Raw genomic sequence first — 72,089 nt, 5'->3', positions numbered from 1 at the left:
GTATTCATATGGGATCAACGTATCAAAAGTTGCGTCTCTATGGTATATACGCTTCCTGAGGCCTTCAACATTGCATTATGCGAAGGTAGCAAAGAAGTTGTAGAATGATGTCGAAACATTATCTTTAACTTACTAACAACTCATTCCAATTAACATATACCATTGTTTATAATGTTATTATTAAGTTATTTTTACATAAACTATATAGTTTCATTTCTAGGTGTATCCTACACAAGCTAAATGTGACAAACGTATGTATCATAATTGTCTTACAAATATCATTTTCATTGTATCATCTTATATTTATATTACGCGAGCCAAAATGTTGTTATATATGGTTTCACATATTAGCTTTTCCAATGTGGTTCTATTATTGGATGTAAAGACGGGTTAAAGTGGATACGAGACCATGATGCTCATAACTCGTGATCAAATACGTAACTATAAAGTACAAATCACATCCAAAAATAACTAATTTCTTCTTCTAATTTCTTCACTAAAATGTATACACTTTGCTTTAGTAATTTGTCCATAAGTAAAATTTTCTAAATAACTAAATAAATAATAATCATCTTTACTAAACTTTTTAAGACTAGTTGTATATGATATATAAAGTAGTGGAATCTAACATTTTTTAACTTCATAATAGAAATGATGCGTTTTAATTAGTTTATTTACTTATTAGACGAAATTTAAATGTCTAAACTAGAAAAAAGTCAACACATTGGATATATGTCTTATTGTTGTAGCCACTATTTTAATTATATTCAACCCTTTTTAATCTTTGAATCTCTGGTAATTTCAAACGCAAGAAATAGTGCTTGCTTCTAGAAAATCCTCAAAGCTTTCGAAAATTTTTATTCAATTTAGGCTATATTTTAATTGTGTAAAATACAAGTAGAAGACTTGAATCACCAAGGAACAAAGTGGAATTGGAGGATAAGAACATGTGGTTTAAGAAGTTGTTTATAAGAAGATATGAGATATATTATAAAGTGGGTGTATATACAAAATTGGTGGGAATAATTCTTCATAAAGAGAATTGTTCTAATATGTTATCATATCATGTAACTTAATAAGTCATTTATAAATTGGACGTGGCTTAATAGTAGAGCACTCACTAGATTAGTGAGAGGTATGAGGTTCAAACCTCACTATCACCAATTTATATGGGAGATATGAGGGATGACCCTGCCAGGGTTCGAGTCCTGATCTCACCCGGTTTCACGGCTCCTTGCTATCGTGCCATTTGGCGGGCGTGGGGTCGGGTTTTATCCGTTGAATCCCTCAATAGATGGACCGCTAGGGGCTCCGTCCGTCCGGACTAGTGGCCGGCTCGGGCTACCTTTAGCCAATGGGGGCCGCGTACGGAGTACCCGGCGTTACTTAGTTGGTCGCTCAAAGAAAAAAAAACTTAATAAGTCATTTTATTGCATGATTTTGCATATTTAATTTTGGACAAACTTGCTAGTTTAAAAGTCATACTTAATATTTAGAAGTATTTGATGTTTACCTTCTTATGCTATTTCATTTGTCTAGTGGTTCGGAAAAGTGATTAAAAACTGACAAAGTAACAAGGTAAACGTTTATAGATTGAAAAACAAAAACGAAAAAAATAATAATAAAAAACACCTTGTTGAGGTCTCTACACTCGGACTTTGAATCAACCATAGTTCTCTAGGGCCTTTCCAATGAAAAAACATAAATCCACATTGTCGGCTTTGGATTGAGTTCGGTTACTTTGGTTCGATTATATCTGTTATCTTACTTACGGGTCAATTATTTTGGTTTCATATTCCCATGTTTTTAATAGATGAATGAAAGAGTAAGCTCAAATATGGTGGCCTTTATAAATGCCACAAAGTTTGTTATGCAATGATTCATGTATTCATGTACATTTAGTACTTGTAATGCTGATGAAAAGATAATATTATTTAAAAATGAATTTTAATATTTTAAATAATAATATTCCTTTCATCAATATAATTCATACTCATGTGAGCACTTTATATATAATCAGATTCTTTTATCAATGTAATCAAATGGGTAAAAAATTGACATGGAATAGTTTCTTGATTAGTTACAAATGATGTGTATAGGTAGAGGTGGGAGAAAACCCCGGTTTCGGTTCCAAACCCGGTCTTACTTGACCCAAGGAAATATTAAATATGTTACATACAAAATGATAATCCAGAGATCAAAGAGCTAAAGATAAAAAAAAAAAGAAATAATTACAAAGGAGATAACTATCAAAATCATTAGCTACTCTTCTCAATCATCTACGAGTTATTTAAGTACAATTGGAAGATTGTACTATCAAAATCATTAGCTACTCTTCTCAATTTATTTGTTCCCAACTCTTCTCAATCAGTTACTCTTTTACCGGTTTTGTCCAATGGTTGTATTGTTTGGTGGCGTTATTTACGCTTTATTGTTTGTATCGGTGATTCTAGCGACTTGCTAGTGTTTTGAATGAAATTTTGTTGGTCGTTCAAAAAAAATACAATTAGACATGTTCACCATAACCCCCTATACTATGCTATAGTTACACTTTAGGTCCCTCTATTATTTTTCACCTAACATTTTTGTTATCACGAATTATCATGTTGTTGTTACCGACACTTAACACACTCATATATGAACGATATGGTAGTCAAGATCACGTGAATAACGATAGTTTGCCTTAACTATGCGACTACACATGCATTTACGTGTGCATTGGTGACAAGAAAGTCCTATACATAGATCTTAAAAATCAGGTATGCATCCTGCATCCATAGACACATATCATAAGGTCTACCCATGTGATTTTTATTTGACAAATGTATAATAAGTTAATAACCTACCAAAGAAATGGTTACTATTTACTAACAATGTTATGTATAGATTATGACATTCTCCAAAGCTTGTACTAACTCTTTTGACATCCAATCCATGAACTAGATATTGCTGGAGATCAAACGACATGTACAAAAAATATGCAACATGTTGACAACTTGACATGTGAAGAAACGTGGATCTACTCACTGAAAGCAGATCTACTTTCCTCGTGTGTGATTATATTATTTCACCGATGGTTCTTCTGGATCAGTGTTCTTCCACCTACAAAATGAACAGCGCCGTTACTTACCCCTCAGAAAGGGACAGAGGGGTCCTCTTTGGGGTAACCCTCCGGCGTGAGAATAAGTATGTGTAGGAGAAGATAATAATGTGTGAGTGAGGGAATTGGGAGAGTATTGCTTAATAGCTGAATACTGTATGTTACTCTGAATGATTTTGTGATTGAATATGCTTCAATGTGAATCAATGTGTCTGTAACTGTCAATGATTGAGTATGAATGTCCCCATCAAAGTGGAGTTGATGCTGTATTTATAGTGCTAGGGTTTCCACTGATTAGGCTCAACCTCGTTGGCCTCCTCCAATCGCACTGCGCCACGTGTCCTCTGGGACACCTGGCGCTTTCTCGTTGGTTGTAATCACGTGGTAGCACATGTGTCATGCTGAGTTGTCGACCTTTCATTTGGCAGCTGTCAACATCAGCATATTCTTATTCCTTAAAAAGATGCCTTCTGGAAGGTTGTCTGACGTGCACAATCAAGGTTGCCCTAATCCTGATTTGGATAAGGACGAGGTCGATTATGTGCATGTGTGATATGCGCCCATCCTGAGGATGCGCGAGGTCTTCTCTTTATTCTCACGCGCAGATATTTCATGCGCAGATGTGATATGCACGAGCATGTGATATGCGCCGCGCGCTGGTGCGCCGCGCGCATATGTGATGCGCGAGCATATGTGTGCCTGGGCAGATGTGATATGCACGAGCATGTGATATGCGCCGCGAGCATATGTGTGCCTGGGCATATGATGCCTGAGCATGTTTTGTATGCGCCATGCGCATAGGTTTTGGCTTTGTGCCTTCATAATGTGTTTATCTTGTGGGTTGACCCGCCTTGCTCGGTGTTGAGGCGGGTACATACCTCTTCAAGCCCCCCCAGTCTAATGTGTGTCTTATCTCGCGCGGGCGCGGTAAGATATATATTAGACTTACTGATTTGGTCTTTTAAAGGGGTTTTGTCGTTTTCTTGGTTGTTTTCATGGTTGCGCGAAGTTCTATCCATTTGGTTGAAACGAAGGGTCCAAACACGTGGTTGGTTGGTGGTGTCGTGCGCCGTAAACGTGTCAGACGTTTCGTGTGCTCGAGGTGCTACAGTTGCCTTTCATGTCCCTTCGCACAGCTGTCTGGAACACGTGTCGCGCTCTCATTGGTTTGCACCTGCGAGTGGGGGCGCGTCTCTGCTCCGTGGCAGGTCCGTTACGTTTTATGTCCCCTCAACAGTGTTTGGGACACGTGCCGCGCCCTCGTTGGCTTACACCTGCGAGTGGGGGCGCGTGAAATCCCATCAGTTACCACTTTTCTCTCTCCTGGGCCTATAAAAGCAGGTCCTTAGGAAATTTTTTATCTTCATCTTCATTGTTACTAATTTTCGAATTTCTGTCTTTCATATTCTGAATTGAGTGTTTTCATCGTTTCGAAACTTCGATTATCTGCTGCTGCAGTTGTATGTCTGATAGTTTAGACTCGTCTAGCCCCTCAATCACCTCTATTGCCTCTCGAAGACGCCGTGTGAAATCTGTGGTAATGTCGACATTGAAGCAAAAGGGGAAGGGGAAGAGGGTTGTTGAGACCACATCGGAGGAAGTAGGGAGGACCAAGGCCACCAAAAGGTGGAATGAAATCCCCTGCAAATTGAGGCAGGTCGATCTCGACAGCCTCATCGCCTCTCAGGGTTTTCCCACCCTGTTTGGCTGCATGTTGCCTGGGGCCGGGCAAACGGCGGCGGACCCGCCTCCCGGCTATATTTCACTGTACACCCATTTTTTCACCCACTGCAACCTTCGTCTTCCGATGACAAGGTTTGTAGGCGCGGTGTTACGTTTTTTCGGGATTCATATATCCCAAGTCCATCCGTTTGGACTCGTGCGCATGACTCATTTCGAGTTCATGTGCAAATCACAGCGCGAGGAGCCCACCCCTCGGCGCTTTCAATTTTTTTACAAGCCCAAGATCCAAGATTCTTGGATCTCCTTTATTCCTCGCAGTCAGAAGGTTAAGTGCTCCACTGTTTCATTCAAGAGCCTTCATGACTGGTCTGAGAGGTTCTTTTACATTAGGGCTGGCGTAATCCCCATCCGCATGACGATGCGCGCGATCGATTCTGCGCCCGCGGATGCGGATGTTATTAAGAACCCAACCGGCGCTTGGGTTAAGAAACTGACCACCGAACCATCCCCCGCCAAGAAAATTCGCGAGGAGGCGCTGGTTGGGGTCGGCATGAGTAAGCTGTGGACCGACAGCGCACTTGTGCCCGTTATCCAAGTCGACGGGTTGTGTAAGTTTATTTCATTGCGTTATTTCTTTTTCTGCGCGAACATAATTCTTTTTCTGATATCAGTTGACTTGTTTTTGCGCAGTCACCAAGGATTATATCCACGCCGCTTATGATGATCAAGTGGAGGGTGGCTCCGTCGCGCTTGGCGCTGGGGAGGTTGGTTTCCCAGATCGCTTCGATGACATGTTCATCCCAGTGGATCTGGAATTTGACTTTGATGGCGACGCGCCTGGTAAGCCTTCACACTTATGTTTATTCCTTGAGAATACCAAATTTTGCTAACACTTGTGTTACATGTATTGTAGATGCGCTGGAGAACTACGAGCTGGAGCTCACGGAGGAGGAGGAAGAGGAGGCGCCCCTACTAAAGCGCAAAGCTAAGGGGAAATCAGGCGCAGGGGGCAGTAAGAGACAAAAGAAAGATGACACCCCTGTCGCTCATCCCCATGCTCAAACGAAGAGACCTAAGGAAACCCAGGTGTTTACCACCATGGGTTCTTTAGCTTCCCTGCCTGTGAAAGTGGGCAGACCTCCTGTCCACTTGAGGTATGGTGGCGTCACCTCCTCCGTTCGCGCGGCTGAAGAGAGAAGCAGTGCCGCGCCTGCGACAGGTATATGTTGCTTATCTTCATCTGATTGAATTATTATTAAACCTTTGCTCCTTTGAATGTTTGCAGGACCGGCGACGGTTGCAGATCAGCCGCAGGCGCCACAAGGTGCTGAGGCTGCGCCGGGGTCTGCTTCGAAGTCCCCCGTTCTACCCTCTGAGAAGGGTAGAATGAACTTTATGGCGATGTTCGCCGCGCGAACAGAATTGCGCCAAGGTATGTTTTGCACATTTGTCTTCTGAATTTTTTCATTTGGATTTAGTCGTAAACCAATTTTCCTTGTTGGTTTGTTCATAGGAGTTGTAGCTGGCGTACAAGTTGCCGGTGACACTCCTGGCGCCGTTGGCGGCGCCGCTGGTTCTGGTCCTGCTCCTGCTAGTGCTGATTCTCCCCTTATTGGGGTTACAAAGGAGCAGGAAGCCGTATTGCGCGCCGAACTGGCGGCGTCGAGACCTCCCTCGCCTCCTCCTACGCGCAGCCCTCTCCGCGAGGCTGGTTTGGAGCCCCCCAGGTCGCAGGAGAAAAGGCCTATTCAAGAAGATGAGGAGGATGAGGGGGCTCAAGCTGAGGACTCCTTGGGAGACCGCGCCAGCCCTGCGATGCCACAAGTCTTCGCAGCGCATACTTCTGGTGGGGCTGGCGCTGACTTTTCTGCTTCATCCCCGCAGGTATGTTTTAATTTGTTGCTCTGCTGCGCGTACCTCCATATAAGTATGTTTATGACTTAGAACATTTCTTGTGTTTTGCAGGAAGGTGACCACGTTTATCGCCCGAGATGGAATATTAATGAAGACAGTTCCTTCCAATCCATGGGCGTATGCGAGGACTTCTGGGCTCATGCCGTGCCTCCTACTGAAAGGAGGTATCAGGAGGAGCGCACCCGCGCTGACTTGCTCAACGATCACATTTTCGCTGGGTCAGCTTTCTTTGCTGCCTCCCAAGAGCTTCACCGCGATTATATTAAAGTACGCGATGCTCTTGTAGCAGCCCAGCAAGAGGCTAAGGTGGCTGCCTGGAACCTTTCTGATGCTCGCGCACGAGCTGAGAAACTCCAGGCGGAGCTCAGCGAAAATAGAGCAAGTGCCAACACCGCCTTTATTAAGCGCGGGCATGAGCTCAAGGCTGCGCGGGAGAAGCAGCAGGTGGCGGAGGCCGAAGTTGCCAAGTACGCGCGGAGAGTGCGTGTCTTGGAACAGCAGGCTGAGGCGCGTGACCAAGCTATCGTCCAGAGTATCACTGAGAAATCATCACTGGAGAGTGAGGTCGCGCGCCTGAAGAAGGAGTTGGCGGCCGCGCAGGCCGATAGAGATGAGGCCTTGGCGACGGCAGCGTCCAGCCAGGAAGCACTTGATGCTGCGCAGGCGGAGAAAGAAGAAATTTTGGCGGCAGCAGCGTCTGATAAAGAGGAGCTAAAGAAGACCAAGGAAACTGTTGAGTTATTAAACTCACAGGTTCCTGCCCTCGAGACGTCTGTTGCTGGCCTCGCGCAGGATCGCCAATGGCTGGTGTCACAGGGCATGACTCGTTGCGCTTTGGCGATGAAATATTCCGCCGAGTTTCAGGCCCTTGTGATGGACTGCAATGCTGCCGCGCGCTTGGTGGGTCGATCTGAAGGGTTTACGGATGGGTATGAATATGGCATGTTGAAGAAGAACCCATCCGAGTACCCTTACAAGAGCGACGCGGCCTGCGCGGACATGGCCGCTGTGGGGGAGAAGTATATGAATACTCCCATCCCCATCCTTATGCAGGTACCTCGACCTTAATGAGTTTGTCTTTATTAATTTTCCAAGTGTTTTGTACTCAATACTTTTCTAATGATTTGCAGATAGCTGCGCTTGCTGACCAGCCCGACCTCGGCGCGCTAAAGAAGTTGCTCGATGAATGCGAGAGGGCTGGTGGCGATGATGGTGGCGCGGGGGATGTTGCCCCTGCCAGCGGCTCTGGCGCGGCGAAAGAATCTGCTCCTGACACCGTCGTGATAGAAGACTCCATTGAGGAGGAAGAACTTGACTATGGTCAGTTCGGAGATGAGGAGCGGGCCGCGCCGGATGCTGAGGGAGATGATGAGGGTGATGAAGTGGCTGACGTCGACGTGGAGACTTGAGAAGCCCTTCATCTTTCTAATTTTTTTTTTTATACTTGTAATTTGTAACCCATCATACTTGTAAATTTCAATGCTATGGAATGAAACTTGTTTTCCATTTTTCACATCTTGCGCATTTCCATTCATCTCTTCATGTTTGCTTGTATAGATATAAGATATGCTTGCACGTTAAAATAAGAACAAGGTTGTAAGGAAATTATTCACTTAACCATAGTCCTATTTTGTAAGTGGTTTCGCAGTATCTTGTTTATGCTGACATGCGCGATATCTTTTCTCAATTCCTTTTTTGCGCGTCGAGGTCGCGCGGTTTTAATATGGAAGTATGAGTTTTAGCCATTACATGTCAGCATGTGTTACTCAGATATCCACTATGATTTCGCGCGCGACCTCGACCTGAGACCTTAACAACTATGATATGGCATGTACTTTGCCTTAGTTGTGTTTAAGGATTTTTATGATCAGGCTGCGCGGGATGTAAGATGGATGTTTGTGAGTGTTTTGAGCTAAGGCTCTTTGTTTTGGGCTAAGGCCCTGACGTTTTTAGAGTTAAGACTCATTAACGTGTTTGAGCTAAGGCTCGTAGGTTTGGGCTAAGGCCCTGACGTTTTAGAGTTAAGACTCGTTAACGCGTTTGAGCTAAGGCTCGCGCATGTATGTTTTACTTCGTTTTATTTCGTTTTGAAGTCAATATAGTGTTGTCATATTGCTCCAAATTAATAAAGGAAGTGTGAAACATGTATGCAAAGGTAATAGAACAAATATTGAAAGATAGTGCGAATCATCATTCATGATGGCTTAAAAGCCTTGATTACATATTTGAACTTTTACATGAAGCATTTTCTAAGTTGTGCCGCGTTCCACGCGCGCGGTATCTTTTTTCCATTCAAATCTTTTAAAGTGTACGCGCCTTTCCCCAAATCTTCTGAAATTTGATAAGGTCCCTCCCAATTGGGGGACATTTTTCCTGGGGGTATTGCACGGCTAGCTTCATTGTTTCGAAGGACAAAATCATTTTTCTTGAAGTGGCACTCTTTAACGCGCTGATTATAATATTTTTTCAGCTTTTTCTTGTATCTGGCTTCATTGATGATAGCCGCTTCTCTGCGCCCTTCAAGCAAGTTAAGGTCCAATCTTCTTTCGCGCTCGTTATCAGTCTTGCTCATCATGAGTACCCTATGGGATGGGCATCCAATTTCTGCTGGGATTATAGCCTCTGTCCCATAGGTTAGGCTGAACGGGGATTCGCCATTGCTAGTTTTGCTTAATGTCCTGTGCGCCCACAGGACATTAGGTAACTCTTCGACCCAAGAATGGGATTCTCCCTCCAACCTTTTCTTCAGCCCATTTAACAAACTTTGATTCGCGCGCTCCACTTGGCCATTCCCCTGAGGGTGGTAGACCGAAGTGAAGATTTGGTTGATGTGCAATTCTTTGAGCCAGCTGGATATCTTCCTGTCAGTGAATTGTTTGCCATTGTCGCTCACAATTTCCATAGGAAGGCCAAAACGGCAAATGATGTGGCTCCAGATAAATTGCTTCATCGCCTCAGCTGTGATTTTTGCTAGTGGCTTGGCCTCAACCCATTTTGTGAAATAGTCTATCGCCACGACCAAAAATTTCACTCGCCCTTGCGCTTGCGGCAGGGGCCCCACGATATCAATGGCCCATTTGTGGAAAGGCCATGCAGAGGTCACCGGAATCAAGTTGTTCTTTGGCCGCATGGTGTTTGGCGCGTAGCTCTGACATACCTTGCATTTTTGTATTTCTTTTAGCGCATCCAAGTACATGCCTGGCCAATAGTAGCCCGAGCTCATTGCCTTGGCAACCACCATGCGCGGGCCAGCGTGTATGCCGCAGATTCCTTCGTGAATCTCCCTAATCACATAGCTTGCTTCTTCAGCATCCAGGCATTTCATGAGCGGTCCAAGATAAGAGCGTCGATATAATGTACCATCAAGTAGTTCATAGTTCTGCGCCTTGTGTCTTATCTTTCTCGCCTGTGCGCGATCGTCCGGTAACGTCCCCTCCTTCAGGAATTCCATTATTGGAGTTATACAGGATGAAGGGGTTGTATGAATTACAAGGACCGATTGCGTTTGCACTGACGGGTTGCTCATCACTTGCACCCTGACATCTTTGCCAAAGTGATCAAAATTAGTTGATGCCATCTTACTCAACGCGTCAGCGGACTTGTTTTCGCTGCGCGAGATGTGTATGATTTTGACGAAGTCAAACTGCTCAACGAGCTTTTTTGCCTGCTCTAGATATAGAGGCATGGTGTTCTCCTTGGCATCATAAAGGCCATTGACCTGTGCAGCTACCAAGTAAGAATCAACATGTGCCTCTAGCCTTTTAACTCCAAACTTGCGCGCAATGCGCAGACCAGCCAGCAGGGCTTCATACTCAGCCTCATTGTTGGTACTCTTGAAGTCCAACCTAATAGCATAAGTATATTCATGATTATCAGGGTCCACCAGTTTGAGGCCTGCGCCGGACCCTTCGCTGTTGGAGGCTCCATCAGTGAATAGCCTCCAAACATCTTCTTCATCATTTGCTCGCGGAGGGTCTACCTCGCGCTGAGCTTCTTCAATCTTTCCCTCTGGGATTTCCGTGATGAAATCCGCCAAAACTTGACCCTTTATTGCTGGACGGGGCTTATAAGTGATCGTGTGTTCACCCAATTCCAGCGCCCACTTTGTCAGCCTTCCGGAGAGCGCGGGGCGTCGCAAGACTTGCTGGATGTTGTAACCTGTCAGAACTTCAATCGGATGACCATTGAAGTATCTGTGAAGCTTGCGCGACGCGTGTGTTAGTGACAAAACTAACTTTTCCATGATGGAATAGCGCGTCTCAGGGTCTGTCAGCACCCGACTCACATAGTATATTGGCGTTTGGATCCCCTTGCGATCCACCAATAATACTGCGCCGATGGCGCGGTCTCCAGCTGACAAGTACAATGTAAGGGTTTCGCCAGGAAGTGGAGCTGTGAGCGCGGGCAGCTTTATGAGACATTCTTTTATCTCACTGAAAGCTTGCTCAGCCTCAGGCGTCCACTTGAATTGGCTCTTCTTCAAGTAGTTCCTCAAAGTGTTAACGAATGGAGTAGATTTGCTGGCGTGGTTCGCTAGGAACCTGTTGATTGACACCAATCTACCATTCAGCTTCTGAACCTCTTTCATGGTGGATGGTGAAGGCATGTCAAGGATGGCTTCCACCTTTTCAGGGTTCACCTTGAAACCATCCTTAGTCACCATTACACCAAGAAATTTCCCCTCTTCCGCGCCGAAAGTACATTTGCTCGGGTTGAGCTTCATGTTAACTTCCGTTAGGCGCTGAAGAGTTTCCTCGATGTCTTTGAGCATTTGTCTCTCCTCCCTGCTCTTGATCACCAAATCATCAACGTAGACTTCTAGATTTCTTCCGATTTGTTCACTGAAAACCGAATCCATAAGCCTCTGATAGGTTGCGCCCGCATTCTTTAAATCAAAGGGCATTTTTATGTAACAAAAAACACCCTTGTCGGTTCTGAAGGCAGTCTTGTCTTCGTCCTGTGGTGCCATTTGAATCTGGTGATAGCCTTTGTAGGCATCCGGGAAACATTTGAGCTTGAATGGCGCCACGGAGTCCACCTTTGCGTCGATGTTTGGGAGGGGGTAACAGTCTTTCGGACATGCTTTGTTGAGGTCCTTGAAGTCAATACACATCCTCCATGACCCGTTGCTTTTCTTTACCATCACAGGATTGGCTACCCACGTCTGGTATCGGATCGGGCGGATGATGTTTGCGCGCAACAGGTCCTCCACTTGCTCATTCATGGCCTTCGCCTTTTCATCCCCCATGATTCTCTTTTTCTGAGCAATTGGCTCCACCGACTTGAACGTGTTAAGAGAATGTTGCGCCAAGTCTCGCGGGACCCCCGTCATATCGGAGTGTTGCCACGCGAAAACCGACGTGTATTTTGTGAGCAACTTTTTCATTCTCAATCTCGTTTCGTCTGGAATGGTAGCGCCAATTGTGACCGTTTGCTCTGGGAATTTTGGGTTTAAAATCCACTTCTCTGGCGCATTGTCCGCCATTGGAAGTTTCATTCTCCCTTCCCGCGGCGTACTTGTCACTGCGCACAAATGATCGCGGTAAACAAATGTTACGCCTGTTGGTGTAGGGAACCCCAATGCGCCGTGCACTGGCGACGGTACAGCATTAAATTGGGCAATCGTTCCCCTACCCAGGATCATATTGTGGCATGACGTGGTGGGCAAGACCAAGAAGTTGACAACTTCGGCTCGCTTGTGCTCATCATCCCCCATAGTTAGTTCAAACTGAATCTGGCCTAGGGGATGGATGATTTCATTTGAGACACCACAGATTGGTGCGTTCACAATTTCGAGCCGCGCTTGGTCTGCCGGGTCTAACTTTCTGAAACATTGCTCATACATAATGTCAGATTCGCTTCCAGTGTCCACCAGGACCTTTGACACTTCGTAATGAGCAATGTGTGTGGTGATGACGAGAGGACTGCTTATTGAAGGGCCTCCCCTGATTCTTGGGAAGATGACTTGCTGCTCGCGCCAATCTCCGTGGATTTGCTCGCTTCTCTTTTTTGACGTCTGCCCTTGTCTTCCCTCCTCAGCCACACAGATTCTTTTGTATTTCTTGCTGGCAGAGGCTCCTTCCGGTTGCTCATCTTCTATTCTTTGGTTTTTCACCAAGTGAGCCAGCCTGCCTGATTTTACATCCTTCTCAATCGCATCCTTTAAATGATGGCATGCGTCGGTGTTGTGGCCCGGGGACCTGTGAAATTCACAATATTTGCCACTGTTTTGCGGTCCCTTGTAGTGTAGTTGCTTGGGGGGCTTGAATTGAACATTCTCAGTACTTAACACCTGTGAAGGTGTTTTAGTGAGTGGAGTCCATATTCTTGGCAGAGGTCTGCTAGGATCTCTGCCGCCCTCCCTCTTGTCACCATCCCCGCGATTACGAACATCTTTTTGGGGCTGGGGTGAGCTTGGTTGCGCTTGCTTTTCTGCTGAAGAAAAACTTGTTGGCTGCAACCTGGACCATACAGAGTTCTGTTTGGCCCTCTTCTCTTTGCTGCGCGGTGATTCAGCCTGATGCGCTCTTTCTCTTGCCCTATCTTGGGCAATCTGTTTTTCATTTCTCGCGAAGACTCGCGAGGCTTCCATTAGTTTTGCCCAAGTGGTGGGCATACCATCTTTGCTTACGAGAGCTCGGCGGAGTTGATCACTGCGTGCGCCTTGTATAAAGGCCACGCGCAGGAGCTGCTCAGTTATACCCCCGATTGCCAGGGACTCCTGATTGAAACGAGTGACGTAATCTTCAATCGTTTCATCATTCCTGCGTACGCAGTGCATGATGTCATCAGGATCGCCCGTGTGCCTGCGCTGCTGTACGAAGTGGGATTGGAACTTTTCTAATAGTTCCTCGAACCCATCAATTTGCCCAGTCGGCAAGCTCTCGAACCATACCCGCGCTGCGCCTGTGAGGCAGCGAGCAAACATATGACACCATGTTGGCATCGTCCAGCTCTCTAGGTTTCCCGTGTTATAGAAACCTTGCAAAAAGTCATCTGGATCTGTTGTGCCATCATATTTACCCAGACCACTTGGCATCTTGGTCTTGTGCTGGATGGGAGCCTGCGCGATGCGCGCAGTAAACTTTGAGTGTTTTACCAGGATGGCTGGTCTGTAGGGTGTGGTTACGTCCACTTGCCCTCTGACCGGTGGGCTGTACGGCATGTGCAGATCCAGATCTGCTCTGGCTCCAGGCGCCATGTTCACAGGCGCGCGGAGCTGTGAGCCTCCTGCATAAGTATCCCGTGTCTTCCTCATGCTATGCACTTCTTCATCACTGAACTCAGTGTGTGCAGTGTGAACAGAATGTCCTTCTTCCGGCGCGCGCGACCTTTTTGTAGTCTGCTTATCAAACGCTTGCCTTTGTGTTTGGTCGGCTAGCTTTTTCTGTTTGACCATTTCATTGTACTTTTCCAGTAGACGCCGCTGCTCGTTTATGAGCCATTCATTCGGATCATTTGTTTCTTCTTCTGGACCCATTGGTCCTTTCAGTTTCGCGCCGGCCATATTTTGTAACGTGAGATCGTCTGGACGAGTTTCAGTCTGGCCGTGAGGGGTTGTGACGAAGGGACGGTTGCTGGTGGTACGCGTAGAATCACGCGGAACCCTCAGAACCTGTTGTCCGTCGTTAACACCCTCACGTTCAATATCCTCCAGAGCTTGATCAACGTTACGAACGCCAGAAACCATGGTGATTGATTTTTTTGTAGATCTGATTAGATCTGATTGCCGTTTGTAACAGTGGATGGCGCCAATGAAGAAACGTGGATCTACTCACTGAAAGCAGATCTACTTTCCTCGGGTGTGATTATATTATTTCACCGATGGTTCTTCTGGATCAGTGTTCTTCCACCTACAAAATGAACAGCGCCGTTACTTACCCCTCAGAAAGGGACAGAGGGGTCCTCTTTGGGGTAACCCTCCGGCGTGAGAATAAGTATGTGTAGGAGAAGATAATAATGTGTGAGTGAGGGAATTGGGAGAGTATTGCTTAATAGCTGAATACTGTATGTTACTCTGAATGATTTTGTGATTGAATATGCTTCAATGTGAATCAATGTGTCTGTAACTGTCAATGATTGAGTATGAATGTCCCCATCAAAGTGGAGTTGATGCTGTATTTATAGTGCTAGGGTTTCCACTGATTAGGCTCAACCTCGTTGGCCTCCTCCAATCGCACTGCGCCACGTGTCCTCTGGGACACCTGGCGCTTTCTCGTTGGTTGTAATCACGTGGTAGCACATGTGTCATGCTGAGTTGTCGACCTTTCATTTGGCAGCTGTCAACATCAGCATATTCTTATTCCTTAAAAAGATGCCTTCTGGAAGGTTGTCTGACGTGCACAATCAAGGTTGCCCTAATCCTGATTTGGATAAGGACGAGGTCGATTATGTGCATGTGTGATATGCGCCCATCCTGAGGATGCGCGAGGTCTTCTCTTTATTCTCACGCGCAGATATTTCATGCGCAGATGTGATATGCACGAGCATGTGATATGCGCCGCGCGCTGGTGCGCCGCGCGCATATGTGATGCGCGAGCATATGTGTGCCTGGGCAGATGTGATATGCACGAGCATGTGATATGCGCCGCGCGCATATGTGATGCGCGAGCATATGTGTGCCTGGGCATATGATGCCTGAGCATGTTTTGTATGCGTCATGCGCATAGGTTTTGGCTTTGTGCCTTCATAATGTGTTTATCTTGTGGGTTGACCCGCCTTGCTCGGTGTTGAGGCGGGTACATACCTCTTCAACATGTAAAAAAGTCAAGGTGTATCGGCAGAGAGACTTTGAGGGTGGACAATGTGGGCACCTGGGCGGGGCACGTGCTTTTCAGGGCACATAAATTTTAAAAAATTATGATACAATATATACTTTTATAATACATGAACACTTTATAGTCTATTTGATATGTCATAAACTCATTCTAATATCATTATTTTGTTATTTATTTATCGTTATTGCTATAACTAAAATCGTCGTTCAATAAAAATAGTTTACATTATTTAGTTTGTAAGGATTAAAGGGCATAACTTTCAGGCTCGAGCTGGGTACGTAAATTTTCAGGGCCAACCCTGTGTATTGGTTTTTATTAATTTCAACTATCATCTTTTGGTCACTGCCGGTCCCAAGTCTCAACTAACGAGTTGACTGCTGACGGTCCCAAATTTTAATGTATTTATTCACAACAGTTCACGACTATCCAAATCGTAACGGGGTTACTTGCAGGCCGTCGGAAAAAACGTTTTTGACCTGAAAAGACACATTTTTGCCGGAAAACTCAACCAGAACATGACCAACACCACCAACTGACTCACCACCAACCAACCGCCACCACTTGAGCACCACCAACCGATTGTGACGATGACTCTAGAGTTCCGGTAACCTCAATTATTAGAGGCTTTTACTAGAAAAAAAGTTCCTAAAAATCCAATCTAAAGTTACAAAGATATTTTGAATTAAAATGTTCAGTTTTACAGAAAAAAATGTGAGTTTTCCGGAAAAAAAATGTTTTTCTGACGACCTGCAACTAACCACTTAGACTTCTATTGGTCGCATACCGTTGGGAACAAATAAGATAAAATATGAGATCGTTATCAGCCAATTCGTTAGTTGAAACCGACAACGACCAAAAGATGATAGTTATTATTAATAAAAACCAATACGCCAAAAATCAAACATTTATTATCAACAACTTGCATATTATACAACTTTTAACAAGAACAAAATATGTTATCCTCATCATCTAATCTTACAAACATTCTTGATCTACACTTGATTTATTTCCAAGCACAAGAAGCAACCAAATTGCGATTCATCCAACCGAGAAACAAAGCCCCGTCTCATTCTTCAAGTCTATACTTATGAGAATAATTCTCGAGCAACGATTTAATAGTGTTGTTCACAAGTGAACTCAAAGGGTACGGTGTGAAACCCGCCATGGTGAATCTTGATCTCCATTTCCCTAAAAGTTCATGTCTTTCAACTCGCTCGGCTCCTTCACACGCTATAATGTTGACTATATCGCGTGCAAGACAATGTTGTTCGACGTTGACTCGTTGTTGATCATTCCTAGGTAATGTCACGTCGATTGATTCAAATATAGCCGTGTAGTAGTTTAGTGTTTCTTGAAATCTATGAAAGAAAGGTGCGGTATTGCCATTCGACTCTTGTTCAACGAGTGTAACGACTTTTAGAGATAAACTTTTCACGAGTCTTAAAAGTCTGTCTCTATGATTTTGAGGGTGTACACTCTCGTCGGGCATATGATGAAGCATGAACGCGAAATATCCTTAACTATTTTTAAATCATATCTATTTTGTCTATAAACTTTTGTTCATTAAACAACGCTTGTTTTCTTATAATTTATAACGGGTTTGGAAAATTATACTTTTTATAACGGTGTTTTACATTTAATTTATTCAACGGTTAGCTTTCACACTGTTGTAAGTTTTCTTTTTAACCGGTGTTAGTATACATTCTGTAGTAGTGTATGAAACACAAAACTTGAAAAAGAGTTAGCGTTTGCCCAAGGTGGTAACCGTCCAAAACCGGGTTTGCCTGAGCATCGGTTCGGGTCAATAGTGACTTTGACTTGGACTTAGAAGATTTAAGATGCTACATAGTGGCGATAAAGCAAATGAAAGCAACTCTTGAGGTTGTGTGCACGGTTGAAAAAGAAAGACAAGAGGTGTGACACCCGGTAATTTTCCATATACTTTAATCTTTATAATTGATCAAAATTACGTGTTATTTATATAATTTATATGAGGTATAAACCATAGTATACTTGAAATGTGGACGAGAACAGTCGTTATGCCTATAGGATTGTATAAAGTGCCGATGAGAACGGCTATATGATGAAGATAGCCCAGTAATAGTTTAGAGGTGACAAATATATCAAGCTAAATATATATCTATGATCCAATATAAGGGGTAATGGTAAGACCATGCCCAGTAATGTCCTAATTCCCTAATTAGGACCAAAACGCCATAAACATTTACATAATGGAATATAGTCGCCGAACCGGCCAAATCAATGATACATTATACAGTGAGACGATCAAGATATGAAACTATGAAGGAATTAAAGGTATACTAGTCAAAATAATATGAAGTTAATAATTTAAACAATCCATGAAGGATTACAATATGGAGCACTATTTAACCGAATATAACTCCGGGCTAAATTTAAATATACATCATACCGGGAACCGAAATAAATACCGGGTTCCATACCATCTATAATACCTTATAGGTGACCAAATAAATTAAGAGAAGCTCATAATACCCAAGTTCAATATAAATTCCATAACTTGTTTACTCGATGATCAACTCGTCCTAACAACTATCCACTTAAGACCCGAACCAAGATTGAACTTAGCACTACATTTGGACAATCAATATATTTATTAAATGACCATAATACCCTCCCTTTGCAGCCCAAAGCCGAACCCCAACTTTTCCCCATTCGGTTTTGTGATCAAGTATTAACACTAGAAATTGCCATGTATCATTCCACATATAATCATCCATCCATAAATCATACATACATCATGTTAGGGAACACAATGATGCTACAAAGTCAAGATCAAATCTCCTAAACATCCCCTATGGCCGCCCCCTATATTTTACAATATAAACCATGCTTTGACTACTCCATTCCACTTGATCTTGAAAGATGACATCCCCTAGATTTAAGGGATTATGTTTCACCTCTCCCACTTGATATATTCCAGACTTTTTGGATCAAGAAGCACCGTTTACAAACACAAGAACACAATCCCTTCCTCCCTGTTCCTCTCTCGGCCGAAGAACAGCAGCAGGCCACCAAACGGCCGCCTCTTTGCAACCCGTTTTCTCTATAATTCTGCTCTTAACATCTTGAACCCTATATATCGTTGGAAAGCTAGAAGAAATCCTTAAACCGTGGTAGAAAGCCTTGAACGGATCTCTGCCCGGAAAACTCGGTAAGAAGCCTTGAACCTTCAAAGGTCACTACTGGAAACTGCATTTTCCAGCAGTACCCCCCTCTCTTCTTTTGTTCATATCTCACAAACCACTTGGTATTTTTGGGTGATTCTTGTTTAGGAATTCAAGGAAACTCGCAAGGATCACGAACCACCTTTTGAACGTCCATTTCCGGCTTCGTTTCAGCACTAGGTGAGCCAAAACGTGAATTGTAACAGTTTATAGTGGCTGGAAAATCATAAATTCTGTCCAGCCACGGTCTCATCATTTTACTTGACCCTAATCCACCTATTTCATGTTATTTGAACATAATGTAGACTCTTAACATCGTGGTTAACGTCAAGGAACTTGGATCTCGTCTTAAATCGCTCAAAAACCGACATTCCCAAGGTACTAATGCCATAAAATGTTTAGTAGAAAAACATGGACTAAGCCTAAGATACGTATACATAATGAGGTGATTAGACATAAACATAAACTTGAAGTGTGTTGAAATGACATATAATTAAGGATAAATCATGTTAAGTAAAAGATATAAAGGATTTAAAGGGTGTTTAAGGAAGGTTAAGGTTAATAGAACACCTAGTTAAGGTAAAAATAATCTTGAGTAGTAAAACCCACTTTTAAATAAACAAAATGATATAAATGTAAAGATGGAATTTTGGTTATGTTAAACTTTAAAAAAGGGTATAACTAACGTATTAAAAACCGTATCGAGTTTGTCATAAAAGTAAAAATAATAATAGTAATAATAATAATAATAATAATAATAAAAAAAATAGGAACACTAGTAATAAAAAAATGAAAGTATAAATGAAAGTGAACCTTAAACATAAAGTGCAACCCTTGCACCAAAACATGGAAATAAATATAACGACAATGGTACGGGTAAAAATCCAAGGTACACGTATATTCCTATATACGCAAATGAAAATACCCATGTATAATGTTATAAAAACAAAGGATGTGTATAAGAGTTATAAAAGTAAAAGATAACTATATGTTACGAAGACGAAAATACTAATAATACTTATCATATACATGAAGAAATGATATATACAATTAATACACATATATTCCTATATATGTGCCACAAGTATAAATATAAAATACGGGTTTTTGTGATGGACATTGCGAGTAACTGGAAGGGTGGAGGTGCCGGTAGTCGGGACGTCCTGTCTAGGCTGGTAACTGAATATATCATAGATGGGCCCGTTACCTACCTGGGGACTAACGATGAGAGCTCCAAAACCTATTAGGCTAAAGCATGTCACGAACGTCATGATTACCGACGAATAATTTGTATCGAGCATTCCCTAATGCTCGGAGGATATATATATAAAGAGGATATAACGGATATACATAACAAGTATAAGACGTTGTCTAACGTCCGTATCGCTAATGTATAAAAAGTATACATATATACCGTCACCTCATAAGTATGTATCGGGCTAAGTATTAATAGTTATATATTATGTACTGAAGTGCATACGTATACGATATAATACAGGAAACTCGCCGAGTATAACGGAACATTATTCCTCATTTAAGGTGAGTCTCACAGCCCCTATTTTCACTATTTTCACTATGTTTTAAACTGTTTTCGGGGCGAGGGACACGTGTTTAAATATGTTTTATCATGGTGTATATCTTGATTTACAATGTGCGTGTACATGAGATATTTGGCGCGCTCATGGTACATAAAGTCCCCGGTATATATTGTAACCATAAACTATAGGCAACTATAGCCGAGGAACTCTACGGGTAGTACTACTGGTCTGACCAACCCACTTGTAAGTGGTCGCGCCACTTTATAAGACGGGTGCTTAGTTTTCCGATTTATTTATTCCCTCGTGGACTCGTGGGATGTTATGTGGGGCTTTATGGTGTATATATATAGTCAATGAATGGTTACGAACTCATGTATTCACGTTACACTGCAAGTCATGGATACTGCATTCATGACGTTATGAGAATTATATTATAAAGCATTTTATCGAGTCACAAAACTTGTGAACTCACTCAGTTTATACTGATTAAATTATTTTACGTGTCTTTCAGGTATTTAGCTACGTGGAGAGGTCACGGTGTCTCACTACGGTTTTATGTTTAACTATGGAAATTTCATGTATGAGGATTTTATATTTTGGAGTTTTCACGGTTATATCTCCCTTCGGCAGGACATAACTGTGAAATCTCAATATGTTATATGTAAACCTTTTTATGGATATTTTTGTAAAACTTATATTATGAATGAAATCCTCATGTATTTTATCATATAGTTGTTGCTTAACCGCGCTCTCGAAAACCTTTCATGAGTCGCACACCGGTTGTTTCCGCCTATGGACCGGGTGTGACAGACTGGTATCAGAGCCAAGGTTATAGCGAACTAGGATTCAACCCTGAGTCTAGGCTATAACCCCTTAGATTCCCTCATGAAAACGTATTTCACGCATGACATGTTTTCAAAACTTGCATTACACGAGTGTGCACGTGTCTTCACGACACCTTTATCGCAACTAATGGTCTAGTATAGGAATGACCAAAATAAGGGAAAAAAAAGCGATATTATCACTAATTAAACCTTAATCCTTTCAGCGATGGCCTTCCCGAACAATGATCCATATCATGGCCTAGCCATCACTGACTCCGACTCCGGCTCTGACTCTAACACTGATAGCAGCAGTGTCCATATGAGCGACGTTGTTCCAATTCCTGATGATCCTATAGAGATCTCCGATGACGAGCCTACCGAGTTAATCAGGCTCGATGAGGACGACAAGGTAACTTATGACGACGACGACCTTGAGGAGATGGAGGAGCTGGCTGCAGTGCCCTCCGAGGAGATACGAGCCGCCGGGCTGAAAAGGTATGCCACGGACTCCGACGATGAGGTGCCCCGGACTATACATGAGGTAGGCGAGTCCTCACGCCCCCAAGGGCGCTACCTCCGATGATACAGAGGTCCCCATACCACCGACCGCAGCAGCCGCCGAGGCTGAGAGAAAGGCCCTTGAGGAATGGCTCATGGATTGGGAGAAGAGGGTCGAGGTGTTTATGGAGAGCGTGAAAGGCAAGGCCTGTGAGACCAGTCTCCGCCTTGATAACCACTATGACTTGATCTCGGACGCAAGGATGAGAGTGCTAAAGTTGGAGCATATGGTAAGAGATGCATTGCACTTAGCTGATGTGGGAGCGAGGCGGGCCACTGCCGCCGAACGAAGGGTGATGAAATTGGAAAATGAGGTTAAGACAATTCAAGCCTTTTTGGGAGACGTGTTTCCACCACCGCCACCACCGATGCCATGAAGCGACTATAGACTAGTATTAGCGGGTAGTAATCATATGTATGGGAAGTAATATATTACGGACTACGATCCGATCTTTTGGCAAAACGCTTGTATGTTGTAGGAGTTTGTAGTAGACTTAAACATAAACTTATGTAATCAAATCTTTTGATGTAATGAAGTTATGTTTATGATATATGAGTATGAGTATACGATGTGGTATAATGAGATGTAATAATAAAATCTATGTATGCGAGTATATGATTAATAAGTATGACTATAAGCAAATATATGGGTGTGAATGTAATAAGTATCGAACCCTACAACTACTTACATACAAGCGTGATGCCAATACTAACCGATCCTTCTTAATCTCAACTTGAAGGAAAATGCCAAGGAGAAGGAACGACAGTTTACCTAATACACCTGCGCAATTACAAGAAGTCATAGCGCAAGCGATAGCCGCCTACGAAGCCAGTAGGGGCGACTCAAGTCAAGAACGAAGGAATTCCGCAAACACTGAAAATGTAGCTCCAGAGACTGGCGGTGAGGAACGAGGATGTTCCTACAAAACTTTCATGACATGCAAACCGTGGTCCTTTAAGGGAACGGAAGGAGCCATAGGAGTTATCCGTTGGATCGAGAAGACAGAATCTGTGATAGCAATCAGTGGATGCACAGAAAAACAGAAAGTGTTGTACGTGACATGTATGTTTCAAGATGAAGCCCTATCATGGTGGAATTTACAAGTACAAACCCTAGGCCGAGACGTGGCCTATGGTAAGACCTGGAAAGAGTTAAAGGAGATGATGGAAAAGAAATATTGCCCAAGGACTGAGATGCAGAAGTTGGAAAATGAGTTCTGGACGCTCACCATGAAGGGAGCCGACATCACAGCATATAACACGCGATTTCACGAGCTATGCCGAATAGTTCCTCATATGGCCACCACTGAAGAAAAGAGAGTTGAAAGGTACATCTGGGGATTAGCAACAGTTATCAGGGGACCAATCACGGCCACTAGGCCTGCGACCATGGCCGAGGCTGTTGAACTAGGTCTGAGTCTGACAGAAGATGCAGTACGAGCTGGCACCCTAGGAAAGCCAACTCAGAAGGAAGCAAGCCAACCATTCTCCCAACGCGGCAACAGCCGCCATAACAATCACAAGAGGAGCTGGGCCTCTCGTAATCAAGGGGTCAAGTTCCAAAGAACCCCCTGTCAAGAAACAAGAAACTGTGAAAGTGTATGCCGCCCAGACCACGGATCAACCACGGAAGACGTATAGCGGGTCAAACCCGTGGTGTGACAAATGCAAGTATTATCATGTTGGTGACTGCTCAAGTATTGTGTGTAAGCATTGTCACAAGAGAGGGCATGTGGAAGCTAAGTGTAGAATTAAGAATGGTGCAGTAGTTGTGAAGCAAGAACCGGGGAAAACGACACCACGAGCTTGTTATGGGTGCGGAAATACGGGTCATTTTATCAAGAACTGTCCGCAGATGAAGAATATAGCTCAAGCTAGGGCTTTTGTTATCGGGGCGGGTGAAGCTAAGGAAGACCCAAATGTCGTCACTGGTATGTTCCTACTTAACAACCACTATGCGTCTGTGCTATTTGATACTGGTGCGGATTTAAGTTTTATATCCACTGAATTTAAAGACCTACTTGGTTTAGCACCTAGTAAATTAGCAACGCCCTATACTATAGAATTAGCTAATGGCAAACAGTTACGATCAGACGATATAGTGGAAAGTTGCGTACTAGTGATGGGAGAACATGAATTTAACGTAGATCTGTTGCCGATAGATTTAGGAAGTTTTGATGTCGTTTTAGGCATGGATTGGTTAGCAAAGAACCATGCTGAAGTTAATTGTTATGACAAGCAAATCCGCATACCCTTGGCAAGTGGTGAAACGCTGACTATTCAAGGAGAAAGACCTGGCACTGTGATGAAGTTAATTTCGTGTATGAAAGCACGAAAGTGCTTGCGAAAGAAGTGTCAAGCTTTCTTAGCCCACGTGGTGGAGAAGAAGGATGAAGAAAGGAAGATAGAAAGTATACCTATAGTAAGAGATTTCCCCGATGTCTTTCCAGAAGATCTACCAGGGTTACCACCTCAAAGACAAGTGGAGTTTCGAATCGATCTAGTACCAGGAGCTGCACCAGTAGCGCGAGCACCTTATCGATTAGCTCCCTCGGAAATGCGAGAACTATCGAATCAATTACAGGAGCTACTAGACAAGGGTTTCATACGCCCGAGCTACTCACCTTGGGGAGCCCCGGTACTATTTGTCAAGAAGAAAGACGGTTCGTTCCGTATGTGTATTGATTACAGGGAACTTAACAAACTGACCATCAAAAATCGGTAACCTTTACCGAGGATCGATGATTTGTTTGACCAATTATAGGGATCTAGTTTCTATTCCAAGATAGATCTACGATCCGGGTACCATCAGCTGAAGATACACGAGGACGATGTACCAAAGACTGCGTTCCGAACGAGGTATGGTCATTATGAATTTCTAGTCATGCCTTTTGGGCTAACGAACGCACCTGCCGTGTTCATGGACTTAATGAATCGAGTGTGCAAACCTTACCTTGACAAGTTCGTGATAGTGTTTATAGATGACATATTAATCTATTCCCGAACCGAAGAAGAGCATGAGCAACACCTTCGATTGATTTTAGAATTGTTGAGAAAGGAGAAGTTGTATGCAAAGTTTTCAAAGTGTGATTTTTGGCTAAGAGAAGTACACTTTTTAGGCCATGTCGTCAACGAGAAGGGAATTCATGTTGACCCTTCAAAAGTAGAGGCCATTAAAAACTGGGAAGTGCCGAAGACGCCGACGGAAATACGACAATTTTTAGGTCTGGCAGGCTACTATCGACGGTTTATTGAAAATTTCTCGAAGATAGCACAACCCCTTACTGCGCTCACACAGAAAGATAAGTCGTTTAATTGGGGAGATAAACAAGAAAAGGCGTTCCAGTTGCTAAAACAGAAACTTTGCAGTGCACCTATTCTAGCCTTACCAGAAGGGATGGATGACTTCGTAGTTTATTGCGATGCTTCGCATCAAGGACTTGGTTGTGTCCTTATGCAAAGAAATCAAGTCATCGCGTATGCGTCACGACAACTCAAAGTGCACGAGAAAAATTACACCACTCACGATTTGGAATTGGGCGCAGTGGTGTTTGCACTTAAGATATGGCGTCATTACTTATACGGCACCCATTGCACAATCTACACCGATCATAAAAGCCTACAACATATATTTGATCAAAAAGAATTAAACATGAGGCAACGACGGTGGGTTGAATTATTGAATGATTATGATTGTGTAATCAAGTACCACCCTGGAAAGGCGAACGTTGTAGCAGACGCTTTAAGCAGGAAAGAAAGGGTGAAGACATCACGTGTTAAAGTCTTAGGGCTAACTATAAGTACGAACCTCACCACCCTTATCCACGAAGCCCAACGAGAAGCTTTGAAGCCTGATAATATCAAAGACGAGGGTCTCCGTGGTATGGTTGACAACTTAGAATCCAAAGAAGACGGTACCCTGTACTTTGTCAACCGAATATGGGTTCCTCTCAAGGGAGGATTACGTGAAAGAATACTTGATGAAGCCCACAAGACGAAGTATTCCGTGCACCCTGGTGCAGATAAAATGTATAAAGATGTAAAGGGATACTATTGGTGGCCTAATCTTAAGGGTGATATAGCAAATTATGTGGGAAAATGTTTAACTTGCGCAAAAGTCAAAGCGGAATATCAGAAACCATCCGGATTATTACAACAGCCCGAGATTCCCATGTGGAAATGGGAACAAATCTCGATGGATTTCATTACGAAGTTACCTAGGACTCCAGGTGGTTATGACACCATATGGGTGATAGTCGACCGGCTAACCAAATCCGCGCATTTCTTAGCTATCAAAGAAACGGATAAGATGGAGCGGTTAGCTAGGTTATATATAAAAGAGATCGTGTCAAGACATGGAGTCCCAGTCTCGATTATTTCCGACCGCGACAGTCGATTTACGTCTCATTTTTGGAAGTCGTTACAAAAAGCTTTGGGCACGCGATTAGATATGAGTACCGCTTACCATCCCCAGACTGACGGCCAAAGCGAGCGAACTATACAAACATTGGAAGATATGCTAAGAGCGTGTGCAATTGATTTTGGTGGTAGCTGGGATGTTCACCTTCCTTTGGTGGAATTTTCATATAATAATAGCTACCACACGAGCATAAAGGCTGCACCGTTCGAAGCTTTGTATGGTCGTAAGTGTAGGTCGCCCTTGTGCTGGGCGGAAATAGGCGATAGACAAATGACGGGTCCCGAACTAATTCAAGAAACTACTGACAAGATATTTCAAATAAAAGAACGACTGAAAACGGCCCGCGATCGACAGAAAAGTTATGCGGATGTGAGACGCAAGCCTTTGGAATTCCAAGTGGGAGATAAAGTTCTTTTAAAGGTCTCGCCATGGAAAGGAGTTCCGAGGTTTGGAAAGCGGGGCAAGCTCAGCCCAAGATATACCGGACCATTTGAGATCCTGGAAAGAATAGGTCCCGTGGCCTATAAGTTGAAGCTACCTGAAGAACTTAGCGGGGTACATGACACATTCCATGTGTCGAACCTTAAAAAGTGTCTATCCGATGAATCTTTAGTCGTACCCCTAGACGAAGTACATATTGACGAACAATTACATTTTGTTGAAGAACCGATAGCCGTTACCGACTGGAAAGAACAAAAACTACGAAGAAGTCGGATTAAGTTAGTGAAGGTACAGTGGAAATCTGAAAGAGGACCCGAGTTTACCTGGGAAAGAGAAGATCAAATTCGAAAGAAGTACCCACACCTCTTCCCGGACCCAACTATAACAGTTAACTAACAACAAATTTCGGGACGAAATTCTTCCAACAGGGGGAGAATGTGACACCTGGTAATTTTCCATATACTTTAATCTTTATAATTGATCAAAATTACGTGTTATTTATATAATTTATATGAGGTATAAACCATAGTATACTTGAAATGTGGACGAGAACAGTCGTTATGCCTATAGGATTGTATAAAGTGCCGATGAGAACGGCTATATGATGAAGATAGCCCAGTAATAGTTTAGAGGTGACAAATATATCAAGCTAAATATATATCTATGATCCAATATAAGGGGTAATGGTAAGACCATGCCCAGTAATGTCCTAATTCCCTAATTAAGACCAAAACGCCATAAACATTTACATAATGGAATATAGTCGCCGAACCGGCCAAATCAATGATACATTATACAGTGAGACGATCAAGATATGAAACTATGAAGGAATTAAAGGTATACTAGTCAAAATAATATGAAGTTAATAATTTAAACAATCCATGAAGGATTACAATATGGAGCACTATTTAACCGAATATAACTCCGGGCTAAATTTAAATATACATCATACCGGGAACCGAAATAAATACCGGGTTCCATACCATCTATAATACCTTATAGGTGACCAAATAAATTAAGAGAAGCTCATAATACCCAAGTTCAATATAAATTCCATAACTTGTTTACTCGATGATCAACTCGTCCTAACAACTATCCACTTAAGACCCGAACCAAGATTGAGCTTAGCACTACATTTGGACAATCAATATATTTATTAAATGACCATAATACCCTCCCTTTGCAGCCCAAAGCCGAACCCCAACTTTTCCCCATTCGGTTTTGTGATCAAGTATTAACACTAGAAATTGCCATGTATCATTCCACATATAATCATCCATCCATAAATCATACATACATCATGTTAGGGAACACAATGATGCTACAAAGTCAAGATCAAATCTCCTAAACATCCCCTATGGCCGCCCCCTATATTTTACAATATAAACCATGCTTTGACTACTCCATTCCACTTGATCTTGAAAGATGACATCCCCTAGATTTAAGGGATTATGTTTCACCTCTCCCACTTGATATATTCCAGACTTTTTGGATCAAGAAGCACCGTTTACAAACACAAGAACACAATCCCTTCCTCCCTGTTCCTCTCTCGGCCGAAGAACAGCAGCAGGCCACCAAACGGCCGCCTCTTTGCAACCCGTTTTCTCTATAATTCTGCTCTTAACATCTTGAACCCTATATATCGTTGGAAAGCTAGAAGAAATCCTTAAACCGTGGTAGAAAGCCTTGAACGGATCTCTGCCCGGAAAACTCGGTAAGAAGCCTTGAACCTTCAAAGGTCACTACTGGAAACTGCATTTTCCAGCAGTACCCCCCTCTCTTCTTTTGTTCATATCTCACAAACCACTTGGTATTTTTGGGTGATTCTTGTTTAGGAATTCAAGGAAACTCGCAAGGATCACGAACCACCTTTTGAACGTCCATTTCCGGCTTCGTTTCAGCACTAGGTGAGCCAAAACGTGAATTGTAACAGTTTATAGTGGCTGGAAAATCATAAATTCTGTCCAGCCACGGTCTCATCATTTTACTTGACCCTAATCCACCTATTTCATGTTATTTGAACATAATGTAGACTCTTAACATCGTGGTTAACGTCAAGGAACTTGGATCTCGTCTTAAATCGCTCAAAAACCGACATTCCCAAGGTACTAATGCCATAAAATGTTTAGTAGAAAAACATGGACTAAGCCTAAGATACGTATACATAATGAGGTGATTAGACATAAACATAAACTTGAAGTGTGTTGAAATGACATATAATTAAGGATAAATCATGTTAAGTAAAAGATATAAAGGATTTAAAGGGTGTTTAAGGAAGGTTAAGGTTAATAGAACACCTAGTTAAGGTAAAAATGATCTTGAGTAGTAAAACTCACTTTTAAATAAACAAGATGATATAAATGTAAAGATGGAATTTTGGTTATGTTAAACTTTAAAAAAGGGTATAACTAACGTATTAAAAACCGTATCGAGTTTGTCATAAAAGTAAAAATAATAATAGTAATAATAATAATAATAATAATAAAAATAGGAACACTAGTAATAAAAAAATGAAAGTATAAATGAAAGTGAACCTTAAACATAAAGTGCAACCCTTGCACCAAAACATGGAAATAAATATAACGACAATGGTACGGGTAAAAATCCAAGGTACACGTATATTCCTATATACGCAAATGAAAATACCCATGTATAATGTTATAAAAACAAAGGATGTGTATAAGAGTTATAAAAGTAAAAGATAACTATATGTTACGAAGACGAAAATACTAATAATACTTATCATATACATGAAGAAATGATATATACAATTAATACACATATATTCCTATATATGTGCCACAAGTATAAATATAAAATACGGGTTTTTGTGATGGACATTGCGAGTAACTGGAAGGGTGGAGGTGCCGGTAGTCGGGACGTCCTGTCTAGGCTGGTAACTGAATATATCATAGATGGGCCCGTTACCTACCTGGGGACTAACGATGAGAGCTCCAAAACCTATTAGGCTAAAGCATGTCACGAACGTCATGATTACCGACGAATAATTTGTATCGAGCATTCCCTAATGCTCGGAGGATATATATATATAAAGAGGATATAACGGATATACATAACAAGTATAAGACGTTGTCTAACGTCCGTATCGCTAATGTATAAAAAGTATACATATATACCGTCACCTCATAAGTATGTATCGGGCTAAGTATTAATAGTTATATATTATGTACTGAAGTGCATACGTATACGATATAATACAGGAAACTCGCCGAGTATAACGGAACATTATTCCTCATTTAAGGTGAGTCTCACAGCCCCTATTTTCACTATTTTCACTATGTTTTAAACTGTTTTCGGGGCGAGGGACACGTGTTTAAATATGTTTTATCATGGTGTATATCTTGATTTACAATGTGCGTGTACATGAGATATTTGGCGCGCTCATGGTACATAAAGTCCCCGGTATATATTGTAACCATAAACTATAGGCAACTATAGCCGAGGAACTCTACGGGTAGTACTACTGGTCTGACCAACCCACTCGTAAGTGGTCGCGCCACTTTATAAGACGGGTGCTTAGTTTTCCGATTTATTTATTCCCTCGTGGACTCGTGGGATGTTATGTGGGGCTTTATGGTGTATATATATAGTCAAGGAATGGTTACGAACTCATGTATTCACGTTACACTGCAAGTCATGGATACTGCATTCATGACGTTATGAGAATTATATTATAAAGCATTTTATCGAGTCACAAAACTTGTGAACTCACTCAGTTTATACTGATTAAATTATTTTACGTGTCTTTCAGGTATTTAGCTACGTGGAGAGGTCACGGTGTCTCACTACGGTTTTATGTTTAACTATGGAAATTTCATGTATGAGGATTTTATATTTTGGAGTTTTCACGGTTATATCTCCCTTCGGCAGGACATAACTGTGAAATCTCAATATGTTATATGTAAACCTTTTTATGGATATTTTTGTAAAACTTATATTATGAATGAAATCCTCATGTATTTTATCATATAGTTGTTGCTTAACCGCGCTCTCGAAAACCTTTCATGAGTCGCACACCGGTTGTTTCCGCCTATGGACCGGGTGTGACAAGAGGAGTTAAAATGAAACCAACTCTTGAGGTTGGTTTTTCACGAGTTTATGTATGTGTGGCAACGCAAGGTGTCAAAAAAAAACTTGTAAATTTTTTAAATTAACGTTGTTAGTTGTTATTATTACTATCGTTATTATTTATCGATGAGATAGATATGTTATTACTATCTTTTTACTAGATCGATGATTTAAAATCATATTTTAAGTAACAAAGTGTTAGGTCCATACTTTTGTGTTATATTTTAAGTTATATGTTATTAGGTTTACACTTTTCTAGTATTTCTTGCTACTTTTACTCTTGGATGAACATGATTCAACATAAACATTAGTATAAAGTAAGTAAGTTATATATATAGGTATGATTAAGCTTACTATAGAGGATTATGTATATGATGAAGCTAAAGAAAGAAGATCCTGAGCCATAACACCAACTTGAAGCCCTCGTTCACCTTAGTTACTAAGAACTGAACATAATATAAACGTGCAGCTCTTGTTTCTGCGCTGTTTTGCCATGGAGGGCCAAAATCTTGTCCAAATCGAGTGAAATAAGTTGGAGATTTTAAGGGTGAAGCAGGAGCTTCATCTCCAAAAGAAAAATCATTATTTGGGGATGTAGGGAGAGAATGGTTGTGTTTGTGCAAGAGTGAATGCATAAGGGGCTTGGTATTTATAACAAAGGCTGAATCCGTGTGAAGGCTTTTAAGATGGATGGTTTGGATCAATTTTGGATGATCTAAGGGCTGTTAATGATGGTTGGACAAGTGATATCACACACTCAGACCCATTGTGTGTGATTTGTGTTTCTTTCACTCTCATAGATGGAGATAGCGATGGTTCAAGAGTAAAAGAAGAATGGTGCGGGTTTAATTTTAAGTGTAAGGAAAAGAATCTTCCCTTGTTATGATAATAACTTTCATCCTCCAATCATTCACTTGGAAGTTTACTTGTAAAGAAGATATCACCTTCAAACGATTAGGTTTAAAATAACGCTTGAAAATCGACTCATTAGAATTTGGGGTTTATAACAACACAACAATACTAGAACATCTACTAAAACACAATTAACCGATATACAACCCATCGTTGTATTTTAACAAGATCGATCATGAACTATAACACAGGGACAAAAGCTGAACAAGCACAAGTGTAATTTGCAACATATATTGACTCTATTGCGATTGATTCTTAATGATAAAATCAAATAAGATAAAGTATAAGGTTTAGTGAGGAGATTATTATTTTACAATTTTACTAAACAATAAACAATATATGAAATACACAGCTTTAGGATGTTCATATCATAAATCAAGAATGTAAAAAAAATGAGATTAAAATTTGCGGTGAACGTGGATCGAACACGTGACCTTCAGATCTTCAGTCTGACGCTCTCCCAACTGAGCTATCCCCGCAACAGTTACTATACTGTTAAGATATATTTATTTCCCCAATATACGAAAAGGTTATATTTTTTGTTCGTCAAATGACTCAAATCCATTTTGTTAATCACCAATTACATTATTTGATTTGATTATTTTATCTTATAGTTTATTTTCTTTCTAACTAATGTTAAAATACAGTCTCATTTTTCTTTTATATAATTTTGAGTATGCATTGTATTTTTACAATATTTTGATTATTAAAGTACTGAATGAATACAAGTATACAACGTATTTTATGAAAATTAATATCAGATTATATACAAAAGTAGGGACAGGTTAACATAACAATTGAACTTTTCATGTGAAACATACCAAGTAAGTTTAAAATCCACAGCAATGGCATTTTGGTAAATAAGAGTTTAGCGTAATTACACTATAACTCAAGAAACAAGTAGTGTAACTTTAATTATACTATATAATTTACAAGTAGAGTAATTTAATTACACTACTTGTTTCGTGAGTTATAGTGTAATTACGCTATAGTCTTATTAACCAAAATGTCAATGCGTGAAACTTTCATTTAATTTATACAATTCAAATGGGAAATCAACTTTGTATTAGATCCAAATCCTATAAAAGTAAACACATAATAACAATATCATTAAATTTATAATGAAAACATTTGATCTCAAAGTATATATCAAATAGTTTGGAAGGTAGTGAAAATAGTACAACCCTATTTTTTTTTCCAACAAATCCAATTTATATGGTATGCAGAAAAACGAGTATAAACCTTATCTACTTGATGTGGACCCTAAGAACAAATGGAATTGATTCATGCTACTTTCTATATTATGGGTCCTATTGTCATATACTCTTGGTATCAATAAATGGGACCAATAGTTACTTTTAATTTCATTTTACCACAATAAAAATGTTAGATGAATAAAGAAACCAAAAACATTTAGTAGACTTATTAAATCAAATATCTAATCATTCACACTTGGTAAACCAAAATGAAATTGAAAGTACACGCGTAGAAACAAAGACGTTACAACAACCAGACAAGGAGAAAATAACAAATTAAACCCGAATAAAAATTATTCGATCTAATCTAACTACCCTCATTCTAAAGATACACATTAATCGTTATATATAGATCAAAATTTTCCACCCAATATCCTTTTTAAAATATGAAATACTCGAGTTGTGTTATACTAAAGGCGTTATCTACGGTTCGTCCTAAAGTTACCTTCTTGTACGTAAATTCTTGGAAAGTTCTATGCAGCAATTCCTGTAATATTATTCAATAAATTAGTTAACTTTGCAAATCTTGAAACTATTCCTGAAAATAATCTTGAAAAACATTCTTGAAATTAAGAAATTAATTATAATAATAGACAAGCATACTGTCTATTTGCAATGCTATAGTTTCCAACATCTTCTGAATTGTTTAGCCCATAACTAAATGAGCTTGGGCCTGGACCGTCTAGATCAGTAGGTGAAGACTGCCAAGTCGGGTCACCGTACATCGAACTTCCATGGTACAAGTCACTATAAGAACCTTCTATATTGGGCCCATTCTGGGCAAGTGCGAGCCCAAATTTGTTTTTCGGACCTCCTATTGGCCCAATACTTGCACCATTATTATAGTCCGAAGAGCCCATTTCACCTTGAGTGAGTGCAAGAGATGGGCCCAAATACTCCAAGCCCACTACTTCCTGAACCCAAATACCCACCCGGGTTCGTGAACCCATTATTGGCCCACACGTTTTGGATGGATGACCCAATAAACGACTTGTTTCTAACACTTAGATTAGACCCAATGGGCGTAATGTACTTATTTGAGCTCCCACCAAATTGCGGGCCAAAACCCGCCCATACCCAATATTATTAGATGTGGTTCCAAGCGAACTTGGCCCGGAATAGGGCTCAAAGTTCAAACCCAACCCGTAACCTGACGACCCAAACGAAGAAAACCCAGATCACCCCGCACCAATTGGACTAACCCGACTATCAGCCCGAAATCCATAACCTCCATTCGTGCTCATGCTAGCGAATAACGGGTTTGGTCAGGTTAGCCCGTATTTAACCCCAACCAACAAGCCCCGGTTAGGTGAAGGTGATACCTCTTTTGGCACGGCCCGCCTAACCTCAACCATTTTACCATTAAGTTCATGAAAAGTCTCAAGTAAAACCCGACCTACTTCTTCTTCTGAGTCAAATGTTATAAACCCGAAACCACTCGGCCTTTGAGTGTTGTGATCATACATTATTAGAATAGATAGATAGATGGGTTGAGATGCTTGTTAACTTTGTCTAATAAATTATTAATTGTGTTTTACAAAACAAGTAATTTAGCAACGAATGGTAACTATAAGTTTGACAAAAAAAGTCAACTCTAACATATTTGCTTTGCCCAACCACTTTTTGATAACAAGGCAGAAAGCCCCTACTTAACATTCATTAGTTTCGAATGAAGAGTGCTTTGACGCACCTACTCCTATCAAAAAGAGAGACTTTACTAAACAAGAAAAGCCCCTTCTATCTTCTTAGTAAAGTGCTAGCGCGCGCCCTGCAATTAAACTCAAGTTTCGCGTTATTGATACGACAACCTTACATTAAAAAGGGTCAAAATGCGCTCAAATACTTAATTTTGACTACAAAATTCAGGCACTTTAAACTTCTCCGCAACAATAAATACAGCCCATCTCGATCACATTAAAAGCAACAACTATAAATTTTGTTGATTAATTAAATGAATATAATAAATAACATATAGTTGGTCCTATTTACTTAATGCATGCATACTTACAAACGTAGGGAGCGTTGTAGAAGGTTGCTTGGCCTGAAATGGCAGATGCGAGAGATGCGATCAAGATAAGAACCCGCGGTGTCATAACCCATTTGGAGTGTATATTTTGGAGACCTTGAATTTGGAATAATAACCGACCCGTTCAGTAAGACACCGCCACATCAGGTTTGTTCTGTTTTTCGTTTGCTCGAGTTCATAAATCACATACACCCTAAATGAATTCGATTTCATGAATTAGTTGAACCGGTGGCATTGTATATGATGGACGAAAGAACATAAAGAAAGATAAAAAATATCGTTATAGTCTAGACCTATTGATTCAATGATTCATTGGCTGTCCTGTAATTGCATGTTAGTGGTCAATTGCTACTGAAAATAGAGTTTTATTCAAATTGATGTTTGAACCTTTAACCTTGATTATAAGCACCGCTCATTTTTTGAAACACAATTAAAGCAACTTTATGTTATATTTAATGATTTATGAAAAACAAATTGATGGCTAAAGATTATGTTAACCAATTTCTAAAAAATCTGAGTATGTTGACCAAACTGGTCAAACCACATTGGTATAAATTTTCTAGGATATTGGTTCTTGATTTTAAGTTTTTTTTTTAAGTTTTTGGAACAAATTTAAAGCAACTTTATGTTAGATTTAAGGATTTATGGGAAACAAATTGATGGTTAAAGATTATTTTAACTAATTTCTAAAATTTCCGAGCGTGTTGACCAAACTGTTCAAACCACATTGGTATAAATTTTATAGGATATTAATAGTTTTAAACAAAACTACTCGCTCAAACGAGTCAAAAGATGATCAAAGTGTTTGGTTAGACTGATCATACCTTTTTTTGTGTGAAAACACGAGCATATAAAAAAGGTTGTGTGTTCTTTTAAGACATGAACGACCTGTTCAAAAACGTAAACGAACATAAACAAAATGTAACCAGTCAACATAACATGACATCTTCCTTCCTTGATGGACTACTACCCGGTGCCAGTGTCCCCACCGCTACCTCTGATATCTAAAGACATCGAGCTTCGCAGAGCCTTGTCTGCTTCTTCCAAATCCAGCCTCTTTTCTCTGCGTAGATGCGATGTCATTCACGAAGACGATTGGCTTATTGCCTTCAACAAACCCCCCGGGGTTTACTGCGAGGCTTTTTTGGCTTCTGTACCCACTCTACTCAATCACTCACGTCAACTTTTCTATTATTCTCATTTATATCGGTTCGGTTAGCTTCGGTTAATAACCAGTATCAAAATTTTGCTTAAGAATACATGAAATGAAGGTATAAATATATGAAATTGAGATATTATTACATGAAATGGAGATATAAATACATAAAAATGATAGTATTAAACTATTAATACGTATAATACATGAAATAGAGGGAAAAATGCTTCAAAATACTAAAAAATGAAGAGTTCGGTTCGGTTAATTTCGGTTTTCGGTTATACCGGTTCGGTTTTCGGTTCGGGTTCGGTTTCGGTTAACGATTCGGTTATTGCTCACCACTAATATAGTTTTTGCATTTGGGTTTTCATCTCAATTTAGGGCAAACAGGGCTCGCTTAGTCAGTGGCGAAGCTAGGACTAAGACACTAGGGGGCGGACTCAAAATGTATACAAAATTTCACAAACAAAGGGGGTGGACTTAAATTTTCGGCCAAAAACGGCTAAATTTACACTACGTATAGAAAATTTTGGGTGAAAACGGCTAAATTTTACACTACGTGTAAAACATTTCGGCCGAAAAAGGCTAAATTTTACACTACGTATATAAATTTTCGGTCTAAAACGGCTAAATTTTACACTACGTATATAAAATTTCGGTCGAAAACGGTTTCAATTTTACACCACGTATAAAAAGTTTCAGCGGAAAACGGCTAAATTTATAATACGTATAGAAAATTTTGGCCGAAAACGGCTAAATTTTACACTACGTATAAAGCATCTTAGCTGAAAACGGCTAAATTTTACACTAATTATATAAAACTTCGGTCGAAAACGGCTAAATTTTCACTACGTATAAAACATTTCGGACGAAAACTGGTAAATTTACACAATTTACCACTGCCGCGTAAAAAAACGGGGGGGGGGGGGGGGGGGGGGGGGCACTTAGTAATATTGTTTTTATATTTTATTTCTGACCACCCGTAGTTGTTTACTTTGAGTCTGATTGAAATAAATAGACTGATGCTTTGTGTTTATTGTCTGTATGTATCTACAGAGTCAAAGAAGACAGAGTTCCATCTTGCAAATAGACTCGACCGGGATACAAGTGGTGTGATATTAGTCACGAAATCACATAAAGTGGCTGCAAAGCTCGTTAAAGCGTTCACAGATCACAAAGTGAGAAAAATGTACATTGCTAGTTGTGTCGGGCAGGCTCCAAAGTGGAAAAAGATCAACATAAAGTCGGGTCATGGTCGGTCAAAGTTTGGAGCTTGGCGCGTGTATGCCTCAAAAGACGTCGGTAGGACGTTACCGGGTGGATCTTCAGTTAAACACATGGAAACTTCATTTGAAGTAATAACAGTCAACAGTGAGAGAGGTAACCAAGAGGCCGGTGAATTGGATTTTGTGGTTGAGGACAAATCGTCGGTTGAGTTTGTGGGAAATAAGGTTGCGGTTTTGGTTAGGGCGTATCCTAGAAGTGGAAGGACGCATCAGATTCGGTTACATTGTCAGTATCTAGGGATTTCGGTAACGGGAGATGTGAAATATGAGGGTGTTTGTGAATGGAATGGGACGGTTTATGATGGGCATCTACTTCATGCTGAGAGTTTGTATTTTGAGCATCCTGTGACGGGTTCTTGTGTCGTCATTAATGCGCCGTTGCCTTTATGGGCTACCCAAGGTTAATGCTGTCATCGGCTTCTGTCAGGTCGGTTTTTGAGAAATTAAATTGTGGATTCAAAGGCATTTATTTTTCGTGTTGTCAAATGTTTAATTGTTTTTCACCTTCTTGAGTAGCAATAAGCGATGCTAGGTCTTTCGTATAGAGAGTTTTTCCTTCTCCTCGGAGCCATGGAGGCTCCCATAGGCATTCTTCGATTCAATTGATGCTACGATGAATTAATGGAATTAAAATACATTTTATAGCGAATTGTCTTAGGGTACTATATACGTGCACTTTTTTTATACTAGTTTGATTTCTGTTTATTTGTCAAATGTAACATACTTAATCTAAGATTTATAATTAACTTTATTATAATCCATCCATCCCATTAAAGGTGTCTATATTTCTTTTTTTTTTATTTTTCTCATTACTAATGCCCACTTTCATAAGCGACCCGTTCGAGGGAAAAAGGCTTATTATTATAATCATAAAACAAAGACACCAAATGTAAATTCCGGTAGTGATTTGGGCACATGATTAATAGTTTACCATAAGCCCACATCATTTTGAGCAGAAACTCGCGACCTGAGCTTGTTACATTTTCAACTAAAGATATGTAAACCAACAATTATGACTAACAAAAATTAAAGTACACAAGATGTTGCAGTAATAGTTTCCTTTTCCTCCCTCTTTATAATATGAAATTATTATTGAGTATTGATTGCTTTTTATTTAATAATCACTTTCAATCGTGGGCTAGCCAACCTTTACGACATGCAGGTGGTGTAAATTGGTTTGTGGTGACATAGCTACAACCGTGGCCGGATATGCAGCTTCTTTCAGAAGGAACATATATGCTTAAAACCAAGCATCCAACCCGCAAACAAAACTACCTAAATGACGAGATTGATTGCCCGCTGTAAGTAAATAGTGTTTTTTCTGTACCCGCAGTTTTGTGGAAATGCTGGAAGCCATGATCTTTCTCTTTCTGTTGAAACACTAGCAGCTCTTAGAAAGTTGACTAAAGAAGGTTTGACCGACAACATATTTGTAGAGGTGGTCAAATGGGCCGCCAGTCGGGTGGGTTGAGTAACAGGTTTGGGTCAGGTTGACTTGACTTGTATGCAATGTTTTCATAACTGGACCGGCCGAACAACTTTGGTCAAAAATTAACGGGTCGGACTGGAAAAATGATTTTTCAAAAAAAAATTTATTTTTTTTCATAAAAAACCGGTTCAAGCGTCTGGTCCGGTCTCAACAACACTGCCTGTAAACACTATTTTGTCAAAATTCTAAGAGTTCTTTTTTAACTAATCTTTTACACGAAAAACACAAATTGGCCCATTCATAAGAAAAATGCCCTGAAATTGCCACCTTAAACATGTGTATCCTATCTTTTGCTTAATTGAAAGAATATAAAAGCGATATGAGTGCATTAACAAACGGAAGTCACTGGACATGTAGTTTTCTTGTTTTTTTTTAATAGTTCATTTTGTACAACAACACTATGGATTCATTTGAAGAAAAGGAAAATGATTACATTATTTTGTCATATAGTTTATTTTCTTTCTAAAGAATACAGCTTCATTTTTCTTTTATAGTTTATATAATATAATCTTTTTTATAGTTTTGAGTATACAATGTATAATTACAATATTTTGATATCAGTCTTATCATAGATTTAGTTATCCAGTATAGATTAAAATACTGAATGAATACAACGTGGTTTATAATATCAAATTATATACAAAAGTAGGGGCCGATTAACACAAAAATTGAATTTTTCATGTGAAATGTACCAAGTTTAAAATTCATGCAGTAGCATTTTAGTAAAAAAGGCCATAGCATAATTGAGTTATACTATTATAGTGTAATTACGCTATTGTCTTATTTATCAAAATACCAACGCGGCAATAACAAGTTAAAGCCGAATAAAAATTATTCGATCTAATCTAACTACCCTCATTCAAAAGATGCACATCAATCGTTAGATAAATCAAAATTTGGCACAAAATATCCTTTATAAAATATGAAATATTCGAGTTGCATTATACTAAAGAGGGTTTTCTATGGTTCTTCCTAAAGTTACCTTCTTGTATGTAATCCTTGAAAAGTTCTATGTAGCAATTCCTATAATATTATTCAAGAATTAGTTAAGTTTGCAAATCTTGAAACCATTCTTGGAAATAATCTTGAAATTGAAATTAAGAAATTAATTATAACAATAGACAGCATACCCCTATTTCCCTATTTGTTTGTCTATTTGCAATGCAATAGCTTCCAACATCTCCCGAAATTGTCTAGTCCATAACTAAATGACTAAATAAGCCCGGGTATGGAACGTCTAGATCACTAGATGAAGACTATCAAGTCGGCTCACCATACATCGAACTTCCATGGCACAAGTCTATATAAGAAGAACCTTCTATATTGGGGTCATTTCGGGCAAGTGCAGGCCGAAGTTGTTTTTTGGACCTCCTATCGGCCCAATACTTGCACCATTATTAAAGTTTGAAGAGCACATTCCATGTTGAGTAGGTACTAGATTTGGACCCTGTAACATCACGGAAAATATCGAGCCAAAAATGTCAATTTTCAAAGTTAAGGGACCAATTCTATCAATTTCTAAACTGTAAGTGCTAAAATGAAAATTCTGATTTTCCTAACCCATCGCGCTACGCGATGGATCAGAAGAGAGCCCCATCGCGTACCGCGATGGGGTATCTGACACGCCGTGACACGTGTGCCACGTGGCACACGGTGGCAACATCTGTCACCATATGGCAACACGTCTCGCCACGTGGCGCGGCGCCTGCCACGTGGAAGGCCTACACATTGACTCAGCAAGCCTACATCGCGGTACGCGATGGGCTTGCCAAGGGACCCATCGCGTACCGCGATGGGGTCCAAAATCTGCTTATAAATAGAGGGCTACGGGTTTGATCCATTCACACCTCAAAAACACACACATTACTCTCTCTCTCTCTCTCTAACTTCTATCTAAACCTCGAAAAGCGTGTCCTCGATCTACCTCGTTTTGCGTACCTGATCCCTCAATTTACATACCACTTCCCGACAACATTCCAATCAAGAAGGAGGTGCTGCCCTGACGTCCCGACAATCATCTCGAAGTACGTGCCGTGAAGAGTTGGCGTCTCGATAAGCGTGTCAAGGGATTGATCAAGCGGTTGTTAATAAGGGAAATAGAGTCGAAGTGCTGCCCGAGTGAATAGGGTTTATTGAGCCGACAAAGGTAGGCATAATGCCCGAATAAAATAATAATAAAATATTATAAGGGCTTAATACCCCAAGTCGAAGTTATTCTCGATAAACAAAGAAATATATAACAAAGAAAATAAATAAAGAAAAATAAAATATATATGTGAGTATATATATGTATATGATTAATCTTTGTTATAAAATATATTATTTAAGTATAATGAGTATACTTAAGTAATAAAGAAAGAAATACGTTTATTAAAGAAGAAGAAACATAGGGTTTTTATAAATAAACTAAAGGTTTATAAAGATTACTTTTTAACTAAAGATTTTAAAGTATAAAGAGATAATGAATTAAAGGTTCATCGAGATAAATAAGACTAAAGGTCTTAAGCCGGATCGTGTATCCGACTAACAAAAGTTATACTCGTACTATAGGTGCGAGATAGCGAAGGAAAGACTCACGGACGGTGTTGGAAGCCGATCCCATTGAAAATGTGAATACGCTCCACTTTTACAAACTTGTTTTCAAACAAACAAACGTGTTATGTGTAAAACTTTACATGAGACTAAGTGTCTCTAAAAACATTGTAAATAAGAGTATAAGCCTAGCCCTCAGGCTGTGGTATACGTTTGTCTGGATCCTCGGTGGGCACATCGCACCACGCTTGGTCACGACCTCCAGCCACGATGGGCCGGACCTAAGTTATGTCCAAGTGAGACTGGCCATGTGTATATTTATGGTACCTAAGTTATGTCGAAACGCTGCGGTATTTTGCTGAGGTGACCTAGTGTAGAGACTCGAGTTTATGATGATTGTTTAACTTGATTATTCCTAAGCCAAGATGGGCCGAGACTTACGTGGTCTCGAAGGGTGATTAAGTAAAAGAAAATATTTTAGCGTCAGCATATTCACCAGCATTCGTTTCTGACGTATTTTATCACATTTTGCAGGTAATCAAGATTAGAGCTTGTGAAGACGAAGAAGCTAAAGAATCTGATGGCTCGGATAATTTTGTTTAAATATTAATATAATGGTTTTGTAAAATTTATAAACAAGTAAAACTAAACGAGACTTTCGTCTCATCTTTTGTATTGTAAATATTTATAATATCGATCATTAAGTTTTTATAAGTCTTCCGCTATAAACCGCTACTCTGTTTTAATTACAAATATAATACCAACTAGTGTTTACACTCCTAGGCCCGAAATGGGGGTGTGACAGACCCCAATTGTACCCGTTTCCAAATACTCCAAGCCCACCACTTCCTGAACCCAAATTCCCACCCGGATTCAGGAATCTGTTATTGCCCCCACACGTTTTGGGTTGATTACCCGATAAACGACTCGTTTCTAACACTTAGATTAGACCCAATGGGCGTAATGTACTTATTTGAGTTCCCACCAACTTGCTGGCCCAAAACTCGCTCATTCCCAATATTATTAGATGTGGTTCCAAGCGAACCTGGGCCAAAATAGGGCTCAAAGTTCAGACCCAACCCGTAACCTGACGACCCAAACGAAGAAAACCCAGATCGCCCCGCACCAATTGGACTAACCCAATTATCAGCCCGAAATCCATAACCTCCATAAAACTTAACTATTAACTAGATTTGTTTTAATTATTTAACTATTCAAATTCAAGATTTAAAGAGCTCATCATCTCCTGTCACCTCTCTTTCTAAACTTCTTTTGAAGTTTAGAAAGAGAGGTGACAGGAGATGATGAGCTCTTTAAATCTTGAATTTGAATAGTTAAATAATTAAAACAAATTTAATTAAGTTTTATGGGATGTTTTATTCTTTCAACATAAAGTTTAGAGGAATTCATTACTATTTTTCACATATATACTCACGTGTGTGTCATACTTGCGCAGATGTCATGCTAATCTTGTGTAAACCAAAAACATTATACATGCTAGTGACGGTACTATTCATACCAACCATTAGTTTAATATAGTGTAATATGTATTTATTTAAGAGTTACATGATATTATGCTCGTGTATTCGTCTTGTTGCTTCAAATTTGTGTTTAAAATCACATTGTACATGAAGCGACCGTCTAGTATTATACTTACTTTAATCATGTATCTTCAGTAAAACATACGTCCTATGAAATCAAATATATCATGAACCATACTTAGGTATTATTTGTGATATTCGTGTATATGGGTGAATAATATATAATATTTATATTTAACGCATGATATTTAGGAATGTATAAACTAATTTCATAACTTATCACACATAAAAGCTCAAAGCACATATTAATTGGGGGTATTTTATTGATTATTGTGTCCTAAGTATATCAGAGCTCTTTAAAAACAAGAAAAGCTGGTGTTGTTTGATTCGTAAATTTATTTTATACGAATGGTTTGTGATGGTATTTACGTATCAAAAGGTCACAACACGACTAATGCCACTTCATAGATGTGTGTATTCATATGGGATCAACGTATCAAAAGTTGCGTCTCTATGGTATATGCGCTTCCTGAGGCCTTCAACGTTGCATTATTCGAAGGTAGCAAAGAAGTTGTAGAATGATGTCGGAACATTATCTGAAACTTACTAACTCATTCCAATTAACATATACCATTGTTTATAATGTTATTATTAAGTTATTTTTACATAAACTATATAGTTTCATTTCTACACAAGCTAAATGTGACAAACGTATGCATCATAATTGTCTTCTTTTATTTTCTTCACTAAAATGTATACACTTTGATTTAGCAATTTGTCCATAAGTAAAATTTTCTAAATAACTAAATGAATAATAATAATCATCTTTACTAAACTTTTTAAGACAAGTTGTATATGATGATATATAAAGTAGTGGAATCAACATTTTTCAACTTCATAATAGAAATTATCCTTTTGAGATTCGTTTTAATTAGTTTATGTACTTATTAGACGAAATTTAAATGTCTAAACTAGAAAAAAGTCACCACGTTGGATATATGTCTTATTATTGTAGCCACTATTTTAATTATATTCAGCCCTTTTTAATCTTTAAATCTTTGGTAATTTTAAATGTAAGAAATAGTGCTTGCTTCTAGAAAATCCTCAAACCTTTCGAATTTTTTTTATTAAATTTAGGCTAATTTTAGTTGTGTAAAATAGAAGACTACAAGCACCAAGGAACAAAGTGGAATTGGAGGATTAGAACATGTGGTTTAAGAAGTTGTTTATAAGATATGAAACATATTATAAAAAGGGTGTATGTATAAAATTGGTGGGTGGTGGGAATAATTCTTCTTAAAGAGAATTGCTCTAATATCTCATATTGCATATATAATTTTTGACAAACTTGCTAGTTTAAAAGTCATAATGTTTAAAAATATTTGATGTTTCCCTTCTTATGCTACTCATTCAGTCTAGTGCTTCGGAAAAATGATTGAAAACTGACAAAGTAACAAGGTAAACGGTTTATAGATTGAAAAAAAAAAGTTTAAACAAGCATCCATCTCACGTAAGGAAAACGTGAAACCCGAAACATTTGGTATGGGTAATACCCATCCTATTAGAGCATGAGAGAGTTTAGGATTAATTTAGAAATTTTTGTGGGTTTTAGACGGATATGAGATTTGTAATATGTCTGTTTACGAGACTCAATTATATACATGAGTAACCTAGCATATAGTATGCCTAAAAGTTAATATATATTTTTTGGTGGAATTGTTTTCTTTGTAATTTTTGGTAGGATTTGATGGATCATATGAAATTTGAAGCATTATTTGTTCCTCATAACTTGTTTATAATAATTATTTATTGTAATTGATTAATTATTGACAATGCTTTTATGGTATTCATTTTTCATAATTAATTAATAGTTACCCTAGATAATTGTCTTGTTATAATTTGTCAAAATCCGAGAGATAACTGACGGGTATTCGGTCGGGTATACCCGAAACCTGCGATTTTCCCAATACCCGACGTGTTTGAAACGCGTTTGGGATGAGCTTTACTAACCAACCACCGGCTAGGGTTTAGGAATACCTAAACTCGTCCCATACCAAACTCATTACCATCCCCAATCCCACATTTTGCATTACCCTCTTGCACACTTAAATTCAAGACTTTGTATGCGTCTTACAAGTGATCTAGGTTTCCAACGATGACCAAAACTTAGCAGACTCCCATGTCCATCTTCCTTAGGTTTGCTACTACAAAGAGAGATCTTTTGTGAGTTTAAACTTCAAAATTGCGTTAGGTTTACATCTAAAGAAGCAACCAAACATTTATGGTTTGCCCAAGTCGTTAGGCTTTGTCAACTTGGTCGACTATACTTGGGAATTAATCGCCGGCTACTCATGTATTATTTTTCAAATACTCAGCGCCGCCTAGACGTGATTTTTACAATCGTGTTACTTAAACAAATTTACTTTAATAAATTACAGATAAAAAAAATATGTAAATTGACAAAGTTAAATGTAGGGGGTAGGGACAAAAGGTTTTACGGAGAAAAAAAAAGATTATTGTTTGTGACACTCGTCAATTTCAGGTTAACTCCGTTAATCCGAACTCCGTTAGTTCAAACTTAAGATCACACGAACTGTAACGCATATCTCATTACATTTAAATTAGAGTTTAAATGACACATGACAATCTTACACAAGTAGTCTTTCGGAATTTCACCGCAACACACACGAGTCGACTCAAACCGTTGGTGAACAAACGACAAATATCAAAACAATAAGTATTTGATAATTATGTGTTTCGTCTATGTGCTACTTGGTATTTACATGCATAACGTGAATTTGTGTGGAAAATACACTAACTTGTTCTCGAAATTGATTAACTAGAAGTCTAGGGTGTGATGTGTAACTTATATTATAATTATTAATATATAAACAACCTTAACTAAAACCCTAACTCTTTCCCTCTCTCCCTCTCCCTCTTGGCGACGGCGGCCCCCTTCCCCCTCTCCTCTCTTGCTCGGCCGATCACCACACACACACATACATATACAAGTTATTATTCAAGCTTGCAATGAAGGTTTAAAGTGCTAGCTAGGTAAATTACATCATCTCTAGTCTATTTCATTGATTTAATTGCATGATTAAACCTGCAATCATAAACCCTAGGTGCTAAAAATGTTGTTTGTTGATGAACTAGGGTTTACATGCATGATTGTTAGTCATAGGTTAATTGTTTATTGAGTTTTGATGAAAACTGATGCTGGACAGATTATTGAATTCGTGTTTGGACGACTGTAACTCGATGTTAATGTTATGTTTTGATGCGATTGTTGATTCTACAGTATACTAGGTCGAGTCTAGTTTCTGAAAGTCCGAGTTTGTAATTTTTGGACGTATAAAAGTCTGTTTTTATTATTTTACAAAACTGTTGTGCAAGGCTGATTTGGGAGACCTGCTGTTAGGCTGTTTTGAGACTAAGATATCTCATAAACTACAAGACCAAATGGGTTGGTTCCACTTCTGGGAGAAAATATATTGATTTAGGAATCTAACTCAATTGGTCTTGCATTAATTGAATTTACCATTTAACGGGAATAACAAATATCGTTCTGTTGCGCATGATCTTGACTGCTGTGAGTTTACTGTAATGTTTTGGTTATTGTGAGAAATCTATGTGGAATAAAAATACAATAAAAGTAGTTCTGGAAACCTAACTCATGTGTTCTTTTGTGATGATTTTTGGTGAATTAATTGATATGTTATGATCTGTTGAATAGAGTAATCTTTCAAGTAGAAATATGTCTTGATAAAACTAGCTGCTGAACTATGTGAAAATACATTAAACGTGCTTGTTGCTAGATAATTGCTATGTTTTTGACTAAATTGCCCTTATGGGGAAAGATTGCTAGTAATGTACAATGTTAGTACTTAATACTTATGTAGTTGCTTACACATGAAACGTGTCACCAATGTGTTTGTCGAGTCACACATAATTCACAAACGAAACACGAAACGTATCTCATGCATAGGTATTATGTACCGAGTCTAGAGACTCAATAATAGTTCCAACACTTAGAAAATCTCATTCTTGTTTTAGAACGCTAGTGAGGATTTTCTGTGACACGCATCTCTTGGTTGACTTGTTTTTGAATTCTTCGTAAACAGTGAGTTTCACGTTCCCCTTTTACTCTTTTAAACGCTTTTACTTGGGGGAGAATACATACTCCAAAACGCTTTAGATTTTGTTATTTAGTTATATATCACTTGTAAAGGCTAAGTGGCAAACGAAAAAACTAAAGTCCTTCATAACATCGAACCGTTTAATATTGGATAATAGCGAGTCACTGTTGAGTAGTACTACTGGGTTTGACAAACCCCACCCAACGCTAAACTCGACTGGAGGTCGAGCGGGTGTAATCTTGGCTAACACATTTTCCATGGTCTGGATAGACATGGTGGCAAGGCAATTGATAAACAGTCAGCTTCGGTGTCGAACACTTAGTAATACTTGTTGTATAGGCTAGCTACCTATCGATATATAATTGACTTAACATTATCTGGTAACGCAAAACGCAAACGCATAACGCAAACACTTAAACGCAAACATTTTCTTTATTTATATATGTGAACTCACCAACCCCGTGTTGACACTTTTAGTATGTTATTCTCAGGTAGCCGAGACGGGCGCGTGGTATAGGATCATGCATTACCTTGAACACTATCGTTTTTGCAAACTCGTTTTTAAAACTGTTATCATTTGGGTTTTAAGTCATCCTGCGTGACGCAACACTTGGTTTATGATTTTACGCTTCCGCACTTATTTACACTTAAATGTTTCGTGGTTTGAAAACTTTACTTATGATGTTTGATTATAACTAATGATTCAGATCCTGTTAGTTCACACCCTCTGACGGTAAAACTCCATTAGTTGATTTTGAGGGTGTACATTTTTCATTTAAATTACATAAAATTTTAAAATAAAAGTTAGTTCATCAGTTCAATAAGAAAAATTGTTTTGTTTTTACGGGTTCGGTTTTCACTCCATACATAACCGAAACCAAATAAAAGATTTATAAAAAAACATAAAACCATATTGTCGGTTTTGGATTGAGTTCTGTTACTTTGGTTCGGTATGCTAGTCAAGATCACCTAAGTAACAATAGTTTGCCTTAACTTTGCGACTACGCATGCATTTACGTCTGCATTGATGCCAAGAAAGTCCTATACATGAGCATAAAAATCATATATGCATCCATAGAGACATATCATAAGCCATAAGGTCTACCCATGTGATTTTTATTTGACAAATGTATAATAAGTTAATAACCTACCAAAGAAGTGGTTACTATAGATTATGACATTCTCCTAAGCTTGTACTAACTCTTTTGACATCCAATCCTTGAACTACATATTGTTGGAGATCAAACGACATGTACAAAAAATATGCAACATGTTAACATGTTGTATCAAGGTGTATTGGTTTATATTAATCATAACTATCATCTTTTGGTCACTAATTATCCCATCTTTTAATGTAGTTGTTCCCAGCTGTCCGTGACTAACAGAATCTTAACGCCGTTACTTGCAGGATGTCATAAAAACGTTTTTAACCGGAAAAGTCACATTTTTTTTTTGCCGAAAAACTCAACCAGAACACGACCACCACCAACCAACCGCCACCACTTGAGCACCACCAACCGATCGTGACGATGACTCTAGAGTTCCGGTAACCTCAATTATTAGAGGCTTTTACTAGAAAAGAGTTCCTAAAGGCCTAACCTAAAGTTACAAAGATGTTTGGGACGAAATTGTTGAGTTTTACAGAAAAATTGTGAGTTTTACAGGAAAAAAAAAACGTTTTTCCGACGACCTGCAACTAACGGTGTAGCCTTATGTTAGTCGCGGACCATTGGGAACAAATAAGATAAAATGTGAGATAGTTATCAGCCAATTCGTTAGTTGAGACTGGCAACGACCAAAAGATGATAGTTGAGATTAATAAAAACCAATACACCAAAAATCGAACATTTATTATCAACAACTTGCATATTATACAACTTTTAACAAGAACAAAGTATGTTAACCTCATCATCTAATCTTACAAACATTCTTGATCAACACTTAGATTCATTTCCAAGCACACGAAGCGACCAAATTGCGATTCATCCAACCGAGAAACAGAGCCCCGTCTCGTTCTTCAAGTCTATACTTATGAGAATAATTCTCGAGCAACAATTTAATCGTGTTATTCACAAGTGAACTCAAAGGGTATGGTGTGAAACCCGCCATTGTGAATCTTGATCTCCATTTCCCAAAAAGTTCATGTCTTTCAACTCGCTCGGCTCCTTCACATGCTATAATGTTGACTATATCGCGTGCAAGACAATGTTGTTCGACGTTCACTCGTTGTTGATCGTTCCTAGGTAACGTCACGTCGATTGACTCAAATATAGCCGTGTAGTAGTTTAGTGTTTCTTGAAACCTATGAAAGAACGGGGCGGTATTGACATTCGACTCTTGTTCAACGAGTGTAACGACTTTTGGAGATAAACTTTTCACGAGTCTCAAAAGTCTGTCTCTATGATTTTGAGGGTGTACACTCTCGTCGGGCATATGATGAAGCATAAACACGAAGTTAACGGCTAAGGATTCATCGGGTCGAATGTCAAGATGCTTACTTTCAACTTCGGAGCCAGAAACCGACACACCATGAAACTCAAACGGGATATTACAAGACTTTGCTAGATTCGCTAACCGTTGACCAACAATGTTGACTTTCCCACCTCGAGCATACGCGTTGGTGAAATCGTCAACACCCGTGATACGAAGACTAGGGGGCCCACCGGGGCAACAAGCGAGAGCTTGGATTAAAGTAACCCATTGACTACCCTGCGCGATTTGAAAATCGACAATGTGAATCTTGTTTTCGTTCTTCATGGCTTCCGCAATCGCCCCGTTGGCAGATAAATATCCAAACTTGAAATACGGGCATGATTCGTAGAGTAAACGCATGTACGAAAAGAGCTCTTCACCGCTCGGTTCTTTGCATTTTAACGCGTTGTAGATTGAACTACCCGAAGATGATAATCTTGCAACGAGTCCTTCTAAAAAGTAAGCGCCTAACCGATGAGCTGGCTCGCCGTATACCGACACCATCGGGCGTATATCCGACATCAGCCAGTCGGCGGTTATCGTATCGTTTTCCGCTACTGATTTAGCACAATCTAAAAGTAATTCTTTGAAGTCTCTTCTGGATATTATTTCTGTTATTGTTTTACCATCTGTAACATGTGAAGTCGAATCATCGAAAGAGTCCATAAACGCTTGATCGGTTCCCAGCATAACCTTTTCGATTTCTCTCAGTTTGTACTCGAGATCATCGTGGTATTGAGAATCTTGTTGCGATATCGAGCTGCCATTTGACGAATAACTGGCGGTTGGAGACGAGTAGTTATTAAATTCCGGTGTATGAAGATGGAAACCCTTCGGATTCATCTGAATTCTGTTTAACAATAATATGTTAAGACCACACGCGTAACCAAACCGGAATGCACGTAACCGGCATTTAAACACGCGTAACTGGTGTCATAAACCAAAAATAAAGCTGAAATGCATAATAATTTCAAAACTAAAAAACCGTTTTTAAACCAACCCGTTTGGACCTGAAATCCGTACCGACCCGACCCCTTTGACCGAACCAAATATCTTTTTTTAATCGACCAATTCTGATCCTTGACCCAAACCCGCTGTAACCCAATAGCCGTTAAGTCCCGACCCGGTAGGGCTGTTAAAAAAACCTCACGGCTTGGAGGTCGCTCAGGTTTAGCCCGAAAAAAGCTAGCTCGACATGACTCAGATTAAAACTGAGCCACGCCGGCTCGGTTAGAAAGTGAGCTAAACTTAGCTCGGTTTGGCTCGTTATTTTTTAGAAAACTGAACCAAACCAAGCCAAGCCAGGCCCAGCCAGGTCGGTTTAAAACCAAGCCGAGCTCTAGCTCAACATTTCGGCTCGAGCCATCTTTATAAAATTGCCTTTCAAAAAAAAAAAAACTTCAGCTCGAGCCAGCTCGGTTTGCCCCAACTCGGTTCGGCTCGTGAACAACCTTACCGAGCCTTCCAACTAGAACCAAAATAACCCTTTTTTGAATCGACCAGTTCTAACCCAAACCCATTCAAACCCATGGCCCGAGCCCATGGTTACCCGGAACCTGTTCTGACCTGACCCTTTCAACCCGAACCTGTCCCGGACAACCCGAGTACCCAACCCATTTGCTAGTCCTAAACAAACTTAAAATTCACAAATCAATTTCATCAATTACCAATCACACATCTAATAATACTTCCAAGATCAAATCAACACAAATCTGGAAGAACAGAGTTCATATTCATATTAATATTAATATTACTGCTTATGTTTCTTAAATTATATACAAAGATAACATAACCATAATAAACTAACTTTTTTTCTTAACTTGATATTAATATCAAATATGACTTAGAAGATGTAACATACCTTTTCAGTGATGAAGATAATATTGACCTCTTGTTCAATAGATTTCAAGATAAGTGTTGGTACTAGAAAGAAAAACACAAATCTGTTGTTTCTATGATGCCTTCACAGTGCTCTACTATTTATAGCCAAGAATTCTTTAATTTTAATATTAAAAAGTAGTTTTTAAAATTAGGAATATTATTTTTAAATATATTTCTAGCATCAAGTTTTATAAGAATTAAAAATATTTTATGTGTTTATTCTTAACTCTTAAGAATAACTTTGAGTGAGCAAATGTTTTAAATATGAAAATTATATATATTATTATTTTTAGTAAATTAGGTCCGGATATTTTTAACTTAAGTGAGTTGGCTTTGCTCGTAAACTTTTTATTAAGTAATGTCGTTGGACGATAATTTTATATGTTGGATGAGAATTTATTCGAGGGAGCTGCTTTTAGTTGGAACCTGGCTTACGAATTCATACGAGTCAAGTAGCTCGAGTTAAATTACATAAAAAGTTTAGTGAGTAAAATACGAGCGAGTTACAGCCATATAGGGACGTAGCTTTGTTGGGGCCAGGGGTGGCCCCGGCCCCCTCCGTTTTTTCGCTCGGTAGTGTGAAGTTATCCTTTTTCGGCCGAAATATATTATATATAGTGTATATTTACATGTTTCTGACCGAAATTTTGAGCCCGCCCCCCTCCGTTTTCTGCTCGATAGTGTAAATTTATTCTTTTTTTGCTCGAAAATTATTTTCATAGTGAAATTTACCCGTTTGTGCTTGAATTTTGAGCCCGGCCTCCTCCATTTTTGAGCTCGACAGTGTAAATTTATCTTTTTTCAGCTGAAAATTTATATACATGGTTTAAATTCACTCGTTTCCGACAGAAATTTTGAGCCCACCCCCCTCTAGTGTTTGAATTTTTTTTTTAAATATTGAATCCGGCCCCCTCAACGTATATGTCCAAGCTTCGTCACTGCAGCCATAGCTAGTTAAACGAAATACTCCTCTTAAGTTTTTGTCTCATTAAAATAATAATTAAAATAATAGTTAAAATTTTGCTACAAATTTTATATTAACCATATACAACAAAAGTTGGTTTGACATTCTAAACAAAAACACCATAATTAATTTGGATTATTTATAATTTATTTAATATCACCATATATTAACTATACAATACAATTATTATTAGTATAATTGTTGATGCATTACTATTATTAGTATTTTAAACTATCTTATAGCATTCCCATCCCATCCTCCATATTTATGTAAGGGGAATTGGTAAATTATAGGGTGGAGTTTTGAATTACTGTGAGTGTAAATTATAGGGTGGAGAGAAAATGTAATGACTTTTTGTAAATTTGGGGAAACATTTGGGAAACATTGTTTGTCTCTATTTATTTTTTAATATTTGTTGGATTGGTTGTGAATAGATGAGAGAGAAAATTGTAATGATAAAAGTATTATTTAATTAAACAGGAAAGAAAAATATAGTGTTTTGTAGTGTAATTATAGAGATGAGGATGAGGAACGGGATGTGAATGCTCTTATCTATCATTTGTTAAACCCTAAAATGGGTAAAATAATAATAATATTATTATAATAAAATAATTAAATTTAGTGTATTGTATACTTTGGATGTTTTTGTGTGGTGTATACTCGGCTCCTACGTTGAACCATTTTTAGCGCGTTTGTTTGAAGAAAACATAGATAGTGACCTTGGTCAAGTCACTTTTATTTAATAGTATTATTGATCGTAAAATTATGCCTTTATACTTTAGATATATTTCTACATTACCCCCTCTCTTTATAACTTTTGGTATTATCTAGTGATTTGGATTACACTTGATTAACCTTTATCCAAAAAAAGCTAAGTCGCTAGACGGTCGACTGAGGAGTGTGGTGTATTTGGAGTACTCGAGAAGTAATAGGACATGGTAAACATAAAGAAAATTAATTTTTGAACAACTATCATAAATTTACTAATATTTATAACAAAATAAGTGAATATCAATATAAATAAGTGTAATACATTCTTAAATAAATTATTTTAAAAATTGTTAATCATTAATTAAGAAAATGATATTTATTATTTAGTATTATAAAAATACGAATAATGTTCTATTTGTTTAAGTCAAAATCGGGCGAACTTTACCAACTAGATGTGATTCTGGCTGAGGTTGACAAACTTTGACCAATTCTTAGTAACTAGGCGGAGTTACAGAAACTCGTCTCGACATCATATCTTAGACCACTCCCATTGGCAACCCAATAGTGGTTTGGGTTGCCACATGGCATTAAATAAAATAAAAAATTAATCTTTTATATTTGGTTTATCACAAACTAGTTTACCAATACAAACTAGTTTGCAAACCAATTTATGTAATATTTTATGCAATTACTAGCTATTTTTTTTAATCTTTTTGTTTTTTTGTTAAACAATTAATATAATATACAAGTTAGTTTTTGTTTAATAACTTAAATTGTTAGCTTAAAAAAATTTAAAAACACAACCATGTTTAAACACTTTGATATAAATTTTATTAAAAACGAGGTTATTTAAAAATATGTATTTTTTTTCTTATTAGCTTTCCAATATAATATTATTTTTTCGTAAACTTATAATTTAAAGTTTTATTTTTATATATTTTAAATAATCATAATTTATATTTATATACTAAAAATGTTGGTTGAGGTTAGGTTGTGAATGAGGGTGAAAATTTAGATTAGGTTGGGTTATGTTTGTAGATGAGAGAGAAATTAGTTTTTTATTAAAAGATTGGTTTGAGTTAGTTTGTGAATGGGGATGGTCTTATAGCGAGTACACGGTCTTATAAACCTACTTTTACAACATTACATGCAATTATGCATCTTATATTCCTTTCATCTCGAATGCTCTTTTGTATTTTCTTTTACACTGATCTGTTTTAACCTTCACTAAAGATCATTGTTTTATATTAAATTATTACTATCACTTAAAACTTGAAAAAAATTAACATAAACTTTATTTACCAAGAAAGTGTATCCTAAATTCCTAATGAAGTTAGGATTTGAAATCTTCCTGGATTCTGGCAAAGTTTGGACAAAAACACCTTTAGAGGGAGGGGACTCAAAATGTATTTTAAAAAAATCACAAACGAGGGAGGGGGCGGGGGTTAAATTTTTGGTCGAAAACGGGTAAATTTCACTACATATAAAAATTTTCAAATGAAAAACGGGTAAATTTACGACACTGTGCAAAAAACAAGGGAGATGACCCCTGGCCATCACTATACTTTGCCACTGATTCTTGGTATTATGGTGAAATCAAGTATTGTTTTATAAAAACCTTATAATGTAAAGAAAGAAAAACTAAAAGGACTGAAATTAACATTTTTAAAACCTTAGCGGATGTAGTGCATATTTGCTGTGTTTTCACACTTTACATTTGACTCGTTTATGACGTGATTCTATATCCTATAGGTTGTGTTTGTAATTATTGGGCCTACGGTTCGGCCAACACGATTAAATAGGCAATGTAACTACTTTTACACGGCAATTTGGATTATAGGGGAAAGTTAAAATATAAAAAAGAGATAAAAATGAGAAGTGTGATAAGAATTTGTGATCATGCATAAAACTTTTTAAAAAAAATTCATAAAAGTAATAAAAAAATTATAACTTAAAATATAAATAAAAAAACGAAAAAGTTTAAAACACTAAAATGTCCGCCATCATTCCGTTAAAAAAATATTAAAAAAGAATACAAAAAAAATTGACGAAAACACACAATGATGAAAATGAACAAAAGACACAATTATAACAAAAAAATGACACAATAGATCGCAAAATATAACACAATGCCGAACAAAATATAGCACAATGTTAAATAATATAACACAATATAAAAAAACCACAATGTTAAGGGAAAAAACACAATTAATAACGAAAATAAACACAAAACACAATGATAAACAAAAAAGACAAAACTACTTTTTCACTTACCATTGTTTTTTATGAGAACGAGAAAGACGGGAAACATTTTTGTGTTTTTACTTTTTTCGTTTTTTTATTAAATTTTGAGTGATGATTTATTTATTTATTTATTTTTAAGGGTCTTTTTGTGTGGCTACAAATCCTTCTCATTTTGTTCCCCTTTGTAAAATAACTTAACTATTGGATTATATATCATTAAGAATAAGTGTTATACTTTTTCCGTCCTATTAAAAATATCCATATTTCATTTTTTGTTTGTCCCATTACAAGTGTTCACTTTCAAAATTTATTAGTCAACTTCTAAATTTACCCTTAAACACACACAACTAACATTTATAAACAATATTGATGGACCCACTTTCTAAGAGCATTATTGTCATTTAATAAACAAAAAAATAATCATTTAATATACCTTAAACTTTATGTTTTTCAAACCATTACACTTATAATGGGACAAATGGAGTAACTTATAAGCTTAAGTGTTTGTTGTTGATTTGGGGCACCATACATGCCATAGTGTTATCAATCTTTTTGGCGTCAAGGTGAATTCCTCGTTGCTCTCCACCAAAGTAACGGTAGAATGGGAGCAATATATAGGCGTCACTTACCCACTCCCTACAACCTAATCCGCAACATCCATTTGAATAAGAGGGGGCGTCATGCTCTTCTCCATAACATGCAGTCTAAGGGGCTGTTTGTTTTCCTCAAAAACTCTTCCAGACCACTTTTCTTTTCGCCGCGCAGAACACGCGCAGAGGTTGTGATCTGCAGTGTGTTTGTGTTCCCGAAGACATTTCATTAAAAAACCTCTTCGCGCCCTCTTCTCATAGAAGTGTTGTTCAACCCACTTCCCACCTCTTCTCATCTTCATTACCCGAACCACCATCTCCGATGTCCAGTCTTGATGTCGTTTTATAGAACAAGGGGCGGCGGCCAGAAACAAGAAGAGGAGAGAGATAGAGTAAAATTGTTACAATAACGTCGGTCACAATCGTGTTTCCAGCCAGATCTTGCCCGACGACGGTAGCGATGTAAGTAGATCTGTGCCGATGGTGGCCGGAGCTGGTTGTGTGAGAGTCACGATGGTGATTCCATGGTGTGATGGTGGTGGTATGCTAATCACGGTGGTGGTTCCATGGTGTGAATGTGTGATGATGGTGGTGGTTCAAGTTCCTTGCAAAATCTCAGTTTTGTTGTTTTCTGATGAATACAAACAAAAGGGTTTTAATAATAATAATAATAATAGAATAAATAAGTGAATGAAAAAGACGTAAATAACCCTGCTTAACGTTAAAAATAAACGAAGTTAATAATTTGGATGATATTAGCAACGATCGGTTTGATTTGTGTCTTGTAAAATTGTTCATGTTTAGGTTTGCTTTGTGCTTTGAAAGACTTTTTTAATTAAATTTCAGCTTATTAAAAAATTCCAGATTACTTTAGCAGTCTGCAGACATTAAAAAAACAAACAGTTTTCTTTTTGCAGACTGCAGAGGTTTGATCCAACTCTTCTGCTTCATATGCCTGGAGATGTGTTCCGCAGACTACAGACATTTTACATCTGAAAAAACAAACAACACCTAATATCTTTCATATAACTTATTTTAGTTTCAAATCCATACCTAATAAATTCTTTAAACATATTGCTAAATCTATATAAAAGTATTTTTTTTTAGAATGAAACATTTAATTGCTTTAAAAAGATGACTTATACTACACTTCTTATTAGCACTAAACTATAAATCTTTTTGGGACCTTTTTATATAAACAAATCTAAATGATCCAAGATACTAATAAAAATAATAAACTATAAAACCTAACCTAGTATAGAGTCATTGGTTTAAATGGATTTCATATATCTTTTTTTTTACTATTCATGATAAATAATGATGTGTTACGATATAATGAACTAATGAACGACAACTAAGAAAGAAGTCAAGAACTTTGGTTGGATCATGTTTGTTTCTTAAGTTTATTGTATTTTGGGTTCTATACTCTTATAAAGTTTGATTTGTGTATTAGTTCATATTTTCATGTTTTTTTTCGGAAACTTAACAAATTGAGGTAAGGTTATTTGGACGTGATTTTCAAAGTGATTATTTTGTTTTGAAGACTTAAGATATATAATGACATGATTAGTCATGTAGTTTTGACTTTCTTAAACTTCTTTATTTTGACTAAACATAAAGCGCAAATCATAATCACTTTCTTGTCGGCACTTGTCACACTAAAAAATCAATTTTAGTGAACAACCAATTTTATTAATGAAACAACACTACAAGAAGCTAAACTTTAATACATTATTACTTACACCCGGCTATATATACCTCCTATTACACTTTGGTGACAAAATGAAAATAACACCAACTATTCCAATCTACGTTGGTTAATTTTCCCATATTCTTCATCCAAAGAAAATTACCTTGGTTGGAAGTAATATAATGAAGAAGAAATGGAATGAGAGAAGGAATGGAATGAACAAAGGAATGAAATAGATCATTACCATTCCATTGTCTTGTTTGGTTAACCTATGAGAATGAAATGAATAATTACCTAATGTTGTTTGGTATCCAAAAAAAATTGTAGGAATAAAATAGAAATAATAAAAATATTCCAATCCCAAAATATATTTTTTTTACAAAAAAAAAAAAAACTGAAATGACGACGGCGGTGGTTGTAGCTCCGGCGACGAAAATGGTGGCGGTTAGCCGGATGGTTGTGGTGGTGGGGGTGGCGGTAGTAGCATTGGTAGTGATGGCGATGGTAGGGTGGTGGTCAGGCAACGACAATAGTGGTGGCGGTGGTAGCGTTGGTGGTAAGGTGGTGGTGGTGGCGGAGGTGATGGTGACGGTGACGGTCAGGTGGTGGTGGTAGCGACGGTGACGGTGACGGTCAGGTGTTGGTGGTGGCAATGGTAGTGGTGGTGGTGGTGGTTGTTAGGTGGTGGTGGTGTTGAGAAAGTAGGGTAAGGGAGGAATGGAATGAAAAAAAGAAGGGAGTGGGAATGAATGGTTTTGATGGAATGAGATTCCATGTGTAATGGATGATTCCATTCCATCGAGTAACCAAACACCACGTTCTTCATTCCCACGTAATGAATTATTTCATTCCCCGTGTTATTTCTACATACCAAACGCTACCTTAATGTCTTGATTTTATTGATGGATGCTCTTTTTTTGTTATCAAATATAGCTTTATTTCTTGTCTTTTAAATAAACTAACATGCCATTATAATGACCGATTAAATTGCCTTCCTTTTAATCTTTTCGTGTCCACCAATGACATGGATTTTGAGAAGATCTCGAATCTCGAACGCATACATTGGAAGAATACCACACCAACTACTAACATATTGCCATATTACCGAGGCAACGTAACAAGATGGTAGGATTGTTCCGCCGATTGCTTTTCACTTTCGCATAAAGGGCACCTATTTATTCTATTTGTAACCTTCCATTTATAGAGTGTATCCGATGTAGCAATTTACCCCATTTCCGCCTTCCGACCGAAGAGGTTGATCTTTATCGAAACCCGACTATACAAAGGCGGATTGCTCAATTGTATTATTCCGACATTAGCGTCGACAAGACCTAGATGAAAAGTAACCATCAGCCTCCAAACTCCAAGTCCACTTATTATTTGCACCCTCGAAAGCAGTTCTCGTTATCTCGTAAGCATCATTATGGTGGGAGGAGTGTCCTTACTTCTAACAATCTTCATCCTCTCTCTTCTTTACATCAGAGTCACATCATTATGCCTCTAACCATCTTTCAATTCAATTGCAAAAGTGTCCATGTTTTACTCTCTTTTATCTTTCAATCATTTTATATTTTTATACTTAAAAAACTAAATCTTAAACTTTTTTCAAAAAAATAAAACATAACATAAAATAAAAAAACCATTGTATTAATTAAAAAAAATTACAAGATTTAAAGAAAAAACATAGATAAGATTAAAAAAATTAAATTAACATTTACAAATAGGCATCCAATGTTTTTTGAGTCCATATACTTTTTAAAAGGCCAAATAGCGGCCCGGGGGGGGGGGGGTGTTCTTTAGTTTTACCTCCCGAAGGGGGGGGGGTCTTTAATTTTACCTCCTTATAACTTATTGTTAAAAGTTACAAAAGTGTAATTTAAATACTCCATGCTCCTCACCAGATGCATCAATTTTCGAAGCCACCATCGATCACCATGGCCACGACCATCTAGCCCATCAACTCACCACTCTTCTCATCATTATATGTTAAAAAAAATGAAAATTGAAACCATGGGATCATAAGTGTAGCCATCCTGTTCGAGGTGATTTTTGGTTGGGGCCAAACCACCCGGGGTGATGTTGTCGGCCATCCCGAAATCGGTCCGTCCACCCTTAAAATTAGTGTTGTTAGAGCATTCCTAACCCATTCCCTATCATATCTACATAATTATACTAAAATCACTATTTTTTGTTTCTTTTAAATAATATATTTTGTACATTTTATCATTATATTTTCACAATCGTTCACTCACAACCACTTTCAGAAAATATTAAAACACTATATGGTAAAAACAGTGAAACCTCAAGTTTAACTTTCTCGTATACATCTTCTCTCTTATCTACTCACAACCACTAAGGGGGGTTGGGGTGGTGCGTGATGGGGCTCCAACCACGCTTTATATAGAGTGGAACACCGTCTCGGGCCCCCCCCCATCACTCGTGATAGGGGAAAAGGCGTGATGGAGATCACGCGTTGTGTTGTGACCGTTGAGAAACAAACAAACAAACCATCACACTACCACCACCCCCACTAAATTCCATCACTAGTGATGGATTTGGGTGGAGTGACGTGACACATTATCATTGGGTGATTAAAGTGATGGAAAAACCATCGCAATAAACCACCTCCCCCCCCCCCTAAGGCTATGCGTAGTGAAGAGGCTACAAATGGGGGCGAATTGTGACATGTGGCGCCTAGTCAGCAAAGAGTGGGAATTTGTTTTTGGGTGTAATGGTGTAGGGGCTACAAGTTGGGAAAAAAAACACACCAATAATAAAAATAAATTATAATAAAAAAACACACAACAACAAAATACATATAAAAATACAAATAAAAAAACTAATCTATTCGTCTTCGTCCCCGTCCTCGTCTTCATCTTCGTCCTCCTCAACGGGACGATTATCACACACGTGTTGAACCAAATCCGCCTTCAGTTGGTTATGTATATCACTTGATGTGAGCTGGTGAATGTTATACGTTCGTTGGTCTTGGGTTGGTTCAGGGAACTGTTCTGGAACACTTCCTGGTATATAGTGTTTACATATTGCGTTTGCCTCGTCTTCTAAAATCATATTATGCAATACGATACACGTATACATGGCATCGCTCATTTTTGCCAATGTCTATACACGACAAGGGTTTTTCACATAATGACAACATTTTTTTAGAACCCCAAAACACCTCTCGATATCCTTTCTCGCGGACTCTTGCTTCTTCTTAAAATAATCTCTTTTTTCTTCGATCGGGTCTTGAAACGTCTTGACGATGATCGAGTACTCTAGATATATCCCATCTCCCAAATAGTATCCATGACGATAGAAGGTATCGTTGGCATAAAACGGTAAGACCGGTATGCTACGGCTGATGTAATACTCTAGCACGGGTGACGCGTTAAGAGCGTTTATGTCGTTGTTGGACCCGACTGACCAAATCCAGATGTCGTGTGAACAAATGGCTTGAAGACTAACCGTTGGCACTCCATGGTCACCACGAGTGTATTGACCTCGCCATGCGGTTGGACAGTTGGCCCACTTCCAATGCATGCAATCTATACTCCCGATCATGCCTGGAAAAGAATGTTTGCTTTCGTGTACATCGTATATGCGAGTCAGGTCGTTTGAAATAGGAATCCTCAGAAAACGACGAGAGTATAATTGTATTATTCCTATATAAATAAATATTAAAAAATATTTGTATTAAAAACAATAGTTAATAAAAACAATTTAAATTTTACCGATGCAAAAATTCTCCTACGCATCTCTCGTTTTCTCAGCCATCTTTAAATACTCGTCATTGATATCGGTCGTGTTGCCGTATGCGAGGATGCGTAGAGCCGAAGTACACTTTTGGATGGCGGAGAATCCTAAATATCCTCTTGCGTCGGGTTTTTGTTGAAAATACTCATACTCCCGCTCCATATCTCCAACGATGCGCAAAAATAAACGGACATCCGAAAACGACGTCGAAACATAACGTCGTTATATGTAGGTGTGTCGTTGAAGTAGTCCTTCATCAAATGAGCGTTCGCTTGCTTACGATCCCGAAGGATATATGACCGTCTACGTGGTGGCGTGTAGCTAGTAGAGCCGGACACCATGTTATTGGCGACAGCCCGAACCGCGTTCGTGACCTCTAAATGCTCTTCCGCCACTCGTCGATGAATCTGATGATTTCTTCGACTCTCGTTGATTAATTGATCCCATATCTCGACAAAATTCGTGGAATCTGGGGAATGCATTGAGTGTGAAGAAGTATGAAATGATGAAAATGATTGGTATTTTTATGTTTGAGTTTGTGTATGATATGGTGAAAATGGTTTAATTGGTTTGATATTTATATTAAGTTTTTAATTTAATTTTTTTTAGTTAGCCGTTATCCAACGGTATAATTATTATATTATTATTTTCATCTCTCGCCGGCGACAATATAACCCCGCCCCCGCCCAATTCGCCCACATATTGTCGGGGGGGGGGGGGGGTGTTCGCGTCCTTTCTCGCCCACCTGTCACCCAAACCCACGCCCACTATATATAGCCTAATAATCCTATCACATAATTTACAAAACTCACATGATTATAAGGCACGAGGGGTGTTCTAAACTCGGTTGACTTTTTGTGGTTGTAAAACACGTCCTAGGTGGTTGTACCGCTTTTAGCGCGGTTTGTTGGAAGAAAACATAGATAGTGACTTTGCTCTTTTTCAAGTGACACTTTTTTCTTTTTAACATTGTTGATTGTAAATTATACCCTTGTACTTATATCTATTTCCATATTATACATTTATACCCCATATATATAATTTGCTTACACTATAATATTAACTTCACCAGCTTGAGTTTCATACAAGGGTTCAAATGATTTGTAAGATTTTGAACTGATCATTAGTTAAGTGGCTGTTTGGCAAGTGCTGAATCATTAATTGTTGAATCATTAAGAGGTCTGAATGATTAAGAGGCTCTGAGCCAGTAAGTGCTAAACCAACAATTGTTGTTTGGTTGAACGTCTGAATGACTGTGCAGAATGACTATTTTACCCCTATGAACTATTTCGTGGTGAATAACATGTATTTGTTTAGTCAGAAAGCATAATAATTGTACTAAATGACCAAACATTCATTATAGCCAATCAAAATACTTCTTAAAAACAAACTTTTATTATAATCAACTCAAATACATCTAAAAAATAGTTTAACAAAACACTGACACAAATAACTTTACAATACACCCACAAGTAAACAAAACCCCTAAACATCAAACATGGCTTAAGCTATATATGCTTGTTAAAAGCCATAAATGGGCTAAAGCGGAAATCTTTGATCACAAGTAACGTGTTTTTCCTTTGTTTTCATCATTCAAAATGCCAATATTTTGGTCAACAACTCTTTTTCATCCAAGTTTTCTTGGTTATTTTCTTCTTCTCATCATCTTGCGAAAAGAAGTGAACTAAATGCTAAAATCGCATAACCATACGTGACTCACTGCTCTTCAAGCTATCTCGGTCTTCATGTCCCCACCTTCGACACTCTTTTGATTAAAGCCCACAACACCGACCAATTTATAAGCTTTCGCAACCTTTCAATTAGACCAAACGAAATCTACAAACAATGATACACGACAAAAGGTTATGACAAATGGCTTTTTATGCATCACTTTAAAAATCATTTTACAATTCTGAGATATAAAACTGCGTATGCGTCATTTTAAAATTACAACTTCAAATGGCTTTTTATGTCAAAGTAGTGACTTTGCAGTAAACACATGCACCAAATTAACAGTTAGCTTCTAGACATATGCACCGATTCGTTTCACTTCAAAAAGTTAGTTTGACCCATTGACATGAACAAAAATTCAAGCAGCTTACATGTGATTTTTAATGTGATTACATTTGTGAAGTAAAGTCGCTTCTTGTTAAAGCCTAAAAATTTAATAAATTGAGAAACGTAAATTTGGTCATCACATGCATTTCATAAGCTCATAAAAAAATTGAAGCTAACTGCTGACCCGTTTCAAATTATCCAACCCGACCATCTACCCTCATACGAAAGACTATTTTTATTCCATTTGCTACCCAAACCCGAAGTGAATTTGACCTGTTTCGAATACAGCCTAGATTTGGCCCATTATCCAACCCGACCATCTATCTTCATAAAGTTATTATATTTATACAGTGGCGCGTAAATTTATCTTATCTCAAAGGGGTCGGCCATGTATTTGACCCGCATGCGACGCGGCTCCCGGTTTAGGCCATTTAGCAATTTTGGATGGTTTATTGCCTGTGATGCGTGAGATGTGGCGGCACAGCCCGATTTGGTTATGCAATATCATAACTAAAACCCGATTAAACTGCCTCAACTAAGTGGTAACAGCTAACACATTCGTAATATGCATCAATTTTCATATGTAATTGCATAACTAAAACCCGATTTAATCGCCCGAACTAACCGGTAACAGCTATCACATTTGTAATACGCATCAATTATCGTATGTAGTCAGCAGTTTTATAACTAAAACCATTTAAGCACCAGAATTGATGTTTTCATGAGTTAAACTGAAAATTTCATTAAAAGGATTTTTTTCATCCATCATTGAGTTGAATTAATGAATATCGTCAAGACTAGATTGCTTATTTAGCGTTTTTTTTTTTCATTTTTTATCGAAAAGTTATACATGTGTGTGTGAAATGCAAGAGGTATAACTATCAATGTTGTCAACAAGACAAATATTTTGAAATATACCTCTATTTTGCTAGTTGTTGAAGAATGCATCTCATGCTTGATAAGTGATAGCATCTAAGCAGAACAAATTCTCAATCACCAAAAATGCACCCCTACCATGATTTTTCAAACATGCTAACTATAAAAACATAACATAGAAACCTAAAGTTATTTTGATCTTTAGTTTACAATATTATTGATGAAATTAATGAGTTGTGATGGATTTCAGTTAGTCCATACAAAAGTTGTTGTAGTGGATTATATGACTATGTCTTTGTAGTTTAAGTTTATTGGGCCTATCGTGCGGCCCAAAGTTCCACACTTCAACACCACTAAATAATAAATATGCAATTCTAGTACTTTAAGATAGAGGTGCATCAAGATGTGAATAGAAAACCCAAACCTGAAACCGGACCCGAAAAAATATCTGGAACCAGTTCTTTTATACCCAGGATTTTAATGCCCGAAACTGTACCCGGCACTACTGGTAGGGTACAGACAGTCAGACAGGGTATGCATTTCAGTATCAAGTACCCGGAACCTGACCCGATTTATACCCGAAAAACGAAACCGGTCCCATACCAAGAACCACGTTATTTCAATACCCGAAACTGGATTTTACAAATACCTTATCTATGCCTGAAAAATACATGAAAAATACCCCTAAAAAGTGCAACCCCTAAAAATCAAATCTATACCAAAAAAATACCTGGAAAAAAACAAAAAAAAACCCGAAAATAGGGTTTTTCAATACCCGAAAATAGGGTATTCAAATACCCGATTTTAGAATACCCGGTTCTATACCCGACCCGAACCGGATGCATATGGTATGGTTTTTTAGAGACAGTACCCCGACCCGACCCAGTTATTGCCAATACACGATTTTCTATTACCCGGTCATACCCAAACCCGGTTCCATACCCGGAACAAGGCATTTGAAAAACCCGATTTATGCACCTCTAGATGCATCCGTGCATAAAACATGATTTAGGCCAAAATTAGATCAGTTTAAAAATCAAATCGGATCGAGCTGAAGCAAGTCCAAACCAGTTTGCCTTAAACCTGCTCGGTTTAGAAACTGGTTTTCAAGAAAAAGTTTCTGAGTGTTTTGAAATCGATTGTTAACCGGTTTCAACAAAAGCTTAAACCTACGATTAATATTATTAAGACACGTACATAACCTTTTTTTCTAAGCAATTTGCTTGATAAATATAATTACTTCCTGCATAATAACAATATAACATACACTTATCACATATTCACTCATTTAAACATTTTTAATAATGTTGAAGATTCATTTATAATCTTCACATCCACACCATGCCTTATAGGTTGCACAAAATGTAACAAAGCACCAGTCACAACCAAAAACACCAATGTAAGCATTCCAGACACCACTCTATGCAACCGAAACCTGTCGTTAACCGCTTTCTTAGCAGCCACTTCAGCAGCCGTAAACACACCTTGTACTACATAAAACCACGTCACCTCCCACGTCGGATGAACACGCATTAAATAAAAATACATCAACTCATGCATTAGTCCGGACACCACAAAAGTCTTGACAATCCCTAATTGTTGGCTCCAAAATTTACCTAGACTTGGTGTCGATATTGCTCGAATTGGATTATACACACTAGACCGAAGAATGCTCGATGACACAAGGTTCCAACGACGGCCCCAGAAGTCCTGGAGTGATGTAGCTAGGTAAGGTTCATTAAATTGCGGTTCAATCTCGAAGCTAAATCCTAAAAGGACCTTAGCAAATATAGTAGTGACCGCAAACCCTAATTCGTAACCGATGTACATATGTGAAAAGTAAATAGGTGTAACCATAGACCAATGTAGGTTATCTTTGTATTTATAAACATGTACAATTATAATGAGAATAACCGCTTTAATCGATAACATAATCGGTCTAGGCAATGAAAATGGGAATGGATTTATGATTTTGTTATTAGATTGTTTATGATTTATTGGGAGCAAAGCAATGGACATGAATGTGAGGATTGGTAACTGACGTGTGGAAGATAAAGGGCCGCTGTTGTAGGCAAAGAGTAATAGTTTGAAGTTTCCTAGCCATACGAGGAAAAAGAACGCTGGGAAGGCGAGATGGATGTTAGAGATTGGTAGTGGGAGGATCGAGAAGACGATGATGATGGGGAGAAGAGAGAGTAACCTTGGGACGCCCGTAGGAGATCCGAGCCGGAATGAGGTAGCAGTATAGGATAGAAGAGATGGCAATAAACCATAGTTTGATGAAGGATATAAGTTCCTTACTATCTTCCATTTCTTAGTTGGTGGAAATTTAACATGTCTAAAAGTTTAGTGTGTGTCCATTTATAGGTTTATTGAAGTTATTTTGGCGAGGAAAAAAACTAGGTTCATCCAAACCGTTAGTCATTCGAACTTGTCGTTGCTCGCTTGAAAATTGATTAGAAAATGCTCGCTCGATTACGAGCCGCTGTGCTCGGTTCGGTTTGTAAACGAGCCAATTAACGAGCAAAGATCTACTCGGTTTGATTCGGCTATAATATTTTTAATTTATTTTTATATATAGTTATATAGAACAAATATATAAGTATATAGACAAAACACATAATATAAGTTTACAACTTTTAACCCTTTTAATTTTTTTCCTATTACGTGAGTTTTAAATTTTTATTTGGTCGCTTCAAGTTTTTTGTATACTAGAAGTTTATTTACATTTTCATTATATCTCACTTCAAATTTCTTTCTTATAAAAACTTACAACATATTACATTTTTGTCTAAAAACTACTAATTTGTTTACAAAATATATTATTTACAACTTTCAAACTTGTTTATTATTGAAAATTTTAAAGTGAAAAAGAAAAAAATAATGCTCAAAAATCGTTCGATGTTCGATTAAAAAATGCTCGGTTCAAATTTCAGCTGTTTAGTTCAGTTCGGTTCGGTTATAAACAAGCCATGTAATGAGCAAGCCTTCGCTCGGTCGGGTCGTAAACAACCCTAAAAAAACACCTACATTTAATGTGTTGTGACCACAACAGCCGACAGCCAATAATGAAAGTCATAGTAACACATTAGTGAATTAACTAGTTATATTGTGGGTGAGAATAGTCATATAGTGGGTATGGAGTGTATGGGCAAAATGATGTTAGTAGTGTTATTCTCACAACATTCTTTGTAATTGATTTCTCATCATCTTTTGCCAACCTTATTTTAGATCATTCCATAATGATAAAATGTTAATCTTTCTTATTTCTTTTAACACATGTTTTATTAAAAATAATTAAGTTAAACAGAAACTAATAAAAATAAAAAAATGATTTAATGTGTATATAAAAATAACATTTCACTAATTAAGAAAATTTCAAGAGTAAAATAAATTAAGAAATATAGTTACTTGTTAAAGTTGGGTATATAATATAGGTGTTTGTACGGGTGTTCGCAATCCGCTTTTAATAGTCTTCAGGTCAAACTACGAATTAAACCGTTAGTAACAGTTTTTATTCATTGAAAGCCGAAGCTGAAACGTTAAAAATTAAAACCAAATCAATATAAACCGTTACTAATAGGTTGGTTTCATAATTGAGGCTTATTGATCTTTTAAAAAATGCATAAAATATAAAATGAAAAGGTTGTCGAATATAAATAAAACAAGTTGTAACACCCGCTAAAAATCCGTATAAAAATGCCACCTTTTAAAAGTCGGATGGTCAAAGTGTACACCCGATATTAGAAGTGGGTGTAAATATAAACTATGGTTATTATTATATATATTAATTTACAACTTTCTATTTCAAAAACGTGCATTACATGTTGTGTACTTGCCTTCTTTTGTTGTACCAGATGCTTAGCATGTTGGACCCTTGGTTTCTTTGGTTGTACATGTCATTAGTAGATCCTATACATTCCACGTGTTGATACACCTTTTATCTTGTTTTATATATTGATGTACATATAAATATACATCTTTTCGGCATCAAATGATCTCTAAAAACTGTAATTTCTATCTAATAACATAGAATAAAAGATTACTTATCATAATAAAACATAATTTTAGGTGAAACCAAGCCCCAAACAAAGAAACAAGCGAAAAGACGAAGAAAAACATAAGAAAACACAAGAAAACGAAGAAACACGCCCCCATGCTTCTAACATAAGAAAAGACAAAATCTGGAAGCAAAATCACGGGGCCGTGCTTATCACGCACGGGGCCGTGAACGAGAATACAGAAAAGACAAAAAGAATTGAGCACATGTCACTAAAAAAGCACGGGGCCGTGCTTATCACGCACGAGGCCGTGGACGAGAATACAGAAAAGACAAAAAGAATTGAGCACATGTCACTAAATACACGGGGTCGTGCTTACAACCACGGGGTCGTTGCCACCTCACACAAAAGACAAAACAAATCTGGCACATGTCATAAAGATACACGGGGTCGTGCTCATCATGCACGGGGCCGTGCCTCACCATCCAGATTGCCTATAAACAGTGGCTCATGTTGCATTCATTAAGTGTGTCTTGAAAAGAATTCTATCCGGTTTTCTCTTATAAAAACACACACTAACACTCACATAGAAGATTTAGTGAAGAGTTTGAAGGCTTGGAGGTCATCACCATCAACCATCATTATCATCCATCATCATCATCATCATTAAGAAGGAAGCTTCATCTACATTTGGTTAGATAGTTCCAAGTTTAATCATGTATTTGTTATTATCATCCATCTTAATGTTTATCATCATGCTCATTATGAGCTAAACTTCATTTACCATCTAAAATCTATGAAAAAGCTTTGTTTTACTTGATGATTAAATAAAACATGTGGTTTAGTTTGGTAAAGTACATGGTTATCTTACAATTATCTTTTGATGAGAAATGTTTCACCATCTTAAAATACTAATTCAAAGTTGGTGATTGTCAATTATATTGGCAATCGCTCATGATCGATTCATGTTCTTGAAAGATAGAAATACTTTGATACATTATCGAAATATGGATCCTTATATTGTACTTAGAAATGATGAGATATAAGTTATGATGTATTTCTCTAAGTCTTGGTAATCCGAAAATGGCTTTGCTTAGGGTATCATGCTAGTTAAAGAAATCATATGTTAACGGAATGTGTAATTATAACCTACATAAATCAACCAAGGGGAGGTTGTGTGAGTTAACTACAACCACTCAAAGTTGTTAGGATTGGTATTTGAGAAATCGAAGTTAATTCTAATCATTCTACTTTACCAACTACTTATCTACTTAAATTGACATTCTCGGGGTAGCATGCTATTAAGCATAGGATGGACTTGAAAATATACATGCTATTATTCATTATGTCATAGAATGTGTTCACTCCAAAATGAGGATCATAATTCTATCATATATTATTAGGACAAGTCTATCACATATTTAACTATTAATCATCAAGGAACAATGGAGTGGATTCTAGATATTAGATGGTAACCTTCGTATAATTGAACAACTCGTTTATAATTTCTTGTCTTGGTCACCTATATATTATATATAAGTATTTACATTTTATAAAAAGTTCAAAAAAAATTAACCCCAAAATGATTAAAACCTCCGATTAAAGTAAAACAACAATTTATTATTAGAAACCTTTGTGTCCACTGATCGATACTTGGTTCTTACCAATACTATTCTACATATACGATAGGTACACTTGCCTATTTTGTGTGTGTTTAGTCTTTGTAGAAATCACTTTTATAAATTTAAAACACGATCTTGTGTAAAAGCTAAATATCCAATCTATCATATTTATACAAGCTGCGCACACACGCATTATATATATAAGAAAAATATTTCAATTTCTATTAAAAAATCTTACCTGAGCGTTTATTTTTTTTGAACGGCCAACTAAGTAACGCCGGGTACTCCGTACGCGGCCCCCATTGGCTAAAGGTAGCCCGAGCCGGTTACTAGTCCGGACGGACGGAGCCTCTAGCGGTCCACCTATTGAGGGATTCACCGGATAAAACCCGACCCCCACGCCCGCCAAACGGCACGACAACGAGGAGCCGGTAAAACCGGGTGAGATCAAGACTCGAACCCTGGCAAGCCAGGGTCATCCTCATATCTCCCATATAAGTAGGTGATAGTAAGGTTTGAACCCCCTACCTCTCACTTATAAAGTGAGTGCTCTACCATTGAGCCACAACCAACTTATACCCGAAAGTTTATTAGAAGTAACATTCATTTTTGTTGTGAGTTATTTAAATGAACGTTAATATTATCAAGCATAAGATATGAATGGACAACCATTTATACATATATAGCTATAAATAAATAACTAACATATATTAAATTTCGTTATCTTGTCTAATGCATGACTAGCAGGAAACCTGCGTGTCATGACGGGGGACGCAACTGAGATCTGATGGCATCGATTTGGTTCGTTACAGTAACGCATGATACAGGGGGTGATAAAATTTTTAACCTTAAATTGCATAAATACATAATAAAATTAAGTAACAACCCTTAGAATGATTTATTAAGATATTAATAATTTAAATAACTTGTACCAAAGAAATTATCAAACTATTCATTGTTGGACACTATCACACGATATACGTAAAAAAAATTAAAAAATTATGTGCACAATACATATATAATATGAGCATGGCTAGATTCAAGGTTCTAGATCTGCCACAATATATAGTGTGTGCATATTATGTGCACCACGTGATGATTAACAAACTATTTGTAGCAATAAAACGAAGGATCGAGATGTGGCACATCAGCTTTAAGTTTCTAGTAACTTTCTGAAGTAAACATCACTTTTTTAAGTAAACAAAATTACAAAAATATAAGTGTTTTGAAAATAAATTTAGCACTACAAACATTGCATTCTGAAGTAGACAAAAGTATTAAGTAGAATTCATTTAAACATCTTTGAGATTAATGTAAAGTCATGTAATGCCAAGGTGAAGCCAAAAGCAATTCACCATCCCGCGCGAACTCATGTTAAAACTACATCAACTGAAGTTACAAAACAATAAAAATTGACCCTTTTTTACATGAAATCAATTCTGTCTAGAAGCCGGTTTGATCCACACATCCTGACTCGCTATTTAGCCATACCTCGCCCACACAAACTCTTTTGTCCAAAGTCTCAACATTTTTCATTTGTAATTTCAAATTTGGTACCCATTTCGACCCAAGTCATTTTAGATTTTTTTAAATGACCCTTTCGACCCGAACTCATTTTGTCAAGATCCCATTTATACCTGAACCCGTTCCAACCCGCTACTTGGCCCGACCCGGTCCATGGATTACATCTTTATGATGAATGTTAAAAGATTAGAAGTAGGATATATAAAGAAGAGTAAATTGTCCCATTTTCAACATCTAAACCAACCTCACTTATATTTTGCATGGATCCACCTAACACCTTATCCAGATCAAAATATGTAACATTGAATTTGAAAGTGACTCTTAAAACAATATCTACAATAACTAAATTGTCATGAAAACCTACATACTAGAGGAGCAAAACCATAAATTTCAAAATCCGTTAAAAATTGGTACCGAATGCAAACCAAATCAAAGATGAACAAAATACTTACGTCTAACGAATTCCTTCATACCTTAATCGTTATAGACATTGCCGCATTCAATTGCCTCATCAATGTTGCAATGAACCACTCACTAAGTTGAAACCCATACAGCCGCATTCAATTGCCTCATTAGCAATCAACATCAACCACTCATTCAATGGAACCATTGAATCTTTGCAACCAATTGAATCACTCAAATCACTTGAAACCCATTGTTGAGTCATGGCTCAGCAGTTAATTAATTGCACTATATTAATTATTGTTGATTTCATAAGTAATCTGTTTTGAATTGAGTTGACGTGGTCTAAATTATACATATCTTTATATTAATATTTCTTACACTTGTTAGATGTTTTGGGTTATTATTAAA

At 38.1% G+C, this 72,089-nt stretch overlaps 1 protein-coding gene, 1 non-coding gene and 3 pseudogenes across 3 annotated transcripts; 1 reads left to right on the top strand and 4 right to left on the bottom strand.

Moving 5' to 3' along the window:
- Window positions 1-16,477: 16,477 nt before the first annotated feature.
- On the bottom strand, window positions 16,478-33,668 carry LOC143608591 (scarecrow-like transcription factor PAT1 pseudogene; annotated as a pseudogene).
- On the bottom strand, window positions 31,869-31,941 carry TRNAF-GAA (transfer RNA phenylalanine (anticodon GAA)). The gene has a single exon. It is a non-coding gene; the product is annotated as a tRNA-Phe (tRNA).
- Window positions 33,669-35,702: 2,034 nt separating the features above from the next.
- On the top strand, window positions 35,703-37,860 carry LOC143608556 (RNA pseudouridine synthase 1-like). Its single transcript, XM_077083570.1, has 2 exons — window positions 35,703-35,922; window positions 36,957-37,860. Exons 1-2 carry the CDS (start codon window positions 35,703-35,705, stop codon window positions 37,589-37,591), a joined length of 855 nt encoding a protein of 284 aa, XP_076939685.1. The 3' UTR covers window positions 37,592-37,860.
- A 10,856-nt stretch (window positions 37,861-48,716) lies between these two features.
- LOC143608660 (scarecrow-like transcription factor PAT1 pseudogene) lies at window positions 48,717-51,300 on the bottom strand (annotated as a pseudogene). Its single transcript, XR_013149304.1, has 2 exons — window positions 51,221-51,300; window positions 48,717-50,209 (listed from the first exon to the last, which is right to left on the bottom strand). The product of XR_013149304.1 is annotated as a scarecrow-like transcription factor PAT1 pseudogene (transcript).
- Window positions 51,301-65,338: 14,038 nt separating this feature from the next.
- Window positions 65,339-66,477, bottom strand: LOC143608620 (long-chain-alcohol O-fatty-acyltransferase pseudogene; annotated as a pseudogene).
- Between the last annotated feature and the right edge of the window lie 5,612 nt (window positions 66,478-72,089).

The sequence above is a fragment of the Bidens hawaiensis genome, unplaced genomic scaffold, assembly GCF_021521415.1.
Source record: "Bidens hawaiensis isolate Kalapana, Puna unplaced genomic scaffold, B.hawaiensis_p1.1 tig00419396_1, whole genome shotgun sequence".
NCBI classification, from domain to species: domain Eukaryota; kingdom Viridiplantae; phylum Streptophyta; class Magnoliopsida; order Asterales; family Asteraceae; genus Bidens; species Bidens hawaiensis.
The sequence above is the reverse complement of the archived record's forward strand: the minus strand, read 5'-3'. Positions and strand labels throughout refer to the sequence as shown.

Excerpts from the sequence above, each read along its gene's own strand:
- LOC143608556 (XM_077083570.1), top strand. The coding sequence starts at position 35,703 with ATGGACTACTACCCGGTGCCAGTGTCCCCACCGCTACCTCTGATATCT. Across the intron at positions 35,923-36,956 it reads CACTCTACTCAATCACTCAC|AGTCAAAGAAGACAGAGTTC; the intron begins GTCAACTTTTCT and ends ATGTATCTACAG.